Source organism: Hyperoodon ampullatus, assembly GCF_949752795.1.
Source record: "Hyperoodon ampullatus genome assembly, chromosome: 2".
NCBI classification, from domain to species: Eukaryota; Metazoa; Chordata; class Mammalia; order Artiodactyla; family Ziphiidae; genus Hyperoodon; species Hyperoodon ampullatus.
The window spans coordinates 179,046,015-179,118,103 of record NC_136915.1 but is presented as its reverse complement, the minus strand read 5'-3'; the positions used below and the strand labels follow the sequence as shown (position 1 = coordinate 179,118,103).

Here is a 72,089-nt window from a genome sequence, read left to right as displayed (position 1 = left end):
TCTTACAAGGAGTACATTTTCATATTCCACCAGGTACAAAGTTTGCTATCCAATCTCTTGTCCTTACTTGGGTGGTTGAACCCTATATCTTTCATCTGATTGTATAACCCTCTGGGACACATGGCTTCAAATCCTACTTATTTCTTATTTCTAGAATCTCCCTTGCTGATACCTAGAGAATTTACTTCTGGATTTCAAAACTGGCAATGTATTTTTAAAGATTTACTTTAAATCTATTACCTTAAATTTCTATGTGTTTGGAATTTGAGGTGGGTTCAGGAGAGCACTTATAGAATTTGTTCAGTCTACCCTCTTGAGAGGGAGTCAGATTATTTTTTAAACCTTTAAATGCAATCACATCTGTCAAGAAGGAAAATTCTGGTGCATCTGCCAGCAACATATTATAAAAATTCTAACTCCTATGTTTTCTTTTAAGAAAATAAATAAATAATTTAGATCAATAATCTGAACCCAGGTTCAGACTATATTTCTTTTCTTTTCTTTTTAAATTGAAGTATAGTTGATTTGCAATGTTGTGTTCCAGCTGGAGGGAGAAACTTGGGTAATGGCAAGGAACTCCATGCCAGTATTGGGTGAGCTCTGATTACTATGGATGCAGCACAAAAGGTGCTGGCAGGGGGATGGTGGGGGCTGAGGGCAAGAGATGAAGTTGGAAAGAAGGAGGGAAAAATCAGGGACTAGATCATTAACATTGGTATCAGCGTTTCCATGAATTACCACCCTTTTGTAATCTTATCAAACTCTGACTTAGAGTCTGGTACGTGCAACTGTATACCCAGTTAATTTTGCAGGTGTGACCCCCAGCCTTTCCCAGGAATGCTCTCTATCTTAGAAGCAATTGGTACAGTACAAGCGTGATGAACTAACTCTACTTTTCTAAGTATTCTGTCTCCTTGCTCTGGGAAGTGGAATGGAGACATAAAACTTCTCAGCTCAGAATTAGAATTAACCCGCAGGGCTGGTATGAGGATATTTCCTAAGCTGAGATGGAGAATGCCCAGTTGAAGGCTATAAACTGGGGTATGCCAAGTAAACAAAGAAAAGCACATGACAGTGCATCACTCTCTCCAACCCCTGAGCATCACTTTTAGTCTTCAGAAGAAATACAGATTTCTTCCTTACGAGACTTCTTTATTTAATTTTTTAACTTTTATGACTTTATTATGATATAGTTTCAAATTTAAAGAAAAGTAGCAAGCACTTCAATATATCCTTTACCCACATTTACCATTTATTAAAAGTTTGCCAATCTACATATTACATCATTGCCCAAAACTTTATACATTTATATATATGTTCTTACCCCTCCCCAAAAATATGTATATGTAAACTTAAAAATTACATGTATATAACTTTGCACAATGATATAAAGAATATATACATATATAAATTAAATATATGCATATATTACTTTCTGAATCATTTGAGAGTAAGTTACATATATCATGCCCCCATTCCTAAACAATTCCATGTATATTTCTTCAGAACATTCACATATAATCACAGTACAATTATCAAAAATTTTAAAAATAAACACAGAAAATTATCTTATACACATTTTATGTTCAAATTTTGCCAACTGTCCCTGAAAATGTCCTTTATTGTAATTTTTCCTGGTAAAGGATCTGATCCAGGATTACACAATACATTTAATTGTCATATTTCTTTCTTTTTTTTAATTCAAATATAGTTGATGTACAATATTATGTTAGTTTTAAGTATACTACACAGTGACTTGACATTTGCATATATTAGGAAATGACCTCCACTATAAGTCTAGTAACCATCTGTCCCCATATACAATTATTACAATATTATTAACCATACTCCTTATGCTTTATTACATCCCCATGCATTATTCATTTTAGAACTAAAGGTTTGTACCTCTTAATCCCCTTCACTTATTTCACCCCCAACCATAGCCCTCTCCTCTGGTAACCACCTGTTCGTTCTCTGAATCTATGAGTCTGATTTCATTTTGTTTTATTTCCCCTTGAGCCTTGGAGACAACCTCTATGATTGTGATATTCCCCCTGTTTGTTGATTGCCAACCTGGGGTTGTGAGTCCTGACTATACTGCATCTTCATCCCTCCTACCTGTCTTGTTGGGGTTCCTTCTTTATATCTTTAGTTGTAGAAAATCTTTTTCTGCTAGTTTTCAGGCTGTTCTCACAAATAGTTAATCTGTAATTTTGGCATGCCCATGGAGAATTTGAGTTCAGGGTCTTCCTACTTTGCCATCTTGGACAAAAATCTCCATATTTCTTTAGTTTGGTTTAAGCAGAAGGCTTTTCTCAGCCTTTTTTCATCTTTTATGACAATATATTTGAAGCACATAGTATGACTATTTTGTGGGATGTCCCTTAATTTGGGTTTATTTGATATTTTCAGGATTGATGGTTTGATTATAGGATATACCTTTTTAGTAGGTAAAACAAAGACGATGTTGTGTCCTTCTAAATGCATTATATCTGGAGGCACATGGGTAAAATCAGTTCGTCTCATTATTGGTGTGCTTAAGACCTCTTAAAATGAAATTTGAAAGGTATACCTCAGCATTACTAGATTAGATTTCTTAAGCCCAAAATCTATACCTGCAGTATAAAGGTCTTCATGGGACACAATATTCAAAATCACATGGAAAACCAACATTGGCTGTACATCTACCATACATTTTGCACTCTACAAACTATATTATATACATCATCTTAGTCTTTATAGTAACTCCCTGAGGGAGGTAAGATCACTCCTACTTTAGCACTTAAGGAAGTCAGAAAGGCCAAGTCACTGGATGGAAGTCACACAAATTAATAGGATTTAAATTCTGGTGTATCTTAGAATTACATAATCACCTTATTAAACAGACCAATTTAAATTCTGAGATAATCCAGTTGATGTAGGTAGTCACCCCAGTACTTTCCTATGCACGCTTTTAAACCCCCATGCTGAATGTCTCATCCTCTACTCAGTGCCCTTAGGTTGCCTCTGGCTGACTACTTCCCACCCATACCTCCTCTCTTCAGAGATACCTAGGGCTTGAAATCTGTCCAAAGATTCCTTAGGCTTCAAAAGTATTTACTATTTTTAATTATTTCTGGAGCTTTAAAAACCCGGTCTGTGGTTTCCAAAGCACTGGACTGTTAATCCTCTTAATTAATCCTGGGACTGTGCTCCTGGAGAAGATCTGGGTGGTTGGGTCTTCCCAGGGGAAGGTTATAGCTTCCTTAGAGTGAGCTGAATGGTGTCCCCTCCACCCAAAGCTATCAGACCCTAATTTCAGAAACCTGTGAATGTTGCCTTATATGATAAAGTGTCCACAATGTGACTATATTAAGACTCTTAAGGAGATTATTTTGGATGATCCAGGTGGATCTAAATAATGTCACAAGTGTTTTCATAAGAGAAAGGTGGAGGGAGATTAGACACACAGAGAGGGGTAGGTGATGAGAAGACTAAGGAGTGATACAGTCGCAAGCCAAAGAAAGCTGGCAGCCACCAGAAGCTGGAAAAGCAAGAGATGGCTATTTCCTGAGAGGCTTCCAAAATTTTGTGGCCCTGCTGACACCTTCATTTTGGACTTCTAGCCTCAGAGCTGTGAGAAAATAAATTTCTGTTGCTTTATGCCCCCTAGGTTGTACTAATTTGTTAGAGCAGCCACAGGAAATGAAAACTTTCCCTTAATATTTGTGGAGGTGAAATGCTGAGGTTAATGGCCAAAAATGAATAAATGTACAGCTCCTCCCATGGGAATTTGCACTTTACTAGCCCCTTGTCAAAAGGAATGCCCTGACGATAAACTCTTAGGCATTTACGGAAGGCCACTGGCGGTCTGGTCACTGAGGGTTACGTTTTGAGAAAATCAGCTTTCAGGCAGTGCAGAAAGTTATGTCACCAGTGTTCCAGAGTGCCTGCATTATCTGAGATGGTTATTCAAAGCTTCAGAAGATCAATACCAACCACAGATGATGGAATTTGGGATGTTAAGCCGAGAGAATAAAAGAGTTAGAGGGAACTGATTAAGTTCCTTCATTTCTACACTTATTCACCTATCTTCTAGCCCTTTATTTCCTTCTTTTATTCATTCATTGGAGGAAGTTGCACATTGAGATTGGAGAGCAACAGCTTTGTGTGACACAGGCTGGGCTTCCAATCCTGTTTCCCCACTATTCTGGCATAGCCCTGACCGAGTTAGGTAGTAGACTTTGCAAAGCCTCCATTTACCAAAAACAAAACAAAACAAAATAGTGAGGGATAATAATGCCTACCTTTTGGGGGGGGTTATGAGGACTGGATGAGAAGCTATACATAAAGGATTGGAGACAGTGTTTGGGGTGTACTAAATATCCAGTAATGTATAGTAAATATTACTCTAGAGTGCCTCCTCTTATCTAGAAGTGGGCTCTTTCCATTTATTTCTTAGTTGGTTTATCAGGCATTGCAGGTGTCATCCCTCGGAAAGAGTTCACAAGAGGTAGATAAGAGACATGAGAACTTTTAAATTACAGTAAAGTCATGCAGTGCAGACTATGCTGTGTATGCAACACACTATAGGAGTACAGCGGTAGAAAAGACCAATACATGTGAGCAAGGGATGGGGAGAGGAAAAGGAGGACTTTGAAGATGGGTCTAGAAGGCTGTGAAGGACTCGATATTGTGGAAGAGAAAATAACTGCACCTGTCCCTAAAGATCTGTGATTATAGATTGTATGTCTACACTCATTTGCATGGATTTATGTGTTTTGGGGCAAGGCTCTCATTTTTGCTTTTCATCTGTACTTTTATTCCTTCTTGATATTGGATGATAAGTTGAGACAATAAAGTATCTTCTCTAAATAAAGTTAGTAATCTTTGCTGAACTTTTCTTTTTCTCTATAATGTGAAGAATACCTGATAGGTTTTTTGTGAATATTAAACAAAATTTTACACACACAGACACACACACATACATAAAAATATATATGTATATATACATATAAATACATATAAATATCTAACAGTTCCTTGAGCCAATAGCTGCTCAACAAATTTTACTTATAATTCTCATCTTTTCTATTTAGCTCTTTGCCTCTACAGTGTAGAGGCAGTTGGATATAAAAAAAAATTGATTGGATTTAATGGTCTGGAACTTGAGGGCAACTTGATTTCTAAATTGCTGCATCTCCCACAGATCCTAACATATACAGGGACTCCATGAATGGTTGGAGAGGGAAGAGAGGGGGAAGGAGAAGAAGGAGGGAGAGAGAGAGAAGGAAGCAAGACTGGTCCCCATATTCCTTTATGAACCCTGTGCTCTGAAAGGGTTATCTCCTTCTCCCCAAGGGAAAGAACAAAATAGCTTAGTGTTGTGGAATTAAATTATTTTTTTTTCTTCTTACGTGCACTTTTCTGACTAGGGTTTTTTGTTTGTTTGTTTGTTTTTGCGGTACGCAGGCGTCTCACTGTTGTGGCCTCCCCTGTTGCGGAGCACAGGCTCCGGACATGCAGGCTCAGCGACCATGGCTCACGGGACCAGCCGCTCCGCGGCATGTGGGATCTTCCCGGACTGGGGCATGAACCCGTGTCCCCTGCATCGGCAGGCGGACTCTCAACCACTGCGCCACCAGGGAAGCCCCTAGGTTTGTTTGTTATTTTTATGTACGTTATCTTATTTAATCCTCACAACATGCACAAAGTCCCAGAGGTTGAAATACCAATCTGATTCCAGAGTCTTCTCTTTCCATGGCATCATCCTGACCATAAGATATTATATTTCTCTAACTAGAAAACAGAACTATCAGAGAAAGATCTGGTTTCTTGTCTAAGATCTGTCCATTGCTAGCTGTGTGGTCTTGGGGTGCTCACAAAGGGTTACTTGCCGGTCCTCAATGTCCTCTTTTGTATACTGAAAATAATGCCTGCTACTGCTAACTTCTGCAAGATTGCTGTGAGGGTCTCATGATATGAGTGTGTTAAGGAAAATATCTTTTGTTTTGTAAAGCTGTAAACATGTAAAAACCTATTAATGGCACATTCATACTAAGGTGTATAAAACTGATAGCAGATCCTACACTGAGCAGGGACAGAAAGGGCAGAACAGGAGAATTGAACAGAGTGAAATATCCAGACATAGAGGTAAAAGGGCCTAAGAACATGCTGGGGGCATTTGAAGGTCTTATTTCAGCTACTTCATAGCTTTTCTGAACCAATCCTGTCCAGACCCAGCGTGATATTCTTTACTTTTCTGCATCCTGTCCCTATGTTTACCCAAGATTCCAGAATTCATAGACTGCTTCTCACCCCTAAACACACACATCCATCCCTGGGGAGAAGATCCTTCCCTCTCCAAATATGTACAAAACCACCAGTCCCAAAGCCGGCTGTGGGCTGGCTGAGATCAGGGCTATTCTGGGGCAGCCAGTTTGCACGCTGATAGGGGAGGATTAATGAGACAGTCTGCTCATCCATTGCAATTAGAAACAACACTGGAACTATTCTGGGGTTATTTCTATGCAGGGAACTTGAACTGCTCATCAGCCCTTCTCACTCAGAGACCTGTGGGTAATTAGGGCCGTGTTAAATATAGGTGAATCAGCCCGGAGCAGCCCCATCTGTGCTGGCGCCTTTGGTGCTGAGGATACACTGTGCCCTCAGCTAGCACTCCAAGAGCAGTAAAAGAGGGATTTAGCTGCAACCTGGAGGATTTTGGTGTTGCTTAACTAAAACTAAAAGTGCCCTGGCCTTTTAGCCGTACATGGGCTGTCAGAAACAATTCAGGAGTGAAAAATCATGTCAGCCCCGGTAAAGCATACTGACATTTATGGGCCCTGAGTAGCCAAGCCACAGGTTTGCCACCAGCCCATTATAGGAACAGTTCAGCCTAGAACTGACGGCATGGAAGGAGTGTAGCATAAACCAATAAAATTTATATCTGAACATGAACAGCTTGACAAACAACCAGGGTGAGCAAAGATGCCATCCATATAATTGCAACAGTCTCTGATGCCAAAGAGTTGTGTGGACACTGGGTCGTTAAGAAGCACTTTTCTGTCCTTGTGCAAAGGTACTCTTAAGCAAGGAGCTAACAGCACTCTGGATTTGAAGACGCTTAGCAGGCATTAAATTATTTTCCCATGATATTGCTAAGAGGCTGAGAAAGAACAGGTATTATTATCTCCATTTCAAAGATTTTATTATCTCTATTTTCTAAAAATTGAAGTGTGGAGAGTAAAATCAGACCCATAAGCAGAGCCCACAACAGGTCCCAGAAAGAGCCATCTTGAACTCCTGGGGCCACTCCTCACGTGGTATGGTAATTACCTCTTTGTGAAATGTGTCTCTTGAGACCTGTTACCCAGAGTGTGGTCCCTGAATCAGCATCTTTGCAACTCCCAAAAGTGTGGTAGAAATGCAGGATCTCAGGCTTCATCTCTCATCTAGTGAATCAGAACCTGCTTCTTAACATGGTACCCAGGACATCCGTACCGGCACTGAAGTTTGAGCAATGCTCTCCAGGAGGCTCATTGCCTTATACCTGGGAGGGGAGTGAATAAAGGAAGGCTTTCCAGGTAAGTTTAGCCAGTTTGAGGAGGCTGTGAGCAATGCCTAGCTGTTTGTTTGGATTTCCTAATGCCTGACAATCCGAAAATTTTACAACTTCTCAGGCTCCCAGGATGGTACCTGGGTAAACTCAGCTCATCTGATATCCAGTCTAGAAGCACTTGATTGTCGGCAACCTGATCTCTGGGCATTGCCCTGAGATGTGAGCATATGAGGGCCCGTTGGTGAGTTTCTGGGAAAAGTCCTGTCCATCCACCAAGCCAGATAAGGGATGAGAATTCAATAGTTCTAGATTGGGAAGGTCACTCTCCTAATTGATTTAGGATATTCAATTGTGTTTGTGGCTACTGGATATGATAGGGACTCCTTCCCCACTTATCTACAAGCTCAGTGACTGACTGACATACTCAACATGGAGAGGTTCTTGGTGTGTATCTGCACCTACACACCTGTCTCCACTGGATCCACTTCTTCTTCATGCCAGGTCTCCTGACTTTGCACAGCTTCTGTGTGATAGCAGGCAGATCTCTATCCTAGGTACATCCACTGGAGTCAATCTTTGGTGGAAGCTGACCTCAGCAGAGGTCAACTGCCTCAGATAGGAAAAGAAATTGCTGACTTTCCAGGTACTCTGGGGAGCTTTCTGGCCATGAAAGTCACTCTCTGAACTTGAAGGCACTAAGATCCAGGAAGAAGGCCCTCAGGCCACTGCAGCTCAGCTGGTGAGTCAGGTCCAGTCTCTCCACATCTGCTAAACCATATGGGCTATCGTTTTTGAGTTCTTTAGGTTTTTCTCCACTCATGGGCTTTAGGCAATCAAAACACACCCACATGACACCCTCCTTTAACTGCTAAGTACCAAGGGGCGGCAGACCCAGGACCACCCTGGAACACTATTCAATAGGCAATTTTGCAATCATTTAGTCCCATCTGAAGTTGCTGGTGTGGGTAGCAAAGAGGTTCTCACGTAGTGACAACTCTGAGAACTCTAGGGCTACCCAAATTACCAAGAAGAATGGTTATAATAAGGTAAGAGGCTACATTTCTCCAAACATTAATGATGGATATACCTGCCATCTTTTCACCTCACATGATTACTCAAGTCCTGTGGTAGTCAAGAGCTTCTAATAGCCCCACATAGAGTATTACATCGTGGATTACACCACCAGCTATCACATGACACACGGAAGGGAGTGGTAGCAGAAGTGTCAACATTGGTTCGACCTCCTTAATTCCTGAGTAACTGTCTTCTTGCCCAAGGAAGCAGTATAGGTGCCAATCGCCAGCCTGCTTTCTTTATAGATCTGTTTCTTTAACAGAGTTAAGAGCCCAGGCCAGACTTCGTTTTAGGTATAGCTAGTATAGCAGTAGATAGGCAGATGTATCAATCGTTCCTGTCTCATGGAGCCTACAGCTTGGTAAGGGAGGCAGGTCTTAAATAAACAATCAGAGAAATAACTGCATAATAAAAATGATGATAAAGAAAATGTATAAGATGCTACATACCACACAGTGGTGGACTTAAAAAGAAATAGTCCTGATATGTGGCATTTGCCAATTTCCAGGGAGTAAACACTTCCACTGTGATTTTAAGCTACTAGCCAAGCTTACAAAATTCCAGAATGTTTAACAAACAGATACCGTTAGCCAGTGTGAGCCAACACCAGCACATAGAACACAATAGAGGGACTGAACCAAATTATGGGGGTCAGAGCTTTCCTTATTAAATGAAATGTAAGATAAGACCTACAAGATCAGCAGTAGTCAGCCAGTGAAAGAAGGGGGCAAAATACTTTACAGGCAGAAGGAATAGCTTGTGCAAAGGCCCTGAGGTGAGAAGGAACATGGCATTTGAAATAACAAGAGAAGATACATGTGGTGGAGATAAGTGTGCCCCCATACCAGATGAGACAGGTGTGATTATTATTATCCCCATTTTAGGTGTAAGGAGACAAAGCTGCAGATGGGATAAGTAACCAGTCACTTGTTCAAGGTCATATAACTGCAAAGCAGTAGGGTACGAGCTGAATCTAGGCAATTTTTCTCTAGAGTCCACCATGGTATTACTACTTTCTGCTGCTTTTCAGCTGAGGCTGGAGGTGTGGGCAAGGTACAAAGTATGCAGAAGCTAGTGAAATCTGGGGGTTATTTCTAAGAGCAATATAAAATACTTGTCCTCAAGTCATCTCTCTAGGCTGACAGTTCTTAACTCATTGTGTTAAAAGACCACTTACAGTTTTTGTAGTGGGCCAAACCTGAAAGACAAGAAACCTTGTAGGCTGTCATTTCCTCTCCTGCTTACCACTTGCCTGCTCTCTGTCTTAGATAATTTTTTGAATCTAATTTTTTCTATATGCCAAGAAATTTTCTAGTTTCTCTTGCTATTCCAGGAACAAAATATTTTATCTTTTACTGGTGTCCTGGAGCAATGTCCTTTAAAATACCTCAACCAAGAATATTGGGCTAAGAGTAGGGAGATGTTGGATTTTGCTTTTCCATTATATAAAAATGTGTTAGCACCTATATTTAATGCTCTCCTCAAAGACACATACCCTTGGACTTCCTTTGTCAAAAATAAACCTTAAAAATCTCCATGTGCATGTCAATAATTCTATTTCAGTAAGTCTAGTTTGTATGAATTGAATTATACTTCAGAGTAAAATTTCAATAGAATTATATTTTGTTCTACCTTCTTCAGTAAATGCTTTTGAATTCAAAAACGTTATTCATAAGTGTTGTGAGACCTTTGGAAAGAAAGTGCCATTTAAATTCAGAGCAGTACAATTATAATAATTATTATTTTGTTGCTATTCTATCATTGATCCTGACATTGCCCCTCCTACCACTTTCAACCAGCATTTTTCTCCCTACCGTCCCAAACAAGACAGCTTTAAAAGTTAGCTAAAGAGAGAAAAATAGATCTTTGGGGTACTCTCTGCCATGACAGCCTTATGAGGTAGAGAATAGCTTTTTGATACCATCTCATTTAAACACAATGGTTCACACCAGATCATAAAAGCTATTTTTTTTAATATTCTGGAATTTTGTGAGATGACAGCTGTTTTAGATGGGAAATACCAATGGAATAAAAATGTTCTGATCAGTCAACAATAAAATACCGAGTTCTTACTAAAAGGAAAACATAAAATTATATGCTTGCTATAGGGCAAACCAAATGCCTCTGTGCCCTGGAGAAACATAGTCTGAACAGACTAGATGGGAGGCTTTGGGTTCCCTTAAGGGTATATCTTGATAAGCACTTCCTATACATTGGGTCACTCAAGATATAAATGAAGCAAATGTTTATTTAATGAAAAAATAAAAAGGTACATGGTAAGGCAGAGTTCTTCCTAGCTTGGGAAGAGCACTTTCATGAGATTCCAGCCACTCATGTCCAGATTAGAAAAAAGGAAATGTCTCTGATGACCATTTTGGAACTGACAGATATAAGGGAGCAAGAGCTAAAAGGATAAACACTTGTGTTCTATTCTTTTGGCCTTTGCCTCTACCTCTCTAGATTTTTCTCTTGATTTGGTAGAACATAAGCCGTGCAAAATATTGCTCAGCAGATCCCCAGTGGTTTAGTGGATCTGAAAAAATTGAAATCATTCTCTCACAAAAACAGAAGATGCTGGAGAGGGTGTGGAGAAAAGGGAACCCTCTTGCACTGTTGGTAGGAATGTAAATTGATACAGCCACTATGGAGAACAGTATGGAGGTTCCTTAAAAAACTAAAAATAGAATTACCATATGACCCAGCAATCCCACTACTGGGCATATACCCTGAGAAGACCATAATTCAAAAAGAGTCATGTACTCCAATGTTCATTGCAGCTCTATTTACAATAGCCAGGACATGGAAGCAACCTAAGTGTCCATTGAAAGATGAATGGATAAAGAAGATGTGGCACATATATACAATGGAATATTACTCAGCCATAAAAAGGAATGAAACTGAGTTATTTGTAGTGAGGTGGAGGGACCTAGAGACTGTCATACAGAGTGCAGTAAGTCAGAAAGAGAAAAACAAATACCATATGCTAACACATATATATGGAATAAAAAAAAAAACCAGAAAGAAAGAAAATGGTCAGAAGAACCTAGGGGCAAGATGGGAATAAAGATGCAGAACTACTAGAGAATGGACTTGAGGATAAGGGGAGGGGGAAGGGTAAGCTGGGACAAAGTGAGAGAGTGACATGGACATATATACACTACCAAACATAAAATAGATAGCTAGTGGGAAGCAGCTGCATAGCACAGGGAGATCAGCTTGGTGATTTGTGACCACCTAGAGGGGTGGGATAGGGAGGGTGGGAGGGAGGGAGATGCAAGAGGGAAGAGATATGGGGACATATGTATATGTATAACTGATTCATGTTGTTATAAAGCAGAAACTGATACACCATTGTAAAGCAATTATACTCACAGGACTTATGACTCCTAGACCTAAGTATTTTTTAATACATTTTTTAATTGAAAGATAGCTGCTCTACAATATTATACAAGTTATAGGTGTACAATGTAGTTATTCACAAATTTAAAGGTTATACACCATTTATAGTTATTATAAAATATTGGCTATACTCCTTGTGTTGTACAGTATATCCTTGCAGCTTATTTTACACATATAGTTTGTGCCTCTTAATCCCCTATCCCTATTTTGCCCCTCCCCCTTCCCTCTCCCCACTGATAACCAGTAGTTTGTTCTCCATATCCATGAGATTACATCTTTATTCATTCATCTGTTGATGAAAACTTAGGTTGCCTCCACATCTTGTAAATTGTAAATAATGCTGCCATGAACATGGGGTGTGTGTATCTTTTTTGAATTAGTATTTTTGTTTTTTTCAGATATATACCCAGGAGTGGAAATGCTGGGTCATATGGTGGTTCTATTGTTTGTTTTTCAAGAAAACTCCATGCTGTTTTCCACAGTGGCTGCACCAATTTATATTCCCACCAACAGCATACAAGTGTTCCCTTTTCTCCACATCCTCACCAACATGTATTATTTGTGGTCGTTTTGATGAGAGCCATTCTAACAGGTGTGAAAATATATCTCATTGTAGTTTTGATGTGCATTTCTCTGATGATTAGTGATGGTGAGCATATTTTCATGTGCCTGTTAGACATCTGCATGTCCTTTTTGGAAAAATGTTTATTCAGGTCTTCTGTGCATTTTTTAATTGAGTTGCTGGGTTTTATTTTTATTTTTTGATGTTGAGCTGTATGAGCTGTTTATATATTTTAGGTGTTAACCCCTTATTTTCTCCCATTCAGTAGGTTGTCTTTTTGTTTTGTTGATGGTTTCCTTTGCTGTGCAAAGGCTTTTAAGTTTAATTAGGTTCCATTTGTTTATTTTTGCTTTTATTTCCTTTGCTTTAGGAGACAGATCTAAAAAATTATTGCTACAATTTATGTCAAAGAGTGTTTTGCCTATGTTTTTTTAAGGAGTTTTATGTTTTCCCGTCTTACATTTAGGTCTTAATCAATTTTGAGCTTATTTTTGTATATGGTGTTAGAGAATGCTATAATTTCATTCTTTTACATGTAGCTGTCCAGTTTTCCCAGCATGACTTATTGAAGACACTCTCTTTTCTCCATTGTATATTCTTGCCTCTTTTGTCATAGATTAATTGACCATATGTGCATGGATTTATTTCTGGGCTCTCTATTCTGTTCCATTAATCTATGTGTCTGTTTTTGTGCCAGTACTGTACTATTTTGATTACTGTAACTTTGTAGTATAGTCTAAAGTCAGGAAGCCTGATTCCTCCAGCTGTGTTCTTCTCTCTCAAGATTGTTTTGGCTATTTGGGGTATTTTGTGTTTCCATACAAATTTTTAAATTATTTGTTTTAGTTCTTTGAAAACTGCCATTGGTATTTTGATAAAGATTGTATTGAATCTGTAGATTGCCTTGGGTAGTGTGGTAATTTTAACAATGTTAAATCTTCCAATGCAAGAACATGGTATATTTTTCCATCTACTTGTGTCATCTTCAATTTCTTTCATTCATGTCTTATAGTTTTCTGAGTATGGGTCTTTTACCTCCTTAGGTAGGTTTGTTCTTTGGTATCTGATTCTTTTTGATGTGATGGTAAATGGGATTGTATCCTTAATTTCTCTTTTTGATAGTCTGTTGTTAGTGTATAAAAATGCAATAGATTTCTGAATATTGATTTTGTATCCTGAAACTTTACCGAATTCATTAATGAGCTCTAGTAGTTTTCTGGCGGTGTCTTTAGAATCTCCTATGTATAGTATCATGTTATCTGCAAACAGTGACAGTTTCACTTCTTTCTTTCCAATTTGGATTCCTTTCATTTCTTTTTCTTGTCTCATTGCTGTGCCTAGTGCTTTCAATACTATGTTGAATAAAAATTACAAGAGTGGGCATCCTTGTCTCATTCCTAATATAAGAGGGAAAGTTTTCAGCTTTTCACCATTGAGTGAAATGTTAGCTGTGGGTTTGTTATATATGGCTTTTATTATGTTGAGGTATGTTCCCTCTATGCCCACCTTCTGGAGAGTTTTTTTTTTTATTATTATAAATGGATGTTGAATTTGTCAAAATATTTTTCTGCAGCTATTGAGAAGATCATATGATTTTTATTTGTTAATGTGGTGTGTCACACTGATAGATTTGTGGACATTGAACCATCATCCTTGTATCCCTCAGAGAAATCTCACTTGATCATGGTGTATGATACTTGCAATGTACTGTTGGATTTGGTTGGCTAATATTTTGTTGAGGGTTTTTGTATCTATGTTCATCAGTGATGTTGGCCTGTAATTTTCTTTATTTGTGATATCTTTGTCTGCTTTGGTATCAGGGTGATGCTGGCCGCATAGAATGAGTTCAGGAGTGTCCTTCATCTGCAAGTTTTTGGAATAGTTTGAGAAAGATAAGTGTTAACTCTTCTCTAAATGTTTGGTCGAATCTACCTGTGCAGCCATCTGATCCTGGACTTTTGTTTTGCTAAGAGTTTTTAAATAACTGATTAAATTTAATTACTGGTAATTGATCTGTTCATATTTTCTATTTCTTCCTGGTTCAGTCTTGGGAGATTGTGCATTTCTAAGAATTTGTCCATCTCTTCTAGGTCATCCATTTTATTGGCATATAGTTGTTCATAGTAGTCTCTAATGATCCTTTGTATTTCTGTGGTATCAGTTGTAACGTCTCCTTTCTTATTTCTGATTTTATGGATTTGCGCCCTCTCCCTTTTTTCTTGATGAGTATATCTAAGTGTTTATCAATTTTGTTTATCTTTTGTTTTCTTTTTTTTTTTTTTTTTTTTTTTTTGCGGTACGCGGGCCTCTCACTGTCGCGACCTCTCCTGTTGCGGAGCACAGGCTCCGGATGAGCAGGCTCAGAGGCCATGGCTCACAGGCCCAGCCGCTCCATGGCATGTGGGATCTTCCCGGACTGGGACACGAACCCGTGTCCCCTGCATCGGCAGGCGGACTCTCAACCACTGCACCACCAGGGAAGCCCTAACTTTTGTTTTTTTTTTCGTTGCGTGGCTTGTGGGATTTTAGTTTCCTGACCAGGGATCGAACCCCAGCCCTCAGCAGTGAGAGCACAGAGCCCTAACCACTGGACCAGAGAATTCCCTTTTTTATCTTTTCAAAGAATTACCTTTTAGTTTCATTAATATTTTCTATTGCTTTTTTTTAGTCTCTATTTTATTCATGTCTGTTCTTATCTTTATCATTTCTTTCTTTTTACTAACTTACTGTTTTGTTTGTTCTTCTTTCTCTAGTTCCTTTAGATGTAAGGTTAGGTTGTTTATTTGATATTTTCCTTGTTTCTTGAGGTATGTTTGTATCACTATAAACGTCCCTCTTAGAACTGATTTTGCTGTGTCCCATAGGTTTTGGATCATCATCCTCTTTGATTTCCTCAGTGATCCGCTGCTTTTTTATTAGCATATTGTTTAGCCTCCACTTGTTTGTGGTTTTTCTAGGGTTTTTTTTTTTTTTTTTGGAGTTGATTTCTAGTCTCATGGCATTGTGGTCTGAAAATACGCTTGATATGATTTCACTTTTCTCAAATTTACTGATGCTTATTTTGTGACCTAGCATGTGATCTATTCTGGAGAACAGTCCATGTGCTCTTGAAAAGAGTGTGTATTCTGCTGCTTTCGGATGGAATGCTCTCTATATATATCAGTTAGGTTTATCTGGTCTAATGTGTTATTTAAGGCCATTCCCTTATTGATTTTCTGTCTGGTTGATCTGCCCATTGATGTAAGTGTGAAAAATAAAGAAATTATCTTATTTTTCTCCAGGTAGATAGTGTCAGAATTGTGTTGAATTGTAGGACACCCATCTGGTGTCCAATAATAGCTTAGTATGGTGGGGAAAAAAAAAAACTCACACATTGGAATTGGGTGCAGAAACTTAGCTCCAGGACAAGAGAAGTCTCTACAATATTTCAAGGCTATCATGCAAGCTGCTCTTGCATCTAAATCCAGTGCATCCCATGGTACTAGAAGGGTCTGTATTAGGTAGGGATCCTGTATGAACCCATTCACCTGATAGGTGAATCATGGAGCAGACATTTAGGATTTTGGAACAAAACTATGACAGCTTCTTTAGAAGAGAAGAAGTAGAGCTCTTTTTCTGATTAACAGTTTGAAACTGGAAGCTTATTCATAGACCATCTTGTTATAATGCAACATGAATTGTTCATAAAGAATTAAGAGTTATTGACCCAATAAGCCTCTAAGTTAGGCATGAATAATATTATTCCATTATCAAGTGGAGTTGGAATATGTGAAATCAGATACAAGTAAGTTAAGTAAATAAGTGACCCAAATACCCATGGTCTCTATTCTTGAACTCACACTTATGGCTTCATGAGACGTTCTCTGTGACCAGTGGACTGAAAGAAAAATATTTGACCTTGATTACAGAGTTTTGTGTGATATCTCAGTATCATCCTACAATGAATGGCTACATCACTACATCCTCACTTGGGGGTGGCCAAGGATGATAGTGGTGAAGGAAAAATTGCCCTGTGGGCAGAATTTGCAGCAGTGCACATGGTTGTTCATTTTGTCTGAGAGATAGTCGAGATATAGATCTACGTTGCTTCATGAGTAGTAGCTAATGGTTTACATGGATAATCAGGGACTTAGAAAAAACATGATTGGAAAATTGGTGACAGAAAAGTCTGGGAAAGAAGTCAATGGATAGAACTCCCTGAACGGGCACAGAATGTACTATGTTAATGTTCAAAAAAGCTCAACCTCAGCATAGAAGGATCTTAATAATGGTCAAGATGACACATTCTGTGAACTTCTTTCAAGTCCCTTTGTCTAGTCACACCTATCATTGACAATGGGCTCATTCACAAAATAGCCATGATGGCAGAGATGGAGTTTATGCTTGAGCTCAGCAACATGAATTTCCACTCACCATGGCTACCCTGGCTACAGAAACTGCTGAGGATCCAACTTCAACCCACCCAAAGCAGAGACTAATACCAAGCCCCTGAAATCGAACCATTCCTAGAGTAATCAGCCGGCTATCTGATAGCAGGTTAATTATATTGGACCTCTTCTATTGTGGAAGGGACAGTGTTTTGTTCTCACTCCACAGAAACCTACTCTTCATATGGATTTTCCTTCTCTGCTTGCAATACTTTTGCCAAAATTAGTGTCTGTGGGCTTATAGAATTCTAATGTCTAATTCACTGTGATGATATTCCACAATGCTTTGCTTCTGACCAAGGAACTTATTTTGCAGCACATGAAGTGTGGCAACAGGATCACACTCATGGAATTTACTAGTCTTACTATGTTGTCCATCACTCTGAAGCAGTAAAATAGTTCTTTTAACAATTCAGTTACTGAACTAGATGAATGGAAAACTTTTCAGGGCTAGGGTAATGTCCTGCAAGATTCAGTAAATTCTCTAACTTGTCAACCAATATATGTTGCTGTTTCTCCCTTATCCAAGATTCACAGGTCCAGAAAGAGCTGTAAATGAAAACACACCTCTTGCTGTTACTCCAGGTGATCTACTTGCAAAATTTGTTTTACCTACTCTGCAACTTTTGGCTCTACTGGTCTAGAAGTCTTAGTTCCTAAGGGATAGATGCTTCTGCTAGGAGATCCAGCAATTGCTCCATTAAACTGGAAGTTGATACTGTCTGCTGACTACTTTGGTCCCCTCATACTAAAGAAACAACAGGCAAAGAAAGAGGTTACTGTATTGCTGGGATGACTTGCGACTACCAAGGGGAAATTGGATTACTACAGGACTATGGGAGTAGGAAGAACTACGTCTAGACTAAGGGCACCTCCTACACTCTCATGTCCTATAACAAAGGGATCCAGTGCAGACAGGACTGCCAAAGGCTCAGATCCTTCAAAAATGAAGATTTAGGTTACCCTAGCAGGCAAGGAACCATGACCAGTTGAGAGGCTTGCTGAGGACAAAGGGTAAATGGAATGGGTAGTAAAAGAAGGAAGTTATAAACATCAGCTGTGACTACATGATCATTCGTAGAAATTAGGACAGTAAGAGTTATAAACATTTCTTACTTTGATATAACTATATTTGTTTATATATTAACCAATTCTTTCTTTCTCCTCTATCTACCATCTAATATTAAATGTGGTAAATGTAGTTATCCATTGTATTAGTCTCCTTGGGCTGTCATAACAAAGTCCCCAAAACTGGGTGACTTAAAACAATAGAAATTTATTCACCTAAAGTCTGGAGGCTAGGAGTCCAAAATCAAGGTGTCATCAGGGTTAGTTCTTTTGGAGGCTCTGAGAATCTGTCTCATGTCTCTCTCCTACTTTCTGGTGATATCCAGCAATCTTTGGTGTTCCTTGCCTCTTAGATGAATCACTCCAATTTCCACCTCCCTAGTTATATGCCATTGGTTCCTTTGTGTGTGTCCAAATTTCCCTCTTTATAAGAGGGATTGGTCCAATTACACCAGCAATTGTATTAGCTCCCATCTTAATCCAATATGACCTTTTAAAAACTTGATTACATCTGTAACTATGCTATTTCCAAATAAGAACACATTTACAAGGTCTGGGATTTAAACTTCAAAAACATCTTTTTGGCAAACACAATTCAATCTGTAATATCCTTATATCTCAGTATTTAAATTTCAGAATTTCAAAGGGAGAGTGGATCTCAAGTATAAGAGGAATGAATATCACCCCCAAAATTGATAAAGTAACACATGAGACTATGCACTTTCATTTTGAGAGAGGATTAGTATCTTTCAACTGTGGAAGAGATAGTTTCATCTTCTTAGGTAGAAACATCATTTTCTAATGTCTTTGTTTGGAAGTTATATGTATGGTTAAAAGAAGTGTAAATGGATGGCAAGTTGGCAGGGGATAGACTGGGGTGGCTTTGTACAATATCAACTTAGCTGAATCAGAAACTGCATTTCCCAGAACTCCTTTTCCTATTTAATGCTGGGTTAAAGTTCGCCTTAAAAGAACTCTGCATGAGACTTGGAAGGCAGAAGTGAAGCAGTGGCCATTATACTATGAAGAGGGCAACAGGCACTATTGCCACCAGCGCACATTTTCACCGACCTGGAATCTCACCTTGACTTAAGGCCACAGCTGTGATCGCAGCTCCTGAAGCTCTCTCCAGATCTCCTCCTTTGCTTCACAAGTCCTGCACCAGGTACATGGTCAGCAACATGGGAAAGGGCACTGGATCCTTCTCCAAAATCACCTATATCATAGAAGTTGGTAAAAGACAAATGTGCCTTCTAGTTTTTCCACCTAATTCCAGTTCTTCCTTGTTCTTCTTTACTTCATCTTACCTTTTCTCGCTGGTAGCTCTGCTGATGCAGAGACTCCAGCCCATCATCGGACACGGAGGGAACAGACTCCCACTGACTTCTTCACTAGATCCCACAGTTGTCTAACCCCATGTATCTTCCACCAAACACTGGCAAAAGTTGTCACACAGGGAAATCAGGAATGATGGAAAGCACTGTCATTCCTAGTCTACCACCTTCATAAAGTCAGAAAATCTTCTACAGATAGGTTTAATTTTGGACAATTATTTCTAACTACCTTCTTGTTGCCCATCCTTCTGGAGGCCAGAACTTGCTAGTCATTTTTGACCTCTCTTCCACCCACATCCATATATTATGATTCTCTCCAATTAGAGCATAAATCCAAACATCAACCCATATTTCCTGAGACTGGATGTTACAGGCTTGGGGAATAAAACATAAATATGTGTTGTGGCTTATTTACAAGAGCTTACTCACAAACAAGGTCACAACCACATCATCTCTATTCAGTTTGGCTTGCCAGACTTCTTATCTTCCAGAAGAACTGGTTAGAGCAATTTCCTAGCATTCTATCTTAATCAACTTCTGAAGTGTGATTCAGTTTTCTTAGTTCTATACGCTGATATAGTTTTTGTTTGTTTGTTTTACTATAAACTCCCATTTTCTCCTGTTCCCCATGTTTTATCACCCTTTTGGAAGGTCGTCTTTCCTCATTTACTATCAACAGGCGATTTGGGGGTTATGTACACTTCTTCTTTCATATCTCCCCTTGTACATGTCCTCCATTTGTTAGCTTCCCTGCCTTACATCCTGCCTTACCTGTCCTTTTCCAAAAGTTGCAGACACAAGCTCTTCCATGAAATGTGGATTCTACACCTTGGTTAATATCCATTGATTGGAAATGTATTAACTGTGGAAAAAAATGTTTATAGAGGAGCTGAAGCTGCTATTCTGTTTAATGTAAAGTAACAGTGCCTGTTGTATCTGTGATTTTTTTAAATTAGATATGTTACAGATTCATTCTATTAAATTGTTAAGTTCATCCTGCATGCAACAACACTTGTTGGACTCTGAGAATGATACGTGCATCAGTCAGTCAGAGACTGCTTCTCAAGAAGATAACAATGAATTTCCCAGCTCAGCCCCAAAGCTCCCAGGTACCAACTGAGGCCCAGATGCTGTAACGGAACAGGAGCAGGACCCTGTGGGGCCTTCCCAGGGCAGACCACTCCCTCATATCCTCAGCTCTAGCCCTTCTTTGAAGTACCTAGATAATAGTATCTAAAGCACATTTCCTGAGTTGTTTTACAGATGCTAAAACCCCCAGGGTTTCCCTGGTGGTGCAGTGGTCGAGAATCCGCCTGCCAATGCAGGGGACATGGGTTAGAGCCCTGGTCCGGGAAGATCCCACATGCCGCAGAGCAACTAAGCCCGTGCGCCACAACTACTGAGCCTGTGCTCTAGAGCCCGCAAGCCACAACTACTGAGCCCGTGTGCCACAACTACTGAAGCCCTCGTGCCTAGAACCTGTGCTCTGCAGCAAGAGAAGCCACCGCAATGAGCAGCCCACGCACCATGACAAAGTGTAGCTCCCACTCTCCACAACTAGAGAAATCCTGTGCACAGCAATGAAGACCCAACACAGCCAAAAATAAATAAATAAAATAAATAAATTTATTTAAAAAATAAATAAATAAAATAAAATAAAACCCCCATCAAGTGGAAGAAATTAACTACTTGATGACCATGAGCACATAGCCCCCAGACCTACTGGCACCCAAGCACTGATAATGTTAAGCCCTGTGACACTGCCCTGTTACCTCACCATCAATCAATCAGAGAATCGTGTACTAGCTGATCACATACCGTGGGACAAACTTCCCTCACCTTACCTTTAAAAATGCTTTGCTGAAACCCATCAGGGAGTTGGGGTGTTTTGAGCAACAGCTGCCCTGGACTCCTTGCTTGGTGCCCTGCAATAAATGCTGCACTTTCTTTCACCGCAATCGGTGTCAATAGATTGATTTTACTGCTTGAGGGTGAGCAGACGCAAGTTTGGTTCAGTAACAAAACCTGGGGAGTCTGGTTTCTAGAGCAATGGCTTGGTTAATCCATGTAGTTTTCATGAAGTGGTTAACATTCCTCATGAAGAAATAGAGGCTAAATGACTCAAAACAGATTAGCAAAAAAGACCTGAGTCTCTCAGAATTCTTGGTATGCTGGTTGGCAGGATTTCTATCTGCCCCAGGACAGTCTTGTTCTCAAAATCATAAAGTTCAAAAAACATAAATTATTTCCATGTAGCTAAAGAAGGGAAACTTTATTCACTGTTCATCTTGTTTGTTTGTCCAAAAAAAGTGAAAAAAAGAAAGAAAAGAAAGGGAATAAAACTTACACTATTAGAACTTTAACATTTGTATTTAGAATAAAGAAAAAGAAATATCTAGTAAATCATTATGTATTTTAAATCACTAATTATATATCAACCCCTCTCCTTAAATATGTTCTAGCACCAAGAAAATTGTTAGTTTGCAGAGTAGAAAGCACCATAAGAGAAATTTACTTTTCATCCTAACACTTTGTAGTAAACCAAAATCATTCAAGACAACTCTCAGTTAATTCCTATTAACGTCAGTCTCTACTTTCCTAATAAAAGTTAAATCACTTCTAATAGAAAAGCTATTTTTAAAATGTCAAAAATATTTCATTATAACACTTGTCAGCAAATATTCACAAGAATAGTATGTCCAAATGTAGTCACATAGAATTGAAAGTGCCAGAATTCTACTTTCTCACCTCAGGCAAATCTTAATTTGCTGTGAATCTTCCCGATGGCCAAATCCTTGGAGGCATCTATTTTAATAAAACATAGAAAACACTTGAATCATGTTCTTCCCCTACCCAACTCTTACTCTGCTGTGGACTGGGAACCCATGGAACACTAGCTGTGTATTAGCCAAGTGTGATGGGGAAGCTGAACTTAGGAATCTGAGCTCAATTTGCTAGCAAAAAAGTAGGAAGTAGCAACGTGTTGCAGTGTACACTATGTGGTCAATGTTACCAAAGATGTCGAGTGAGCAAATGACAGTGGGGGAGGGAGGCGTCAAGACCCCTTCCTGTCAGATTGTCATAAATATTTATCAAAGAGCCACTGGGGAGATCACAGAATTCTAACCAATTTATCTGGCAGTGACCTAATCACCAAGGCTCAAAGCCTGATATAGAACCTTCTCACGCCTTTAAGGAGGTTACCTGAGGCTTCCGCTTTGTAAGAGGAATTACATTGGCAGAAGTGGATGGCAGGACTGTGGCAATATAGGAAATCATGACTAGGCAGACTGGAGCTTTTTTCACTCCCTTGCTAATTCTCTCTGCTTCGCACTAAGGCCAGAGACTATTGTCTCTCCCTCATCTCTCTTTCCCTTTATAAAAATGTGTGTTTATTTCCAATTATGTTACACGTACAAGTTACTGGAGCTATGAGATGCTTGAACCTGAACTGAGGAAAAGAGTAGGAAAAAAGACACATCTCCAAATGAGTTTCATTTATATAATGAAAATAAATTTTTACACAATCAACAGAAACACACCAAGTTTTTTTTGAGAAAAATATTTTTAAATAAATTTTTGTCTTTTTTTTTTTTTTACATTCTGATATACATATGTAACAAGGTTTATGGCACTGTAACCAGAATCAAATCAAAAAAAAAGTTAAACAAAGGAAAAAGGTGGGAAAGAAAGTAATTGGTTTTGTTTAATTCCTTTCTAGCTCCAAGCTGGCAACTTTGCACTATTTGTCTATCATTCAGCTGCCAGCTCTAACTCACTTTCACACTCAAAACACCATATTATTGCACAAGAAGCCAGTGAAGGCATATGGTATAATGGTCAGTTCCTTGCTATTTCAAAAATTCTCTTAAACCCAGAGAGGGGGAAAAAGTAATCCAGAGTATGAAACACACAAAATCAACAGTATCCTTTGTCTCTTTAAAGAATGTGAAGGGTTCTTAGACCACTTAAGCTGCCCTGATCTTCTCTTTGCACCAGTGAGCACAGCAGGACTTGGTTTGGTTGGGTTTTTTGTTTTCGTAAGGACAGCCCAGGCAGATCCTAGGTCTTCACAATTCAACGTCTTTTCTACGTACTTTGGGTTCTTTTTAATTGGTTTAAAGTGTAGTATCTTCGGTCTATGAACCTGCACAGACTAGTTAATCATAAACTCTACAAATAGCTTAAAAGGAAGAGGGGAAGAAACAAATTTTGTTATATTTTTATTGTTGACTTAAAAAAATTACGTCTTTAGCCTCCCTGCTTTGTCAGTTGGTGGGAAGTAAATCTCAACGGCATCAAAAGTTAAATTCTTCTCACACTTGTTAAAAATAAAAAGTTTTAAACAAGTTTGTTTCCATTCACAAACTTGACCCCATCTAAAAAAAAAAAAAAAAAGAAAGAATAAAAGAAAAGAAAGAATCCATCCTCCTTCCTCTTCATCTCCTAATGGAGAACAGTCATCCTTTCCAGCCAGATTATTGTCACACAACTGTCTCCACACCCATCAGCTTTGGTGTAAGGATTCGTGGTGTCACACCGTTGTTTAGGTCTTCCTCAAACTCCAGCAACTGCCCCATGAAGTTAAGGTTTGGGGAAATAATTGGTCGTTTGCCTTTGACAAATTTATAAGCATCAGTCATGGTCATCCGCGTGTGCTTCATCAAGTAAGCGATGACAATGGTGGCAGAGCGGGACACCCCAGCCTGGCAGTGGATGAGCAGCCCCTTCCCACACTGGTGAGCTTCCTCTGGAACAAGGGAGAAAGGCAAGAGGTAGAGGGAAGGAGAAAGAGAGATGGAGGGAGAGAGGTTAACGTTTATCTAGACTTGACAATGCCATATTCTGTAGAGAGAGAAGACATTAACATGGCTTTGTAACTAAGTATAGTTTACTAGTTAATCATGTATGTTTATGTCACAATCTCCAGAACTGGCTAAAAGCAATATTCGTATGAAAAAGAAGCTACATTTCTACGTTTAAAGAGAAGACTAGGTAAAGGAGTCATTCACAGTAATAGCTGACTTCACAGGTGACGGTGGCCAACTGAGGATGGAGCCACAACACAATTAGCCTAAATGTCAAACAAGCTACTGGTTAAGTAGACCTCTCTGATTCAGGATGTTAATTTCCATCACCATGTTGTGTCACTTGTCAAAACTAGCGTTATTAACAATGTCTCTCCCACCTGTGATAGAGAAAAAGCATTTCTTTTTTTATACTATAGAACTGCTCTGTGCAGAAACTGGTACTAAATGGATAAGAGTTTCAGTCTTAGGAAACTCTGAAGGGGGTTAAAGGAACAAAACTCAACTAGAAAGTTACTATGTTCAGCTTGTCACTAGCAAACCCTATTGTTGCAAAGTTAAAGACTTGCAGTTCTCAGGCATAGGGTGTCACCTACATCTGAACTGTCCAACCCCCTCTGCATCTACACATGCCTTTCCAACATGGCAATGATGCAGAAGATGAAGGAATTAACAGCAATGGCTCAGAATCCAGAGCAATTGAAAAAGGCAATACTTTAAAGGTTTTCAGGTATATTAAAAGCCCTGGAGAATAGCTCTTGGGCACTGCCTGAATGGATTCTTAATGACACTTCTAAACTAAAAGGCATCCCAAAGAAAGCATCCCTGGAAAATATACCAATTAGATGAAAAGTAGGAAAGGAGACGGTAAGGAGAGTCCCGTTCTAACAAAAACTACTTCTACTGGCTACCCACTAGTAGATTAAGAAAAGAAACATTGTGCAAATTTTCATCTTAAAAACCCAGCAATTTAGCTTGCTTCCTATAGATAACAGTATGTTAGGAAAGTATCTCCTGTTTTCAATTTCTTCTCTTCAGCACACACTATTTAAGGACCTCCACCTCAAGATGGGGAAGCATGGGGGTAAGAAGCTGAGCCACAAAGGGCTAGGTCTGACCATGATTCCACCTTGTGGTGGACCTTGTGTGAATCACGTAACTCCCCAGAGCCTCAATATTCCTATCTGAATAATGGGAATAATTGTAACTAACCAGGCTCAGGAGATATGGGAATAATATCACCCGACTCAGGAACAACTAAACTGGCACAGTTAAACCCTAAACCTAGACTCTGCTTAGTTTATATTAGACTCTCTGTGAATGCTATTATGTTTCTAAAACCAGCTGTGTTTTCCTTAAAGCAAGACTATCAGATTTCAGTTTATCCAATGATATATAACAATGAGAATAAAACATTGTGCCTGTGCAGGGTGTGATGCGGAATTGTTTTCGAGGTTAAATGCTATTTATTACTTGTTTTGTTTTCTTTCTAAAACACCAGGTGAGCCTGAATAATCTATAAGGAATGTGGGTGCTTTGACTACAATCCTCTTAGAACCTAAGCATATCTTATGCTACCCATTAAATGAAAAGCAATTTCTTAACTTCCTCCAACTGGAATTAACTCAGATAAAATTGCACTCATAACATCATACATCAACCAGGAAGTTCCTCATCTACTTGGTGACAAACTTTTCTTCCTTGGGACTCAAGGTTTGATTCACATATCACTAATAAAAAATCTAAGGTATCTTTGCATCCACAATCATTGCCCGTTGAGAACCAATAGAGCCTTGTAAACATTGCCCCAGTGTGTTCCCAAAAGGCTCCTGCCCTCGCAGTCAAGAGCATTGGGCTCTGGTCCCTTTAGTGACCACTCAGAATTTCCTTGCAGACTGAACATTCTATGGTCCTGCAATAAATAAAGGCACAATTGGCAAGGATATGCCTGGGTTAAGTGACCAGAGCTGCCAATTCTACAGCAAATCCACCCACCCTAATGGTTGTTAAATCCAAGGGTTTTTTTGTTGTTGTTGCTTTTTGTTTTTCTTTTTTCTCTGACAAAGGAGCACTGAACATGAGTGCATTCTTCTTGGGACAGAGGCCAGTAACAATCTGCTACAATCTTTAGGAAAAGTGCTGGGTCACCCTTTTGTGGTAAGAAATGTTGGTATCACTTGAAAAAAAAAATTGTTGAGTACCTGCTGGGTGTCAGGTACTCCCCAAGTGATAATTTGAGCCTTGCAACGGTTTGAGGCTTAGAAGCAGCGAAAGTTAAAGTTTAAGATTAGGGTTAGGCTGGCCGTTGCTTCTTTCTAGAGATTAAAGCCTGCTGTTGCTAGAATTTTCTCTCCTCGGTAACTACATGGGCTATACAATTTGATCTTTCCTACTTCAATGAATCTGGGGTAAACTAAGGGAATCTAGCACCATCTCATGAGCACTCAACTTCAAGCCTTCTTGCTACCCAATGTTTAAAACTGAGGCAAAGCAAACAGAAGGGAAAAACTACCCCCCACCCCACCCCCGCTCTTTCTCTCCTCTGTGCTGAGTAATGCATAAAGATGTTCACTACGGCATTATGTTTCTGAAAAAGATCCTTCAGAAACGATCCTTCAGCAAACACTACCTTTGCCTCAAGCAGTGGCAAATTAATTTAACTCAAGGTAAGGGTGATGTGGGTGAGTTTGGAGCGGTGTCATATTCACAATACAGCTGGCCCCGGGTACCCGCGGGGGATTAGTTCCTGGATAAAATTCACAGATGTCCAAGTCCCTTATATAAAATGGCATAGGAAAGTCAGCCCTCTGTATCCGCGAGTTCGATCCGCAGTTGATTCATGTGGAACCTGCAGATACGGAGGGCTGGCTGTATTTTACTCCCTGCAAAGTGCCTAGGGACGCCAGTAGACTACGTACCCACGGTGCCTGCTCCGGCCGCCAATTTCTTACTTTCTACCAGTTCTTTTGAGATGGTGTTATAGAACATCTCAGTGCTAACCCCTGCCACTTTTTCATTGAGAACTTGAGGGATGTGGAGGTCTAGTTGAACGGATCCCAACCCAGTTGAATTAATGTTCTTTTATAACCGTGGTTCCAATACACTTGATGGGTTATGACTTAAGAGAATACTTTGGCTGCACCAGGTGGCAGAGCCCGAAAACACCTCGGTGGAGCTTTTTTGCAACACAGGCGTAAATTCTGGACTTGATATCAAAGCCCAAGCCAGAGAGGAAAGGAAGGCGGAAGATGAGACTTCCCCGTAGGAGATAGTTACCAATGAACTCAAAAGCCTCTTCAAAGTACTGCCTCAGGTTCTGCTTGTTGCTGTCGGTCGCCGGCAGCCGCTTGTAGTTGAACAGGCCTTTCTCGTAGTGGTAGAGGGGTAGGTGAGTGGTGACGTTGATGACATAGCCAATGTTCAGCCGCTGCATCGCATCCAGGTCCTGAGCATCCTGCTCGTTGCCGAGGAACAGGAAGGGCAAGATGGGCGTCAGCTCTGCATTCTCGATGTCGGGGGTGCTAGGGATTGACTGAGGTAGCATGCTCGAGGCCGCAGACGCGCCGCTCCCCACTTCCCGGCACTCTTGGAGCTGGAGGGAGTTGTCACAGAGGTTTTCATGGTTCTGCTTAAAACTGCTAAGTCCACCTGGAACAAAAACACAGAAAGTGAGAATGACTACCCCTAGAACTTCAGAGCTGTCAGAAGATATCACTTTCCCCTTAGGAATGAGTGTGTTTAGTTGCTTAGTACATTTTTTAAAATAAAATCAAAATACAAATGAAAGTCCATTTGGAGACAGAGGACAAACTTTGGAGGATATCACTGCATGCAGTACTTTGGAAATATGCTTTTTATACAAACTGGGGCATGTTCCCCTGGAAAGAGTTCCATGAAGCATCAGGCCATTTCATTAGCAGCAAATTTGTTCTGCCCCAAAGAGCCATATGCTCAGTGGCCTATATAGAACCTTGCACTTTGGGAGCCCAGGAAGGCACAGACGACTTCCTTGGGTGTAGAATTTCTGCCTGTACCAGTGTAGGTGTGTGTCTTGCGCTCTTTGTAAGCTCACCTTACCCAGAAGGCCAAGTTTGCCCCTAATACAGCAGAGTGGTTACAAGCAGGGACATTGGAAGAACCAGGTTATCTTGGCTGTAATCCCATTTCCACCACTTCCTGCGTCTGTGAACTGGATACATTAATTTCTCTCTCTGGGCCTCAATTTCCCCATCTGTAAAATGAGCGTAATGGCATATACCTCTTAGGGTGATTGGGAGTCTGGAATGAATGGATACATCTATAAAGTATGCAAACCTCCCCCTCATCAAATGCAGTGTCACTTATGAGAATGTATCTTAAGGAAATCATCGGACCAAAGATAGCCAGCTAGATGCATAAAGATGTTCGCTACAGTTTTCTAGAAAGGTCAAAAACATTTTTTTAAAAGGGAGAAGTTGACATGTGCGCCCAGTGGAATATTATGTAGCCATGAAAAGTTGTGAAAGGAATATGAAAACAGTGTTTCTGTTTAATATTAAATGAAAAAAGCCAGTTTAAAAACATTCACCTTACATGTGATCAAAAGTTGAAAAAACATGCAAAAAAGAACACTGAAGTCAGGAAATTTATAGATCATAGTTTATTGTCTAAACTTTTCCTTTAGTATTTGTCAGATACGTTTGTGGATAAGCCCAAAGGATTATTACAGAGGTCAAATTATACAATATACATGTAAGGGCTATGAAATCAGAGTTGACATTATTAACTACCAAATGAGCTCTAATTCTTACCAACTAGATACACTCTGGCCTTCCCTTTGAACAGAGGGGGAAGTTGGAGATCTCCTAGAAGCTGAAAGCCACCAGAACCCAACACTGACCCACCTCCCCCTCCCCCAGATAGCTGCCTTACTTCTGTCTTGATAGTTTCAAGAGATAAGGGAGGAAACATAACGGGTGAACAGGATATGGTTGTGTTGAAATAAATACAGGAAGTCTATCTGTCTACCAGTTTCTGAACCTATGTCCTTCTCCGTTTCAAGTTTCATCTTTGGCAACCACAGCAGGAAGCTCCAGGCTGTAACCCAGACCAAGTCTCAGGGCTGTTCACAGCCAATGCACACTAGTCGTATAAACTGGGGAGGTCATATTTTCATTAAGATCCGTCATGACTCAAAGATCATTCAAAGGGGGTAATATTATGACCACCTGTGAGTATCAAAACCTGTCTTTGCTTTTGGAAAAGAAAAACAATAGCTATAAATTCATTTTAATTGATTTCTAGAATTAACGTCTGCCCTTACATCTTATTATTCTGCTATGAAACAAGGATTCAAATTAAGTTTGTCTGGATCCAAAGAGATCATTTTTCAAGTAGATAGAAGAAATGGAAACCACCAGAAAAACTTCATTAGTGAATACCTAAACAAAAATTTGAAATTGCCCACTGTCACCATCACAAGCTCCACGAAAGAGACTAAAGAGTTATTTTAAAATCTGCTCAGCTTTGGCTCCATAAAATCCAAGTAAACAGTTCCACACTGGTTCTGTAATGGGAACCTAATTCACTTTTTGTTTTTTTTAAGAAAAAGACAGTTGTTACACTTTTCTGTATAAGATGAGAGAACAGAACAACAAAACAGATTCAAAAGAAGTCTTTAACGTGGTGGATTGGAGGGGGGGGAGCTTCTCTCTGTTCTTATTTAGTGTACTCAAGCTGTAATTTGTCTTAAAAGCAGCTAGTTTAAAAAAATGCATGCCAGAAAACCACACACACAGAAAAAAGCAGCATACAGCTTTTTAAAATTCTGTCTCTACACCTCCTTTCCCAATGACATCAGCTGGAGGCTCCCCACCTGCCCAGTTGCCATAGCAGTTACACAAAGACATACAATGACATCAGTTGGCATGATATCAGCTCTTTGAGTGCAAACAATACAAGAAGAACTACTTTGTTTAAGGCCTTTGGTGCAACTGTGTTCTGGGGAGCCAATGATGTAATGCTAACAGGTGGCATGGGCCTTCCATTTGCCTAATGGGGGGAAAAAACCCATGGGGGAGGGGAGGGGAGGGGAAGGAATTGGAGACAGACAGACACAAAATACTCCGAATCCCAGGGGGTGCCCACGTGCAAAATTATGTGGATATTGTATGTTTAAGCTATGTGGGAACTCTGTTCATCGAATCTTTGGAGGCAGAGTGGATAGAAAAGGAAATATTCTAATTCACACATATTAACTAGACGAGGAAACCCTCATTGAGGGATATGAACAAACAGTCTGTTCAGTTGCCAGTCTGCTGACCAGTGTCGGCATCAATTCTCATTAAGGGCTGTGCACAGCTAGACACTGCAGTTAAAGAACTCTCTCTGGGGATGGCGCTTACAGCAAAATGAACCAGTAGAATCTCACAGTGGTGGTTTTGAGAGAGATGTCTGTAGGGAGGATTGTTTTCTTCCCTAAGAGGTTTGGAATTGGAAGTCAGGGAGGGATGAAGGGAAGATGAGGGCTAATATGGTTCTCCCTTCCAACTACTTTCCCTCCACCCTACCCCATCACATATCATAGAAGCTGAACGGACTGCTCACTTAATGAGGAGTTTTGATTATTTCATATTGTTATTACTACATAGGAACATTACAAGATGACAGCTAACAATTGAAGTGGAAGCAGTGTAGCATGGTGGTTAAGAGAGGGGTTAGAGGCAGGCAGACCCAGGTTGCAACGGTGATTCTGCCTCATGAGAGTTTGTAAGACCTGGTATAAATCCCTTTTCCTCATTAAGCCTCAGTTTACTGATCTGTAAAGTGGACTTAATATCACCTACCCATAGAGTTGTGGCACAGGGAGCCTATGTAACCATATAATCAGGCATTTGATAAATAACGTCTTATTACCCCAATGTCATCACTGTTATTGTCCTCACCTCCAGCTGATCTGCCGACTCTGAAGTTCGTGAGAACCCTAAATGCGGTGCAAGTGATTCTGAGGCCAGGCTGCTCAGGCCTGAATCCCAGCACTGCCAAATACTGGCTCTGAGACCCTGCACAAGGTCCTTACCTCTTGGCTTCTCCGTTTCCCCACATATAAAACAGAAACACCTACCTCACACTACAGTCCTGAGGATTAAACTGATTTATAAAAATAAAGTACTTTGAAATGATATCTAGCACATATGAAGCACTTTTGTTCATTACTGTGGAAAACTGCCATTTTAAAGATCTAAAAAGAATTCTAAGACAAATACCATATGATATCACCTATATGGGGAATCTAAAATATGACACAAAATGAACCTATCTATGAAACAGAAACGGACATAGAGAACAGACGTGTGGTTGCCAAGGGGCAGGGGGTTGAGGGAGGGATGGAGTGGGAGGTTGGGATTAGCAGATGGAAGCGATTATATACAGAATGGATAAACAACGAGGTCCTACTGTATCACACTGGGAACTATATTCAGTATCCTGTGATAAACCATAATGGAAAAGAATATAAACAAGAATGTATGTATATATATATATGTATAACTGAATCACTTTGCTGTACATCAGTAATTAACACAACATATCTCAAAAAAAAAAAAAACAATTCAAAAGAAGGCAGAAAAGGAGGGAAAAATAAGGTACAAATTGAATGAATAAAAGAGCTTCGAGATACGAGGTTATCATCCAGAAAAAATACATTCTGCTCAATATAAAGACTCTCAATGATAACAGGCTGATGTTTCCAGAGTTTTTATTTGTAAAAGCTTATTGAAAAAGAACTAGGAACCAAGGTATCTGAGCAGTTTTAAAGTTTAAATAATATACTTTTATCATAAAGAAAGCAACAGCTCCCTATCCTTCTTAAACAAACACATCTGATTTCATTTTTTCTTCGTCCTAGCTTTCCCAAGAAAGCCTGCATGTCTTTGGATTCCTGGGTTTGCCAGAGGAGAATTGAGTGTTTTCAATAAAATCACTCTTCTCTCCTCCCTCCCCTCCTCTCCCCTGTGTCCCCAAGTCCCCACCAGGCTGCGTGATCTCTGTAGACACACAACTGCTCCCAGGCATCAGTGCAAATATTTCCCAGGCATGAGCAACAGTGCTGGGGGCAAACATTTCAGACCTTATCTCAAAACCAGGTTCTCTGCCAAAATGAGTATGATCAGCCTGTGGATTCTGAATGGGAGCAACAAAGAATACCCAGCACCCCTACAAAATATGTAGAAACGCAACCGGTGAGTTTCCTCCAACGGGAGGTCAGTGAGGTGACAGTCCCACTGAAGCAACGGATTCCAGTTGTAGTGGGAAACCTCTCTTTGTAGATGTATTTCACCTCCTGTAGCTGTGTTGGCTATTGCAGCCCTAGAAACACAACAGCCCTCTGTAATGTGATTCAGAAGCAGTGCCCTGGATGGCAAATTAAAGAAACCACATCCAAACGCAGAATCTATAAGCAAGAGATTTCCATCGTCCAAAGATGGCCAGCACTTTGGCACACCAGCTTTTTGGCTTCATGCTAAGTTGAAAAGTGAGCATTTTTCAGAAATCTAAGGAAAACTCTCACTGAAGGTCAGCAAATGACATTAACACCCAAAGAAAAGTGGAAGGGAACTCAAGTCGGACTTTTCTACAAGCTTGCTGCGAGCATATCCATTGCCCCTTTTTGTTGTTTAGAGTTTCTTATTGGGTGATTCATTTTTTAAAGTAAAATGGTACTTGATGATAGTGGTTAAGAATGTAGACTCTGGAGCCAGACGGCTTGAGTTGAGAATCCTGACTTCCATCACTAACTAGCTGTGTTACCTTGGTAAGTTAGTTAACATCTCTGCACCTCAAATCTCCACACCTATAACGTGGAGTTAACAGTAGTATTTATCTCACAGGGCCCTTAATATGGATAAAATGCTGCATGAGTTAGATATTACCAGTATAAATGGGAGAAATACTGGTATAAAAGGGGTCCTGATGGATACAAATTCGTGGGCCCTCCATGGAAACTGGAGTCCATCTAAACAGACTCCCAAGATTCTATTTTCACAAGGATCCTTGTAGAAGAAACAAAGCCTGAATAAACTGGAGCTGACGTCAGGTTTCCAGAGTCGAAACTCCCAAAGATGGGGGCGGTCAGAGCTGTTTCATACTTTTCAGGGAAGAAAATCATCCACCTTAACAGGAGAAATATTAGAGATACAAACTAGAGCCATGAAGATTACTTCTAACTCTTGTTTTCTATGAAATTGTCTTCATAGGTCACTGACACGACTAGGGATTTTATAGTAGGAATGATTTCAAGTTTAATACCAGACGGTATCACCTAAACTGTCCTATGATCGTGTCCCCAGGGAACATGTATTCCTTCCTAAGGGGAATAAAGGGAGGCTGTATCAAAGAGGGAGAATGAGTCCAAAGTGCTGTGTCACCAGGTGTAAGGTAAGAAAAAAAGGGATAAAGTAACAACTTTGTTACCAGGGGAAGAGAGAGACTTAGGAGGCTGAGTCCAACAGTGTTGCTGGTGGGGACCGTGAGTCAGAGAGGAGTAACCCTACGATCCCTAAATCACATCATTTCTTTGCTTACATGTGAAAAGTCCAATGTGTGAAAAAACATAGACAACGAGTTACCATAAAGCTTAAAACTCTTTAAAAAAAAATTAGGATCTTGAATTCAGTTGAGCACATTTTGATTATCTGGGCAAATACTGTTAAGTGTTCCAGGAAGATATATCTGCTCATATGTTAGTCCCTTGCTTCATGGATTTTTTTTTTACTGTCTGTTCTCTCTTAGGAGATACAAATCCTCTACAGATATACTTTAAAAGCCAACTACAGAAGGCAGTTTATTATATATAAGGCAGCAGGGAAAGAGTGCAGGAATAACCTTATTTAAATCCCTTTGTACACAGGACTTTGCTATATGTCACAGGAAGATAGGTGATTTGTTGATATGTTTGATATCAATAGCTGTAGGTAAGATATCAATTGCTTGGTCATGGATGGGTGATCCATCTATTTTTGGAAATAATTTATAAAAATTAAAAGATAAGTTAAAGGACCTCTCTGGTATCTGTTTGACCTAGTGACAAACCATAGGTAGAAACTACTTTAAGAATGCCGCTCCCAAAACTGTCCTTCCAAAATAGACTAAAGATTACTCCTGTCCTTATACTTAATAGTAATCTAACAAAGTTGTCTTTAGTGATGTTTTGAGAGAGAAAAAAGGAAAATTCCTCAAAAGTTTATACCAGAATATTCTCAAATTTTGAGTTAATAATAGAGCCCATTCACTGGATTTTCGGCTGGACAAAAATCATAATTTAGACTATTGATGCTGGGCAAAAATCGTAATTTAGACTATTGATGCTTACCTGAAATAGACATCATTTGTATCATCATTGTAACTCAGGTATCTTATTTTTGTTTCCCTCAGATTACATGCCATCCCTCCCACCCCAACAGTTCGGTAGACTGTAAAATCTGCCATTCTGGAAATATGCTAACACTTGACTATCATATGTACCAAGAATTAAAAACAATAATTTTTGCTCCTTCCTAATCTTTGTATAATTTACAATATGCTTTCAGCTAAATTTTTGGTTCTGCATACTTCTACAACCATTTTCAATTATTAACTTGTTTGGGAGCTCTGATTTCTTCTGTCTTAAAATATATTGCTTCCTTCTTTGACTGTTAGAATCTTTGTAATACCCTCAGTGGAAAGAATTTCTTTTTTTTTCTTTTTTTAACTCCTGCCTAAATATTCACCTCAAGAAAGCAAACCGAATCAGAAAGATCCAATGACTTAGGAACTGTGATTTACAAAAATTGAAAATGAAGCTTTAATTGTATGCCTTCCAAGAAACGCTGACCCTGGCACGTTTTTGTCAAAGTTTAAAAGATTCTGCTTGTGTCCCTGCCACCCCACCCTCTGCTCAGAAGTTGCCTCTGCTCCCTCCACTTGGGCAACCCCCACCTTGTACTCTGTATCTAATGAATCTGTTTCAGTTTTGTTTTGTTTGCTCATCTGTTCTGTCGGGGGACAGGCAAAAGAGGTGAAGGAGATGAAGAGGTACAAACTTCCAACTATTAAATATATAAGTCATGGGGATGAAATGCACAGCATAGGGAATATAGTCAATATTATTGTAATAACTCTGTATGATGACAGATGGTAAGTAGACTTAGCACGGGGATCATTTTGTAGTGTATAAAAATATTGAATCACTATGTTGTACACCTGAAACGAATGTAATATTGTATGTCAATTATAATTCAATAAAACATAAATGAGCTAATTTTATGGTATGTAAATGATAGCTCAATAAAGCTACTTTAAAAGCAAAACAAAAGCAAAGAAACAAACAGAAAAAAAAGTTGAGGAAGGAATGAATTGGGAGTTTGGGATTAGCCTATGCAAACTATTAAACAAAGAATAAATAAACAACAAGGTCCTACTGTATAGCACAGGGAACTCTAGTCAATATCCTGTGATAAACTATAATGGAAAAGAATATGAAAAAGAATGTATCTATATGTATAACTGAATCACTTTGCTGTCCAGCAGAAATTAACAAACATTGTACATCAACTACCCTTCAATAAAATCAATTTAAAAAAACAAAGTTGTCTGCGGTACACATAAGTCCTCTCACTACCGAATTGGTGGAGGAAAGGGCTGGGGATTAAATTTCAGCCCGCTGAAGTAGCTCTCAATTGCACACAAAAAAGGCAAATTCTTGTTACTACCCTTGAAGGGGGGTGCTCTTGTGTTGCCCCCTTGTTACCATTGCTACTTTAAGGCTTTAATGGGTAACCAGTGTTTAGGATACCACCAGTTTAATTTGTGTGTATTTGAATAACACAGGCAGATTGTTTGAGAGGATACTTCGCAAGTATGTAAATACAGCCTGTTTCTTTAAATCTGTTACCTCATTTATTTACATTAGAACAGAAAGCACTGCCAGAAGCAACAGCTGATGACAGTCATGTCATTTTCCACAAAGACAACAATTAAATAGCTTTGTGTTCTTTTAATGAGCAGATGACTTCTCTGAGGGCAGGCTTCAAACTTAAGATGGCAGAGTTCCCACAGCCAAGAAGGAACCCCTCAGGTTCTGCAGAAGTCACTGTGACTTTAAGGAAAAGCACCCTCTGGGCCCCCGTCCTCTACAGCCAGCCGGCCTGTGTTTGCTCCTCTTTCCGCCCTCCCTCCCGGCCTCCCCCTCCCTCTCTCAAAAACACTTGGGGAGGGCTTCCCTGGTGGCGCAGTGGTTGAGAGTCCGCCTGCCGATGCAGGGGACACGGGTTCGTGCCCCGGTCCGGGAAGATCCCACATGCCGCGGAGCGGCTGGGCCCGTGAGCCATGGCCGCTGAGCCTGCGCGTCCGGAGCCTGTGCTCTGCAACGGGAGAGGCCACAACAGTGAGAGGCCCGCGTACCGCAAAACAAAAACAAACAAACAAAAAGCACTTGGGGAAGAAAACAAGACGGAGATTTTACCTGGAATATATTTGATTTGATGCTTAAATGTCCAATGAATCCACAGAATATTTTTAAACCTATTTTTAAAGAGTTGATGGTGTGGGTGGGAAAAGGGGTCAAGCCTCCCCCCTGCCCTCCCACACACACTGTGAGCCCCCCTTGGTGCAGAAAACCCCATCTTCACACCCACCCTCCCCATTCTGTCCCTAAAAGGTTTCAGGAGGCACCACCTGGAAAGCAGGGGGTGGGCCTAAATGACTTCTCCAAGTCGCTCCCTCAGCCTGAGGGGCTGAAGAAGCCTTCCACACTCCCTTACGCTGAGCCTGGACTGGTCAGAGTGGACATTTCTGGGGATCCGGCTGCCCCCTTCATCCTCCCAGTCCGCCTTGTGGAGCTTCATATTCACTGGGACTTCATCGGCCCCGAGACTGAGCTTCACTCCCACTCACAAAAATACCACTTAAAGAGAGCAAATTTAATAGCTTTTTCTTTTCAAGACAAAGCTTTGGGATTCAGTCAAGGGAATGGCTTTGCACTAAGAAGTGTGCCTATCAAATCACGGGCAATATGATATGATATATATGGAGGGAAAAGAGGGGCTGATAGAAAGACAGCCAAGTTCGAGCCTCAGGTTCCTGAAAATTTGCAGGTTCATATTTCCTTCTGGTCACTCCACGTCTAACCTTTACCTATGTCAGCCCACGCCAACCAGCTCCCAGGGAGAAAGGCACATCCTATACACATAGCTCAAGTCTCTGGGTTTTCTTAACAGACACACCAGTTATAGGAACACAAGCTTCACTTTTAAAATCTCTTTTATCAGAGAGAAAGCCCTCCCAGACATTTTGAGACTCGGGTGACAGGCTGAAGATGTCCCTTCCCTCTCCCCTCTCCCTCTCTCCCCACCGGTCAGGGTCCAATGGGACGAGATGGATGATCAACATACAAACACACAAATAAAAAGGTAATAATTAACGATGGTAAGGGCCATGAGGTGCCCTCCAGTTCCTGCCTGGGCGCTGTGAGAGGGGAGTGATTAGATCAGGGTTTAGGGCCGGCCTCTCTGGGGATAAGAAGGGATTGACTAGTTTGGAAAAGGGGTGGAGGGAAGGGGGTCCAGGAAAACAGTGGAAGCAGAGAGAATCACACTAGGGGCAAAAGCAGGACACTTGTGAGGCCTGTGATGACTCAAAGGGACAGAATGTGGTGAAGCAGAGTGAGGGGGAGGGAGTGACCAGCGGAGGGCAAAGGAGTCTGCAGAGGGCTTCTTAGGGCCATTAAGCAGTTGGGATTTTATTCTAGGTTCAGTGGGAAGCTCCTGAATGTTCACAAGTCCATAATACATGATCAATATGAGTTTGAAAGGAAAAGAGAAAGTGAGAGCCAGAAAAAAGTTAATCTAGCAGATGGTGCAATTTACCTATAGTCCAAAAGCTGGGCAAAATCCATATCCTTTTTCTCTCAGAATACATGTTTTGTACCTGCTATGGATTGAATTGTGTCTCCCCCACCCAAATTCACATGCTGAAGCCCTAACCCCTAACGTGATGGCATTTGGAGATGGGGCCTTTGATAGATAATTAGGTGTCAATGAGGGTGGGGTCCTCTTAAAGGGGGTTAGTGCCCTTATAAGAATAGACACCAGAGAGCTTGCTCTCTCTCTCTCTGTCTCTCTCTCTGTGTCTGTCTCTCTGTGTCTGTCTCTCTGTCTCTCTCTTTCTCTCCCACTGAGGACACAGCAAGAAGGTACCCATCTGCAAGCCAGGAAGACCTCACCAGACCTGACCATCCTAGCATCCTGATCTTGGACTTCCAGCCTCCAGAACTGTGAGAAAATAAATGTCTGTTGTTGAAGCTGCCCAGTCTATGGCATTTGGTCATGGCAGCCCAAGCAGACTAACACAGTACTACTTTTAACTCCCAGTATAGCTCACTTTTTAAAAAGATAAATTATAATTCTTACTTTTGAAGAACCACACCCAAAGCTGTGGATTGCCTGAGAACCTGGCCCCTGGGAGCCAACCCAAGTGGGTACCATATCTCAAAATCAAGCCAGGAGTCGTCCAAGGTCAAGATGGGGATGTTGCCTAAGGGACAGCATGCTCATAAGAAGCAAGCCCATGGAATCTTCTAGAACCTTCGTTCCACAAGCCAGCTGCAAGCAGAGGAGCCCACTTCTTCCCAAAGACACATGCCTCCTCATTACTTATACTCTCCTTATGGATCAGCATTGACCTATGCCCTTCCTACAGCATCTCTCTGGGTTGAAAAACAGTTTAGCTGGAGACCTTCTGTGTATTTGGGAGGCCACTCAGTACCATGTTAGGGCTTCACCTCCTCTGTTCACTAAATAGCTCAATACTGGCTAATCCATCAAGACGGATTAAGGGAAGGGAAAAAAATCCATGAGATCATACTGGAAGGTTAGAGAGGGAAGAATGTTAACAGGAGGAGAGAGCTATAAAACACAAAACCATATTTTCCACAAGAGCTCAAGAAGATAGTCCCCATTATTGTTTAATTCTCTGAAGAGAGGGAAAACATTCTTTGCTTTGCAGTGCGGGAGTTTAAGTAATGAAGCACTGCTAAACAAACAAACAGAAGAAAGCCCAGTAAAGCTATTCATTAAGCAAGCCCACTGTACAAAAGGAAAACTGTTGCTTAACAATCCACCTCCCCTGAGGACCAACATTTATCTTAGACCCCAAATTAAACACATTACAACTTCACAGCAAAAGTATGTTTCCCAATGGGATTTAAGTAGAGTCCAATTAAATAAATCTCTAGAAATATCAAGAACAAGCCTCAAGAGAGAGCATATTTCTACTGTGAAACATTCCCATTGGAAGTTACATTCGTAAAAGGTCATCTACAAACGTCTATGACAAGAGGAGGGGAAACAAGGCAGGAAGCAAGGCAAGGTCACACAAGTGAAGCCCGGGTGGGTCCCATCCCTACAATCGCTTATGGAAGTGCCTAGCCAAAAATGGTGTGTGCATCTCCACTCGCTGTGAATGAAACCCCCATGTCCAAACAAACAGCTTTTATGACCATGTGTTTTCATATGATCTGGAGGTCAAAGGGCTGTGGCGTAGGGAATTCAGGAAGTGGTAGGGGAAAGGATCAAGTGTCAACATCAAACTGTGAGTTGTTTTACTGAACCAGTGTTTTCAGTTCACAAAAGGCAGAGCAACAACTTCCTCAAGTCACTGAGCTGAATTCTATATTTGGCAAGAATACTAAGCAAGTCTGAGCATTAAGGATAAACTGCCAGAAAGAGCAGGCGTGAGCTCTCCCAGCTCAGGGGTTCACCCAGACAGCCATGCCCAATGGTCCAACCCCTGCATGAGGGCTGAGCTGGAAAAGGTCAGCCTGAAGCCAGGTTAGGCCTCTGTGTGCTGAGAGATACACCAGTTTGCATCAGGTCAAAAGCTAGCGTGTCCCCATGTAGTGGACCACCTTCTGGGATGAAAGGGAAGATAAAACAACCAGGAGGCCAGTACATCTCTGAGAAGGTGAGCTGGGATTATATACTGTCAATGTAGACTTAAGGCTAAGTGGAAGGCCAGCCAAGTAATGGTCGGTTCAACCTGGGACATGTGAAATGGAGAGGTGACCTGGTATGCACCCCATATCTGGCACCGTCAGACTTCCCAGCCACATCCCATTGAAGCCATGACTAACACTGCTCAGGGGGACAGAAGTCCTGACAGCAAGGACTTGGAACACAGCCCTTCTTTCTACGCTGAAGTTATACTGGGTGCTAGCGACCCCTCTTGTCCCTTCTAGAAAATCAGAGGTTTGGTTCCTCTAAGTTTCTCCCAATTCCAGCATTCTATAACTTCAGCACAGTGTGGATAAACCGGACATTGGTGAACAAGGGCAAGAATGAGAGCAGCTGTCGTAGGGTATGTGAGGCCGGGAGGGCCTGCCTCCCACCTCAGGGCCTTTGCACGTGCTGCTCCCTCTTCCTGGAACTCCCTTCCCCTAGGTCCTCAAGTAGGTGATCCAGACCTCAGATCAAACGGGATCGCCTTATAAAGGTCTTCCCTTTATCTACTCTCCCACAGATCTCTATCATTATACCATGAAGTTTTAAAGTTTTGTGGTCTTCACGGATCACTTATCTGAAATCACTTGTTAATTTCTTCGCTCGTTTATTGCTATTATTAAAATGAGGATCCCAAGAAAGCCGAGCTGTTGTCTGTCTTGGGCGAAATACAGCACCACTGCCCTGTGGCTCGGGCGGCCTCCACACTTTTCCAGCAGTATGATCTTGGCAAAGTTCCTTGCCTTCTTGCACCCAAGGTTCCTCATTTGCAAAATACAGCTAATAATAGTACCAACAGGCAACAATAAGAGTCATTGCAAGGATTTAATGAGCTAATACTGGTAGCTATTAATAGAAATTGTAAAGATTCACTACTGTTTAGACCTACAGCTATACCTGATTTGTATAGTAGGCCTCATTAAATGATTCTAGATTAAATGAGCTTTAGAATGAGAAGAGAAAGGGCCAGTTGGTTGTAAAGTATGTATTATGTGTTTCTCAGCATAATGTCAGGAATTTGGAAGATTAAAATTTATTTTAAATAATATATAGTTTCTGAAGATAAATCAAATGGGAGAAAGAAGGAGAGATGAAGCAACAATAGAGGAAAGTTAGCAAAAGGCCCGGCAGAAGACACATTTTAGGAATCCCTGAATATCCTGTGATAAACCATAATGGAAAAGAATATGAAAAGGAATGTATGTATATGTATAACTGAATCATTTTCCTGTACAGCAGAAATTAACACATTGTGAATCAACTATACTTGAATAAAACAAATTAAAAAAATAGAATACCTGAAATGATGTCACCCCGCTGTGACTTGTGTAGGACAGGTGCACGGCCAGCCAGGTGAGTTTAGCGTGAGGACACAGAAACCCTGTCACTCCCAAGGCTGGGGAGGAGGGCTGGAAAGGCTCATGGAGAAGAGTCAGCCTGCAGGACTGACAAACAGCCGAGCCCGAGGATGGCTGGGGTCTAAGACAATTCATGCCTGGTGGGCTTTTAACCTTTTCTCCCCTCTCCATGCCTCCTCCTTGGACATTCTATATAAGCGATGAATGAGTGGAAAGAGCCATGAACAAGAAAAGGAGGCTTAGTAGGGAGAAATCGGTCTGCGAGATGTCAGGGAACAGTGGGAGGGACCCCCGGTCCATTTCCACACACATTTATTAAGCATTAAATGTGGTCTGGGATGACAGTACTGAGAGTACAAAACGCAAGATCTGGTTGGGCCCCCTCCCAGCTAGCTGGCCGGCTCACTGAGACAAGGTGAGTGGTGACACATAGATGATTCACACAGTGTGAATTCACCACCCCCAGGTCCATTTCTTCTGCCTCCTGTTGAAGGGACACGAGGCTGGTTCTAAAATCATGAATTCTGGGGTCCTCCTATCCCTCCCTCTAACCCTTCACCTTTGGGCAAGTTACTTAACTCGGAGTCCATTTTAAAACACAATTGCATCTTAAGGGCTTTTTCTTCAGACACAGGAGTTTCCCTCTTCTCTAAAAAAGACGGTTACAGCCCTTGCTCTCCCACAGGGGTAACATTATGGGTGTTCTTGAAAGACAGACAAGGGGCATCAGAGCCTCCAGTCCTCCGGAAGGTGAGATGCTCAGAGACACAGTGTGAGAAGAGAATGCCCAGTTTTCTGTCCCTCTTTGGCTGGTTCTGATAAACCCATTCTATCCTTCTTAGAAACTGGGACTTACCTCCCACAGTTACTCAGAGTGGCAGTTACCTAAGAGGTAACTGTCCCCAACCTTAAAGCCAAACAGTTCTGGAGAGTGAGAAATGGAATATTGCCTGCCATATCAGTAAACAAAGGATGTCACAGTCATCAGTGATTGCAGCCCTCCAACAGGAGCCGGTGAGACCTGAGGGAACTCAGGATGTGAAAACACAGGATCCTGGTCCCAGAGAGCTGAGGTGCATATGAAAGGAGTGATTTCAATGAGCCCAGACTCTTACACCTTCCCATGCATAGAAAGGCGCTAAATTCCTTAACTTGGGATAGCTGGTTTTCCTTAACGAACAATAATCTTTTGACGTTTGGACTGCTGGCCCTTTGTTGCAAAACTTCTACATAACCTGGCTCTGGCTTCCCCACCACCACCCCGCTGCCCACACACACTGCCTAGGAGCAGTTCTCTCAGGGTTACTTAAGATGCTGCCTCCCGGGCTCGAAGTCCTAAAAATTTCCACCGAATAAAACATAACTCTCAACTTTAGGTTGTGAATAATTTTTTAGTGGACAAGAGCAAGCCTGGCACAATGGCAGTATGCAAAGTGCCCAGAGCTGGCCCAAGTAGGTAGAAATCAAGTCATCTTGGGCATTTCAAAAGACCTCTTTTCCAACTCTAGAACCCTTTTTGTTTCATTCCTGGTTTTCATTGGTAAAGGAATCTCCCTTTGCCATAACTACACCGCTTAAGTTTGTCTCTTCTTAGAAATGTGCCGTCCCGGGCAGCCCCAGGATGCCCTTGTAGGAGTCCACTTTCTAGGAGCTGGTGACCTAAGAGGGCCTGGCAGGAAAAGAGACAGGCCTGAGCAGGAACAGAAGGGTAATGGTTACTGGACCACAGGGAAGACAGAGTGTCTATTTTAAGTGGGAAGGAGAAAACAAACCAAAAAAGAAAAACACATGGGGTGATGGTTTAAAAATCCAAACAAAAGCCGCCGAAGAAAAGACAACAGTTGATCTGAACACAGTGTTTAGCAGATGTAATAGGACACGTATGACAAAAGTGTGATTCTAGACATTGCAAACTACTTAAGAAAACAACCACTCCTTACCCGTATTATCACCCTATAACAGTTTCCTATAAGGAATTTAATCCCAACACCAATATTTAAGAATCTCTGGGGGGCTTCCCTGGTGGCGCAGTGGTTGAGAGTCCACCTGCCGATGCAGGGGACGCGGGTTCGTGCCCCGGTCCGGGAGGATCCCACATGCCGCGGAGCGGCTGGGCCCGTGAGCCATGGCCGCTGGGCCTGCGCATCCGGAGCCTGTGCTCCACAATGGGAGAGGCCACAACAGTGAGAGGCCCGCGTACGCAAAAATAAAAAAAAATTTTAAAAAAAAGAATTTCTGATACCAAAGCTGTATGTAACATATGTATGTCACCACCTCTCATGTGGTGTCTTCTGGGAGATGAAGCAGCAGAGAGGACCCCAAGAATTGCAGGCTGGAAGGTTCTGGGCGTGATGGTGTCAGAGGCTACCCTGTCTCTGGGCTAAGCCTAGTGGGCAAAAGCAGTTGCTGGAAGACTGAGTCACTTTACAAGTCTAGAGCATAACTGGCCATTGTCACCCAGGATGGGGGGGTAGAGAAACAAGCAAGTTAAGCTACATACAGAACTCTGCTTTCCCAAACACTGTGCCCCTAAAACAAACATCTCCATGGAAGGCAGTCTATTCTTGCAAAACTGCAGTGCAACTCTGACCCTAACAACACAGAGTCAGCACAGACTCCACAAGTTAAGGGCACGGTCCCCAGCAAGACTGTCCTCACTTCTGATGCCAGCCACAAGTCCAGGGGTTCCCAGGCGACCCACACTTCTGACCAATTGGCTAAAAATTCTGGGATTCCCACACCCCCCTCAGGTTGGATAGTTCACTAGAATGACTCGCAGAGCTCTCCTTGCTATTACGGTTTTATTATAAAGGATACAAATCAGGACCAGGCAAATGAAGAGACACACAGAGCAAGATCTGGGAGGGTCCTGAACCAGGAGCTACTGTGTCCTACGGACTCATCACCCTTTCAGCTCACCGTTGTGTTCATTAATCAGAAAGCTGAACCCAGCCCCAGTGTTAAGTTTTTTGTTTGTTTGTTTGTTTGCTTTTAATTAATTTATTTATTTATTTATTTTTGGCTGTGCTGGGTCTGTTGCTAAGCGTGGGCTTTCTCTAGTTGTGGCGAGCAGGGCTACTCTTCGTAGCGGTGTGCCGGCTTCTCATTGCAGTGGCTTCTCTTGTTGTTGAGCACGGGCTCTAGGCGCATGGGCTTCAGTAGTTGGCGGCACGTGGACTTCAGTAGTTGTGGCTCGTGGCCCAGGATCAGTAGCTGTGGTGCATGGGCTTGGTTGGTCCGCGGCATGTGGGATCTTCCTGGACCAGGGCTCGAACCCGTGTACCCTGCATTGGCAGGCAGATTCTTAACCACTGCGCCACTAAGGAAGTCTTGGTGTTGAGTTTTTATTGCAGCTTCATTAGGTAGATATGATTGATTGAACCACTGGTCACGTGACTGAACTCAATCTCCAGCCCCCCTTTCTTCCCAGGAGGAGCTCAGATTAATACAAACCCCCCACCCTCTAATCGCATTGTCGGTCTTTCTGATGAGCTACCCCTGTTCTAAATCATCTCACAGTAGTATAAGCTCAGGTGTAACTAGAGGTTACCTCCCAGGAACAACCAAAGGCAAAAGCCAGACAAATTCTGCATCACACAACAGTTCTGTCCTGGGGGAGAACATTGGCCCTTCAGTGAGACTGGTCTGAGTTTGACTTTCTGCTGTGTGACTCTGGGAATTTACTTAACCTCTCTGAGCCTCAGTTTCCTCATCTAAAAAGTAGAGATAATAATACTGTTATTAGTATACAGAGATCAGCACCGTTCAAGAGAAGTATGATGCCAGTTACGATATAACGAATCTTTTTCTCATAGCTGCACTTTAAAAAGGAAAAAGAAACTGGTAGAATTAACATTACTTTTATATTTTACTTAGCTCAACCTGTCTAAAATAGCATCATTCCAATATGTAATCAATAGTAAAACAATTATCAATGCAATACCTTACATTCTTTTTTGTACAGAGTCTTTGAAATACAGTACGTATCTTACACATATAGCACACCTCAGTTTGGACTCATCTCATTTCAAGCCCCATGTTGACTCATGGCTACTATATTGGGCAGCGGCTGCAGATAGAGGTGACTACTGTTATCTTCATTAAATGAGTTAATGCTCAGTGCCCATTTTACAAATGTTCCCTAAAATGTGTGTGCGTGCACATGCGCACACACGTGTAGAGGCAGTGACCAAGGCCTAAACTCTAAGGTGCTCTAAACCGTGTGTCAGGCAGCTCCCACAGAACAGCAAATAGACATTCTCTTCTCTGGAAAAGAAACACTTCAACTTGGAGGAGAGAGGCTCTTGGATGAATTATCCACAGTGTGCTCTTTTATTCCCAAATTCCATCTCCCCAACGCACATTTTGATACTGGCAAAATCGAGTAACCATGGACAATAGCTTTCAATGGGAAAAGAAGCCCTGAAAGCAGCCAGATGGGGAGTCTCAAGGAACTCTGAATGGCTGGGGGGTGGGGAGGAAGAAGAACTGCAGGGAGGAGCTTTGACTCATGAAGTCACTGAGCAGCCCCTCCGCTCCCCTTCAGGCCACCTCCCAGCATCACCGCCCAGACACCAGCAAGTGCACCTGCCAATCGCCCCACTCTTCACTTCCTGGAAAATGCTCCACATTGTAAATCCAGAAGAATGTCATGAGCAGGAGATTGATTTCTAGGTAATTATTCAGGTAGCTTTGTAGCATCTGATTCTCAGGACCCAAAACATAATCAAAGTGTCTTTTTAAAAAAAAAAAAGATGCAGATATTAATAGGCAAACTCTGTCTCTTCGAATACTGGTGCCCCCACCTTCAGCTTCTCCCAACTTTTATAACCAAGAGCTGCCCATTGCCCTGTCATTCATCTAATTCAGTCCATTCTCAATGGAGCGAGGGTGAAGGTTCCAAGCCACCCTTAAGGTAGGAATGAAGAGATTCACCTAATAAAGCCAGACAAATGCATTTTTACATAATATGCAAGATTAATGATAACAAACTCAACCCAATTCACATACTTCATCAAGAAAGACAAGCTAATTATCTGTCAGAGAATTAGCTCCTATTTAAAGGGCATTTTACCTTAATTTGGCAAAAAGAACTAATGGGAACAGTCTCTCCATCCTGATGTATTCTCTTGACTGCTTAAGCACTCAGAAGACTTCAGCACTGCACTAAAACCCCAGGGTTTAAAAAAAGGGGGGAAGGGGTAGGGGCACAAACACCTCTTAACACCTCACAAAATCTAACTCTCTCTGTTGTTATTCACAAGGCTGTCCCTTTCAAAGCATCTTATCAACAGCATCAAACTGGGAGTGACTCAGATTTATGAAACAAGGTGGCACTGGCCCTGCCAGATCCTTCACTTCCACAGTAGCTTCTGGTTTTTAATAGTGCTGAATGGGGCCTCAACACTTCCTCACTCTGCGCACCAATGCAGAAGCCGGAGATTTACAGCACATGCCTTAGGGCATGTGTGTTGCACACACAATCGGAATTTGTGCAAAGATCTGTGATGAAAGATAAAGACTTTCGTACAAACCAATAACTTAAGTAGGGCGTTGGAGCTTGTTTTCTGAAGAGAAAAGCAGGAATGAAAAAATGAACGGGGATTAGGGGAGGGGGGAAATAAACCCAAGGGGCCTGGCCCCGAGCTTCCATTCCTCAGTAGAAAAGTAGAGAAGCTCCCAAACAAGGGATTCCCTCCAGAGGTTACAATATCAAAAACTTGGAAACAATCTTAACTTCATGAACAGGCAAATGTGTTAAGTAAAATGTGATACATCCCATAAAATAAGACACGTTATAACATTCAGAGAGAACCTATGATGACTATACAGGAAGCAAAAGTACTTGCAATATAAAGTGAAAATGAATTTCAGTTTCTGTATGAAAAACTCTGCAAAATATGCACAAATATGGGTAAAGAATGCAGAGAATATGTAGAAGTGAAACTAAGCCAGTCAGGGAGATTAGTATGTCATGTAATTTTTCTTTCTAAAATTTTCTTAATAGTCCAACAATGGGTATATAATTGAGTCTTTGCTAACACTTGATTTTATAAGATTTCCTTACATAGAAACAGTATTATTTTCCAGCATGGTGCTGATTCAGAAAAAAGTCCTTATGTAGTTATCTATGCACCCCACTAGAAACACTAGGTTTTTCCAAACCTTTAAACAAAAAATAATCTACCAAGCATCAAAGAGTTGTTTCTACTTAACATTGCACCAGTGGTGATGTCAATTCATTTGACTGTATCTATTACTCATTTATCCCTTGGAGATAAATATATGGTGATGAATTTTTATTGCAGATATATGATATAATTATGGTACATTTGTAATATATGTTAGCTATTATGTGCCTGGCATTGTATACGAACTATCTAATTTAATCCTCAATCCCATGAGAAAATTGTCATTACCCTCCCTATTTTATGGATAGGAAAACTGAGGTACACCAAACATTTCACTCAACTTCATGCTATTAATAAGTGATGAAGTTAGGATTCAAACTCAGCAGTCTGGTTCTAGAATCTGTGCTGTTAATTTACTATATTCCCTCTGCTAGAAAAGATACAAATTTCTAATAGGAAAGCTGAATACAAATGCAAATCAGAAGTCACTTAATCACCTTGTTACAAAGGGGAAGGGAAAGAAAACATGAAGCAACCTGGCCAAACACTTGGACCCACAAGATTTGCTTATTTAATAACAACTCAAATTCAAACCAAAGGATTATACTCCCACTGGGATTTAAAAGATAATTACTGTACAGAGAGTTAGGAAACATGGCTTCTATGCCAGTTCTGCTACCAGGTACTTATGTGCTCTCTGGTAAGTAATCAGCTTCCATATCTGTAAAATGGGACAGTTGAAACAAATACTCAATAATCTGTCTGAATGAATACTACTTCAAGCACAGGGTTCCCAGGGGTCCATCCTGCTATCCTTCAAGGGTGTTAATCATGCTTTCTCTACAGTCTGTCCCTGCCACACTCCCAGATTACCTGAGCTGTATTTGGAGGCTTAGACTATAAAGAGGAAGAAGAAAGATAAGGAGAAGAAAGCAGAAGATGAAAGCAACAGTTAATAAATAGTTGGATAACATTCTTTTTCACTTATCCCAGAGAATTCACTTTCCCAAAAGTAATGATAACCAACTAGAAATTCTTTCTTCACACACTTGAGGGGGAAAAGAAACCCCATATTTAATATATTATCCACACTAATGGAACGGATAATGATTATAAAACATAAGCAATCAAATACCATTGGATCTTAGAGTCTTTGGGATGTAGTCATACATACCCATCAGACATTCCTTCTTATTCACTAAATATAAGTTCATACCTCTCTTCCTTCTCACTTATCTACTTCCCACTCTAGAAAGGAAGTATATTAATATGGGCAAAAGAAGGAAGCATCATTCTCCTATCCACAGGCTACTAGGAGAAAGCATTCTAAAGTTCTCCACATTGAAAATACATGGAGCAGAAGCCTCAGAGCACTATGCCCAGTCGCTACCAGGTACCAGCTGAGTGACCTTGACAAGTTCCTGGATCTCTCTGAGTCTCAGTCACTCATATGTAGACTGGAATGTCATCATGAGACATAATGGTCTGAGCACAGAGTCCACTCAGACAGCAAACATTTCATAAATGCTAGAAATAATCGTCGCGGGTTTCAAACATTTGTTTCATTGATTGGTTGCTCTAGTTAAAAGTCTCTGCCATGACCAAAAGTTGAAGTTTCCAAAAGCTGTGATATAATTCAGGGTGAGGTCATTGGAAAGCCAGCTCTTCGTTGAGGACACAGTCAGCCACTCTTAGCACTGGAATTTTCAGTTGAGGAGATACAAGAAAATGGGCAGTGGGCTAAGTATCGTAACCAAGGACACCTCATAGATAAAGCACAAAGTGACCCTAAGGAATGAGATATACAGTGCACTTGTAAATAAACATGTGGCCAGCCTGGAAAGAACTTGGCCTTTGAGATCCTTAGAACTGGGTTTTAATACTTGTTCTGCAACTCACTGGTTAATAATCTGGGGGGAGAAATATTGAATCTCCTCCTCCGATTCCTCTTCTGTAAAACTGGGAATCGAAAACCTCCCTCAGCAAGTTGTGCTGAGAGCTAAGTAAGACATGTATGTGACGGCCCAATGCCCAGCACATAGAAAGCAGTCAATCGCTTTTATTTTTTTCCCCAAACTATCTGGAAAATAATTTTCTAATTTTGAGGATGATAGGTTGGTCAGACCCAGAGTTGTTATATGTGATTAAATGGTGTTCCACGGTCGGAGTAGAATATCACTTCATGAGAACCATCAGAGCGTTCTTATAAATCTTATCATAAAAATATGCTATTTAGTAAGACTAGAAATACAAGACCCAAGAAACTGTCCTCTATCCCATCAAGGAAGCTCCCCTTAGAAGTCTGTCTCATCTTATTATTTTAAGAGGGACACAGACACGCTGTAATAACTAATGACAGTAATTCACAGTCTTGAAAACTGGAACCCAGGACTTCAGTGCAAGAGCAGGAAGGTGCTGCCTCTGCCTCTGAGAGGACCCTCTGCCCTCACACCACTCTGCTCCCTCTATACCCCTGCTCCTACTTCCTCTCCCCCCAATCTGTTTTTATTTCCCACTTGCCAGTAGAAACAGCTGGTGATATTTAGCCCAGTAGTAGTGGACCCCGGGGCCACGATGCAAAGAATGGGGGAGTATTTCTCCCATAGAATAAGCATCAAGTAGTAAAGCACTGGACAGTCATGTTCTGCCACAGAGTGGTGACAGCCTCCTTACCCAGGGACACAAAATAAAATCACTTGAGCTCACATCATAACGGGAGAAGCTTACGCTCCTCAAGGGGAGGACAGCCTGACACTGCCCCCTGGATCAGGCAGCTTCATCTATTTACTTGATTGAGAATTGGGCAACAGATGCCTGACGGGGGTCCAGCGGGTGGGAAGACAAAGAAAACCAAACCCTCTGTCGACGAAAACCAAACCCTCTCTGTTAGGAAGAGTTTAGCTTTGTTTTGCTTTCCATGAAATTCCAGTCTTAGGGGGGCAAAACACACGATGAGTAGGCCCTCACCACAAATAAAGCATTAAGGCGAGATGGATAATGTGATGAATCTGCAAACCTTTTCTTCCTGATAGTGATTTTGCCCTTTGCCAGAGGCAGAGCACGGGGTAATAGCCTTTATCTTATATGAAAATACCAAGCTGCACAGCTCATTTCTTTATCCAAAAGCATAGGCTCAAGTTTCCTTTTCCTTTAAGTTCCATAAGATATGGGTCTTGTTGGGGCGGGGGGAGTGGTATATGTATATATATATTCCCCCCAACTTTTAAGTAATAATAGATGATACAGGCAATAGGCTGAGAAAAAAAGGATGCTAAGACCTTCCTCTTAGCTTATGGATGAAAACATCTAGAGTCAAAGACTTCATAATTAGAAAGGACACTACATCAACATGAATATAAAATGTATGTTTTGAAATGTTCTACAATAAAATTCAGGCTGTGGTTCATACTTATTCTCTTCTCTTCCCTCCCATTTTTCTGAATTAGTAAGGTTATATGATATTAATATAGAGTATACAGTACATGGATACATAGCCACAGAAAATTTGCCCAAGAGAAACCCACATGGTTTAGGGGAAATAGCACAGGCTTCGAAATGACAGACACTCGTGTTTTCATTCCAGCCCTGTCCCTGAGAGTGGTTTTTAATTGTACTCTCAAACTCTTTTTTTTTTTCCTAAGCTAGCCAAAACCTTGTCTTTGAAATACCATTTACAGTGTTTGTTTGCTTAGCATGTCCTCTTTTCATAGAGAGCATGCAGGAAAAAATAAACACAGGTCTTGTCTCTATCAGCAACATGTCCCAAATTAGTGAGGTTCAAATTACAAAGTTCCACTCCAATGCACAGAGGAGGCCTGTCAGCCCTGAGCTTCTTGAGGTAGAGACAGAATGTATGTTTCCTTTTCCATTAAAAAACCGACAAATAAAAAATAAAATTCTGTTCGGATCAAGACTTCGGAAAGAAATTCTGTTTGCCCACACGATGTGCTTAGAAAAGGCCAGACTTTATCTTGAAAGTGAAAAAGGAAGGAGAAAAAAGCCAAAGGCCACACAAACATGTACTTCCCAGGAGAATGATATTTCCTAAAGATAAACTGCTCCCTAAACAAGATTGTGTAGCAGTAGAGGCTGAAGAATTCGAACAGGTACATGATCTTCAAGGTGGAAAGAATTTGGAATACTACCCTGGTCCATATATATGCTCTCATTCTAACATTTAGAGTATCAGAGTTATGATGGCAGATGCCTCAGCCTGAAGACCAGTGCCTAGCACATAGAAGGCATTCAGTAATATTTGTTGAAAAAAAATGAATGAATCTCCTGTACCCACAAGGCTATACATCTGTGGAACCCAACAGACCCAAAAGTCCCTAGAAACCTGAAACACTTGGGTACAGGGGCGCATTTTGATAAATGTTTTCCAGCTCTTCCTGAAACCATTAAATTCCCTAGAAGATGGGATTAACATCATTAACATTTGTCTCATATGTCTATGATCCAGTTAAATATCAGGACCATGAGTCTGCTGGTTTCAAAAGACTTAGGTCCTGGGCTTCCCTGGTGGTGCAGTGGTTGAGAGTCCGCCTGCCGATGCAGGGGACACGGGTTCGTGCCCCAGTCCGGGAAGATCCCATATGCTGCGGAGCGGCTAGGTCCGTGAGCCATGGCCGCTGAGCCTGCGCATCCGGAGCCTGTGCTCCGCAACGGGAGAGGCCACAACAGTGAAAAAAAGACTTAGGTCCTTATACTTCTGGACTGAAATCTCAAAATTCAAGAAAAAAGGTAGCAGTACTCAAAATGATTGATTAAATATATTATCTTACTTTGTATGCTATACAATAGATACTGTTATCATTAGATAATAATACACGCACACACACATAATCAACATATCAACCTGGCAAGACCTATTTTTTGCACTAAGGCTCTGAAATTAATCATGCATGTGACCTTGGATGAGCCATAAACCTCTCTAGGCCCCAATTCTGTAACTGCATAATGAGAAGACTGGACGAGATGGATGGTTCCCAAAGTTCGCTGCACGTTAGAACCACCTGGGAGCTTTTTTTTGTTTGTGTTTTGTTTTGTTTTTGTTTTTGTGGTATGCGGGCCTCTCACTGTTGTGGCCTCTCCCGCTGCGGAGCACAGGCTCCGGACGCGCAGGCTCAGCAGCCATGGCTCACGGGCCCAGCCGCTCCGCGGCATGTGGGATCTTCCCGGACCGGGGCCCGAACCCGTGTTCCCTGCATCGGCAGGCAGACTCTCAACCACTGCGCCACCAGGGAAGCCCCACCTGGGAGCTTTTAAAAGTCTTGATGTTCCTGCTGGACCCTAGACCAGTTTAATGAGAATCTCTGGAAGTGGGAACTGAGCATCCCAGGTTTTAAATTGCCCCAGGTGATTCCAAGGAACAGCCTTCAGTGAAGACTCTTGGACTAGGTGACCTCTAAGGCCCCTTCCTATTCTAAAACCTGAGGTACCTGAGTTCAGAAGAGGTGACATGACCTCTCCTGGGATTAGAATTTCTGCCCCTTGTGTGTCGTGTACCTTTATCTACCTACTAGAATTAAATTGCCTAGGGACGGGACTTCCCTGGTGGTCCAGTGGTTAAGACTTCACCTTCCGATGCAGGGGGTGCAGGTTCAATCCCTGGTTGGGGAGCTAAGATCCCACATGCCTTGTGGCCAAAAAACCAAAACATAAAACAGAAGCAACACTGTGACACATTCAATAAAGACTTTAAAAGTGGTCCACATCAAAAAAAAAAAATCTTTAAAAAAATCTTTAAAAAAACAATCGCCTAGGGACTACAAAGCAACACATTTCTATGCCCATACTCCTCCTCAGCAATGCTGAGCCAGGGAGAGCCTGGCTGCCGCTAACACTGGAATGAAGGAAGAAGGGGCAGCTCCTGGTCAGAGGCGCACGCCAGCTCCTGAGAGCACAGGCACCACAAGGCTGCGTGGTAGAGAGTGTTTCTGCTCCTGTGATTTTGCAAAATCTCCCTTCCTCTACCCTGCTTTTTCTCATCTAAAAGCATCATCTACCGCTGCTAGGAGAGGAGTTTCTTGAACTTGTCCTTGAGAAGCCAGATGGTTAACTTAACTGATCTGAATGGTTGAGGACAAGTGGTTCCTACTTAACATGCGCCCTAGTGCTGTGCTCCGAACAAGGGCCCATTCCCCTCCCGCCCCCCCACCCCCAGTCTTATGGAAGAAGTTCTGAAAGGCCATGGGGGGTAGGAGAGCAGAGCCCAGGGACCTGATTTACTGAGATCGATCTACATGCCAGACACTCTGTTTACATTGTCTGAGTTCATCCTTGATGTTGGAATTATCCCTGTTGTACAATGAAGAGAAACGGGCTCAGAGGGGTAACCTGAGTTGCCTAAGGACACCTCTAGCTGGTCAGCCGAAAAAGCCTCGATTGGAGCTCAGGTGTATGTGAGCTAAACGCTGAACACACAGTGAACAGGGAACAGCTTTTCAGTTTCAGTTAGGAAGCAGAATAGTACATCCAAAAGCTTAGAGAGGGTATAGGCAAATGTGAACCAATTCAGGGGAGGGTTCAAGACTTAAAGACATGAGAGGGTCTTTCAATGCATTTCCTCCTTTTCCCTCCACCTTCCATCTCATCACAACTCAAAGCTCCGAGAACTTTTCAAGATGAAGCACACTCCCGCTCCTCCCACCTCCCCTTTTATAGTCAGACTACAATCCTTACTCCAAAAATAAATCAGCCTGATGAGAGGCCAGAAAAAGCAACGCTTAATAGCTTTATACTTTCATTATTTAGTTATGGGACATTCGTTGGACAGATTTATCATCACGTTTTTACAAACTCCCCTACAAATAAATAATTCGAGGATATGCCCAAATTACTCTGGCCTCCTGACCCAACACGTCTTTGTAATTACTTGGCACTCCAACTGTATGCTACTTAAATTAGGTAACAGTCACCAAGTTATTTTTAAGCCCTAGCAACACCACACACACACACACACACACACACACACACACACACACACACAGCTATACCTAGCTTGTTATCTGCACTCCTTTGGAAGAGGAGCTAAAATTGCACTTTTACTGATACCATCATTTCTGTTCGACCAACAGTAATCATATTAAGCTACAGGTACTGAGTGTTCACTCTGTATGAGGAACTGTTCTAGACACTTTGTACCCATTAATTCATTTAATATCTAAACTACCACCATGAGACAGCTACTGTTATATCCTTTTTGGTAAATGAAGAAAGCAAGGAAGTAAGTGAAGTAGCCATCGGTCAAGGGCACAGAGCTAGTAAGGGGTGAGCCAAGACTAGAGCCCAGACAGGCTGGATCCCCAGTCCTGCCTGAATCTCTCCACCATTTGCTATAAGGCTAATATTCAGCCTGTTTGGATATTCAACAGAAGCTCAGAATAACACATTTGTGAGTATATATTATGCCCTTATTCCACCTGTTTAAAAAAAAAAAATCCTCCTAACATCCCTGCCAGACAAGAGGAAGACTTTTGTTCCCCTCACAAAACAAAGCAGGAAAGAGAAAGAATATTTCCCCAGGGTCTCTGATTTCTGAGCATAGACCTTCACCTTGTCATCAGACTCAGCACTGCCTACAAGTGTCTACTTCAGAGCCCTTTTTGACTATGGGAACATGCGCCATCTATGTTGCTCATTTCAGGAGCTGCGAAGGAAAGTTTTCTAGCGTAAGAAGCTCACTCTCTCTGTCATGGAATCTTCCCCACACATCAGCCTCCTGAACTGATGCTCACTCTTCTCCCTCCCTCCCCCCAATAAATGTCTCTGATACAGAGGCAGGCCTGCTGGAGGATGAAGCAATCAGTCACTCTTTGTTTTGTGACAGCACAGAGCAAGTACAGGCACGGGCCCTGACAGACCCTCGTGGAAGAGGAGCACTAGAGACCCCCAAGGAGGTGCCTGGAAACCTCCCACTCTGGGGGGTGGGGGGAGGTGATGCTTCTCCATAAACCTGAGAGCCAGTTAGTCAGAGTGGAATTTCAAGCTGGAAAATCTCTCAACAATGGGCACATGACACCAGGGTTTAGGAGTGAAAATGTTGTCCATACTATACGATACAATATTCCCAGCCTTCTTAATTTGAAAATATTAAGTTTAAACCTGAAACATATTGAAATACAGTCAAATATTGTCTGTACTCTAAAATCTTTCAACAACCAAGAAAAGAAGAGACAGCAAATAGGGAAAGTGTTAATAATTGTTTAATCTGGGTACTAGGTATATGGGTGCCCATGATACGCTTTTCTATGTTTCTCTATATTTGAAATACTTCATAATAACAATGTTAAAGGCATAGACTGTCTTTAAAGAGGAGGTGATAGTAGACTATCCTTTCCTACATAGGTAAAGGACAAATTATTTCCCTGAACACAGCCTTCCTAAAAAGAAAGGGAGCCTTATAAACATCATAGCAAAGATGGTAGCTCTCATTCTGAAAAACCCAGAACTGTCTAGCCTCCTTATTGAGTTGGGTGAGTAATCACATTAAGCCTCAACTTTGTGTAAAACAGCTTGTAATTCTTTCAAAGACTTTGAAGGTCTCTAAATATTTATTCATTTGGATCAATTTTTGCCAGGTTGAATAGAAGCACAGGTCTGATGCCATTTATTCTTCGGAAGATGAGAATAAAACACAGATTCAGACATAGGTCACAACAGGGACGGGACTGTAAATTAGAATAGTAACTTAATCCCAGGGGCTTCTGCGCCTCTGATCAGTTTCTTCCCAACCTGACACAGCATTACTAAAATGGTATCTGAGCAGCCGCTCTACTTGACAGGCAGCACCAAAAATGGAGAACATGGCATTGAAAGAGGGGGACATAAAACTTGGACAGGGAGGGTAGCAACCGGTGTTTACAAACATAAACCAGAGAATCAGATGGGTCAGCCATAAATTACCCGAGATTATACTGAAATCTCTGAAAATAAATTAATGAAGCCTTAGAAGTTTTGACCTTCGATTCTAACTACCCCCACCCCATATCTACCCTTCAAAACTCACTCATTCCAAAATGGTACCACCACCACTCCTGCTAAAATAAAATCTTACATCACTAATGGAGGGGGTTACTAAAATAAACCTCAGCAGAGAAGCCAGACCAGAATGGTCTGCTTGACCCACTCAAGAACCTAGGAGAAATTGCTGGCTATGCCTTCTGAGAGACGCCCACCCCACTTTTCACCTCAGTGGTGCTATGGTATTAACCTTTGGTTTACCCAGATGAAAGGGTAGCTAGGGGCATTCGAATATCAATCTCTTTCCCTTCCTTCCCATCGTGGTCCCAATTTTAGGCCATTCCCCCCAAAGAGACCAAAATAATAATGACAAAAATAATAAAGTAGATTACTGACCCTTTTGCTCCTGAACTACATATATTCAACAAAATTCCCAGATATTTGAAGAAAGAGCTCCCCAAACTACAAATAATCCAACCTCTACCACCAGTGCGTCTTCCAGGTCGACCGCCGCTGTGTCTCACCAACCCGAAAATGATGAGTCCTCACAGCGGCCTCCCAGGCACCCAGTGGTGATGTCAGCAGCATGTCCGGCCCCGCCCCATTGAGGCAATCTTCCTCACTGACACTGAGGAACAAGTGCGGGCTGCCCAAGCTCTCAGCTGCATCCACCGGAGAGGGGGAAAGGAACCCCACTTTGATCAGTAACACCTAGGAGATTCATTGCCCAGTGATTGACAAGCCACACTCATACACAACAATGCCCACTGCAAAGTAGAGGGTAGAATCTCCACCTCTTCCTAATCACCCTATGTTCATGTCCAGGGTCATCTTCACGTGGATTATTTGATGCCTGTCCTCAGGTCATACAGACACAAAAGGTCTGCTTTCCCTCAATGACATCTACTCTACATGAGCAAGAGACCACCCTCAAGATCATTGCATTGGTTCTCCCCTTCTTGGCTCCCCAAGACAAACTATTACAAATGGGAAGTTTGTAGACTGTATTTTCTCATCCAAAAAAGATGAGACAAGCCAAGATCACGGGGACAGAACGCTAGCTGGGTAAACCTACTGGGAATCACTCAAAGTCAGCCAAACAAGAATACAAAACAATAAAATACAGGGGTACACAGAGGAAATCTGAGCATATCTGTAACCCCAAGAAAACCCATCAGCAGCAACAAAAAAAAATACCTGGGAGCTGCTGGGAACTCTCTGGATGCAACTTCCATAATGTTCTCCTTCTCCTGAGGGCCCACCAGCCCAAGGAAAGCCATACTTTTGTGCTAGCTGAGCCCAACAAGAGCAGGTTCGAGGGCAGTAAAGGTGAGCAGAGGGGATGAGGTCAAAGACATTCAGAACTGTATTTCTAAGAACACTGCTTAACAAAAGGCAGAATGCACCATTGGGAAGACAAGAAGAAGAATGGCAGAGCTGGCCCACAAAGGCAAAACTACTAACTTGCTCAGCCCAATGGCCTGTTGCAATTTAAATATGCAAGGTGTTCAAGGGAACCCAGCGACGTCTTTGGTCCACACACAGCACGAGACTGGCTGGTGATGTGGCCCAGACTGTATGCCTTGACTCAACACACTTGGGAAGAAAAGAAATAAGATGCCTGTCTCTCACTACCACCACTACCCCCTGACAGAAGACACCGAAGATGAAGCGTGGTGTGCAGTGCCCCAAAGGATGGCATCCAAGGGCAAAGAAGCACACCTGGGTTGGATACAGGACGCGGGCTCCACTACTAGGTTATGCAATGCTGTGTGGAAAGAGCCCAGAGACCAGGGAGCAATTAATTCCTGCTGCCAGGGCTCAGCGACACTGACCTGCCAGTTATTCTGCACTCAGTGGGGCAAGTGACCCGCCACCCCATCTTGGGAGGAGCCATGATGCCAACGGTCGTCAGGTGACGCCAGAAGGAACGATGGGGGGATGGGGAGTATTTCATAAAAATGACTCTGTCCCTTGAAGCTTTGGCAGAGGAACGGATGTTTGGGGTGAACTTATACTTTCTGAGGGACCTTCGAATAAGGCTCTCTGCCCTTCCTGAAGGTCACTTTCAGAGTGGTGAGAAAGAGGAAGCACTTCCCACGAAAAAACTGGTACCTGGAGGTTTACTTGTAGTTCACCACAGTTGCGGTTTCCTCTGTTCCATCAACTTTGATTAAGTCTGAGAGACAAGAACTTTCCAGCTAGTTTGACTGGACTAGAACTACCAGACCAGGCATGACTGGAGATGCCATCTGGTGTCATAAAGCCCCTTTAGAGGAAGAGGAGAAAATGGTCTCCAAGAGGGGAAATGACTTGCACAATGCAAATGAGAAGGTGAATCAAGACCAGAGCCCAAACCTTCTGGCTTTCAGTTCAAGGCTGCTGGGTTTCTCTCCCAACCCCAAAATAATTGACAGGGCACGGAAGGGAAGACAAGAAGAAGAAAGGCAATTCTGTTTTGTTTTGTTTTTTTGCAGGAGGATGCTGTTACTTCTAAGAGAAAACCCAGAGTGACCGCAGGCTTACCAGGACTGCGCTCGGGAAGGGGGTGGGGGCATTACCTTTCAACACCAGAGGTTCTTTGCCTTCTCTCTTCAGGGACTCGAGAACTACGTGCAGTGGCTGGGAGGGCATCACTCGGCTCGGTTCATTGGTATTCTCATCATAAACTATAATTTCTTTGGAAAAGATCCTCTTGAAAGAGTCCTTGCCTTCCCTACAGGAAATCAAGTCTAAGACAGTGATTTTGCCCTGCTGCAGTCTCCGCCGGCTGATCTTATCGGCACAGTTGATGTGGACAGCTCCTTGGATGTGACTCTTGTTGTACTCCATGAAGGGCCGGCAATCAATGATGACAGGGCCCTGGCTCGGCAGGTGACTCTTGCTGCATTTGGTCATCTTCTTTGCCAAGTCATTGGGGTAGATTATTTTGATGCTGGCTAGCTGCTTGGGGGTTCCTGACACAGGGCTGCCCACCCCACCTGATGGACTTAGAGAGCCTGCGTTCTCACTGTTGTTGACCATCTGGTTGGCCGGGCAGGTGGTAGAGCTTCCAATGGTGGTGGTGGTGGTGGTGCCGGCGGCAACGGCTTGGGTTGGGGCCTGATTGTCCTTGTCGTAGGTTGCCACAGTGCAGCAGCTGGCACTGCTGCATCCACAATTCAGGGAGCGGGCAGAGCCGCTGGATGAGGGCATATACGTCAGATTCGCAGCCTTTAGGGACACAACGGTGGTGGCGATGACAGGAGGGTGGCTGGTACTGCCAGGGGTGGCAGAGCCAAGGTAGCTAGAGTCTAAACAAAGGTTGAGATCCTGAGGTCGTACAGGCCTAGACAGTGCCACCACTACCCTGTCGTCTAAAGGAGACGGAGGCATGAGGAGGCTGAAAACTGGCAATTCAAGAAGAACTCAAGACAGTCTGTAAAGAAGGGGAGGGGGGAAAGAAAGAATAAAGTCATGTGACACACAAGGCAGTCGAATCCAATCCCTAGGAAGGGGCTTTGCATCCCTCTGAGCAAAGTCGTCCTAAGTGCCCTTTATCCTGTCACTCTCAAAGCCTGAATCTCCTTGCTATGGATTCAGAGAGGATGCAAACCTGAGGACCCCCCAGTTCTTGCTATAAGTCTAAGGTTAGGTGTAAAGTCTATGCAAATGTTGATGAACAACCTGTCACGGACCCACATCCAAGTTCAGCCTGAGAAAAGGTAAAAGCACAAAGAATTAGAAAAGCTGAAGACAGAAGGGAAGGCTCTTAAGAGGCAACTCTTCTGGGCCTCATCTCCTGGGCAGAAGTATAATGCAACCGTCTGAGAAAGACCCATGCGTCCACCCGTGCATACTTTCCATGTAATTCCTTCACCCACTGCAAAGGCAAAGGAATGACCAAGAGTGCTGGCATGGCTCACGGGAATATACGGCAGCTAAATATACATCAGGGGCGGATGTCAACTTTCTGCACGTCAAAATGAAAGCATCCCCCTAAGTGAATCTCCTTAACTGCCAGCTATTCTTACTTTCCATTCTACTGAGTCCTTTGAAAAGCACAACAAAGTCATATTAAAACCTCCCATGTTTCCAATTAGCCTCTTATAAAGTAATCTGCATTTCCTCTTTCATTACAAACTAGTCTTCTAGAATGAAGCCTCAAGCCAAGGAGCCAGGTGTGGAAACCCCAACTCTGGCAGATCCATCCCTTGGATGGCTCCCTTGCTGCACCACCCCTCCACTTTTGCCTTTAAGGAAAGGACCACTTCAACTCTCCTCCCTCCTTCTTTCCCCACAGGCACATCCTAGAGATCTTCTCAATGGGAAGCAGACGCTATGCATCATCTTTCAATCCCACACAGATATCCCCCTTCTTCAAGAGGATGGATTCATTAAGAAGACTTCCCAATGAGCCCGTCCTTGTGGGAAGTAAAGAGTTGCTCAGGGGTCTACCTCCTGTCTCATGAGAGGGCGCGTGCAAAGGGACAGTTCCTTCCTCCCCGTAGGCACAGGGGCACTCCACACCCAGGCTCTGATGGCTCCTCTCCTATTAGACATACACACAGAAAAGAACCCAAACCCCATGCAAGAGTAGCTCATCTAAACGAACTTTAAGAGATGTCTGGGAAAATGTCATCGAACATCCCTCTACACAGGACTGTCACCCCTCTCTGACACAGAGCCAAAGTGTCACAGGCAGAATCCACACATTCACACACACAGGGGCACGCACCTATCACATCCACAGATCGCCACCGACTCAGCTTTCTCTCACCACCTTTGGATGGACAAGAAGGATCCAACCCCTTTTCTCCCCCCTTCCTCTTTTCTTCCCTCCCTTCTTTCCTCCCTTGCCCTCCCTCCCTCCCTCCCTCCTTCCCTCCCTCCCTCCCTTGCGTAGTATTTTTTGAAGAGCAAGTACTATTCCAGAAGCTATAACTGTTTCCCAGCTGGACCAAGCAGTGAAAGTCTTTGCTATTGTGTTACCTGGTAGGGTACTTCCCAGGATCAACAGTCCATTTCCCTTGAAAGGGACGCATGAGCGTGTTCACGGAGACACAAGCTGGGACCCCCACCTCCACACGGAGTGCGCGGCGCACACACACTCTCTCTCACACACACGCGCGGAGTGTATAAGGAGATCTGCATCCCTGCAGCAGAGGGTCGGGCGTAAATATATATTGCCCGTGAAACCATCCAGACTAGCCTAGGAAACCTCCCAGAGAAATACTGAGCTATCCCCTCTCCCTCGCTAGTCGTCCTCCACCTCTAGTCGGGGGCTGGAAAGAAAACGAAGTGGTTAGAGAATGCTCCTTCCCCACTCCTGGGGAACTTAACGTCCCCCTTCGCAACATAGCGCACTAACAAGTCCCTGGCATTTAAAACTGCCGCAAAGCGTCCCAACAAACCTCATTTTTTCCTCGCCCCCAATCTAAGTAGACTGCAGAGAGAGTAAACGAACAGGGCAGCGTGAGCCAACAGCCGGAACCCTTTAACCTCACCTGCTGTGGCTCTTCCGTGAGCATCGCAACACACACACCACACACACACACACACTCACGCACATACTCACTCACACTCACACCGCCTTACACTCCCGGGCTCTCAGGAGTAGCCACGGTGACTTCCACTTACTTCATAAATAAGTGTAACCCTCCACTATCTGGCGCTCCGCTTCGGCTGTGTATTCGCACATTCAGCCCTCATTCACTTGGCTTCATTGATCTCCAGCAGCAACATAGTTACTTTCTCTTTTGCTACACTGTAAATGTAAGGTTCTGAGGGGGCGGGCCGGCTGCCGACCGACGGCGCGTTGGACCAATAGAAATCCAGAGAAAGCTAACCGCTACTTCGCAGCAGCTCGCGGCCAATGGGTGGCTGGAGAGGGCGGAGCCAGGGCGTGGCCTTGCCTCCTTAAGGAGGGTTTATCCGACGCCGCTTTGGGTCCACAGTGTTATAACACGGGCGGTGATGTCATTGGCAACCAATCAAAAACTTAAAAGGGCCAACTGGGGCCCGCGCGGAGCAGCTGCTCTCTATTTACATGTAAACCGAACCGGCAGGATGCAGTTAACCCTTTCCGGAGCTGGATTGTCAATGGGCTGGACTCGCCGCTCCAGCTAAAACTGGCTCTGCCCACTTGGCGGGATCCCCCTAAGTCCCCTCATCCCGGGACAGACCACGCTATTACTTTTCCCTTCTTACTCTGGACGGATGATCAAACGTGTTGGAGTAACTTTCTACAGGCAAGTGGCAACGAGAATGATCACTCTCCCCAGCGGGAAAAACAGGTTCTCCGAGTCGCTCGACGTGACTTGATAAACCCAAGATTCACAGATGTCGCCGAGCCACCCGCGCGGGGGGATGCATGCGAGCACGCGGCCAGGGGCGTCGCTTCTTCTCCAGTCCGCGGCTTGGGGCCACGCGCTGGGGGCCTGGGCTCTGGGGCGTCTGGCGAGCCGGCCGTCCGCCCACGGGCAGTGAGGCCCTCCAGCCTCGTCGCGGCCCGAGTCCTCCGGGGCCACCCCCTCGGCCCCGCGCCGCCAGGAAGCGTCGGCCGCCCGCCCGCAGATGTCGCTGCCCCTCCGGCTGCCCTACTGCTACCCGGCGCGGAGGTGGCGCGGCGCCCTCTGGCTCTCCTACATCTGCGCCCCGGTCACGCCCCCGCTTTCCCCGCCTGCCTACCGGGGCTCCACCCGTAGCACGAAGGCAGGGCTGCGGAGGGCTGCTTGGAGGCGGCGGCCTGGACCCGGGCCAGAAGCTACGGGGGGCGCGCCTCGAGGGGCGGCACAGGAGCCACCCCCTAGGCCGGGCGTCCCGGGGCCTGCAGCGCGTCTGCCCCGCCACCCAGGCCTGGCCCTCTGCCCGCCCGCGCCCCCTCTCCCACCCCGCCTGCAGGGTCCCCGCGTCCCGCTCCTCAGAGCCGCGCGCCACCGGCCCGCAGCCCGCCTTCCCCGCGCGCCTCGGCAGTTACCGGCCACCGCGTAGGGCCCCAGCGAGCCGAGGACCGCCTGCCCGGAGCTTCTGGAACAGCAGCGGCTGGCGGAAAGGAGCCGGAGCTGAGTAAATAACCGACTGAGTGTGGCCGGCGGAGCGTCGTGAAGGCGGCGCTCCCCTCTTGGTTCTCGCGACTTTCGCCGGAGTGGTCGCCGGCTGAGGCGCGCGGCAGAAGAGGGGATTGGACTGGGGGGAGAGGGTGTGGGAGGATGGCGAGCCTGCCTGTGCATCATCAGGAAAATATCAGGGAAACTGCGGGAAAGTCTTGGGGTACGAAAAGAAGTGGAGATGAGATGAACTGCAGAGAGTTTGCATCAAGGAACCCTAAAGAAATAGAGCTTTTTTTTCCTTTTCCCCCCTCTCCTGTCTCAGAGAGCGCTAGAGAATATTTTGACTATGATTTCTTCTTACCAGATTGAAGGTGTTTAGAGACATACTTCAGGATCCAAGCCTAATAAGCAAGCTAAGTGGCAGTGACATATTCATGTCATTGGCTTTAAGTGCAGATCTGAAATCTGAAGATGCCAAACCTTGGCCGGCTGACCAGCTATGCTCAATGAGCTGAGAGATCCCTTTGGGTACCTCTGGGGATATATATATATTCTCATATTCCCATATATGCATAGACACACAGTCCGGGTTTCACGACAGTGTTTCAGACTGAAGTAAATGCATGCAATCATCTTAAACAGGAAAGCATTTTTGCTGCCCCACGCCCCCCGACTCACACACCAACACACATAGACATTACCCCTTAATGATAACTAATGAGTGGTTAAGGTACACCATTTGATCCTTACACCTTTGGGGATCAGCAGGTCCTGGCCAAGAAAGGTGGATTCTGGATAATTTCCACAGAAATCAGAAAAGAACTTCCCAGAGGCTCTAACCCTGGATCTATTTGGAACTTTAATAGCTTGCCTTTTCCTATCCATAGATAAGTATTGAAAAAAATATTCACTAACTCAAGGTTGGAGAGTTCTGGTTATAAGTCCTGATTCTGACTTCTCTTGTATCTGTTCATCCAGAGTCACTGTATTTATTTATATATAAAATAGTAAGACCCCAGCTCAGAAGAAAAAGGAAAAAGTTCTGGTGCAAGCACTCAGGGGAGAAAAAAAGGATCCTCTGCAGATAAAGGGCATTCAGTAAAAAAAAAAAAAAAAAAAAAAAAAAAAAGCATTGTCTTTTTGCTTTAGCAAATAGGGTCCCTCTATTTAAAAGTACGTATGATCTATAAGTTATGAATTTAATGCTAATACCTCAGTGTCTATCAGTATCTAAGTCCAAACAAAGTAGGAATTTATACAATTGCAGAATAGCTCTTAACAGCCTTTCTACAAGGCCCAGAAGGGGAAAGTAACTTTAAAAAGAAATGTAATTCATTGAATGAGATGATTATTTTATTAGAGTTTCAAACTGGTGGATTATTATAATTTAGTTGGCTAAGAATCTAAGCCATCCAGGATGAAAAATTGGGAAAGATGGCAAAATTCCTCATCATTTATCAAGGCTGAAACATGGAATAAATATGTTATTAACATATACAAAGATGTAATTATTTTTTAAATTAAGCATCTCTAAGTGTATAGTTCATACTCAAATTACAGTGGTAGAAAAAAAAACAGATTACAAATGGATTTTTTTTAGTCACTACTCTTCTAAGCTTCTTTTGTACAAAACGAGGTGATTTTGTTCCGTTTTTTGAGTCATAAATGTGGAAATAGTATCTGAAGTACTACCTTTAGATTTAAATTTGTAATACCAACCAGCCAATGGCTATGAACCTGATCTGTGTACAAATAACCAGCAAAGCCTTAATGTTCAGTTTTAGTCCCAAAGAAACAGTGAAGCATCTTCTCTGCATTTGAGTGTTCTAACATGATTGTACTGAGCCATTTCTTTGTTCCTACAAACAAACATCATGAGAAAAATATTTATTGTTTTTTTCAGGGCAAAACACCATGTGTTAAAGCAAAAAGATGAAGCTAACTTAAGCCAGCATATAAGACATAATACGGATAATGTCAAACAAATGTATTAATTAAATGACTGCCTTTATGTTCACTCAAATGGTTAAGTATGTGGGAAGTGATGGCAGCAGGTTGGGACTGGGTGAGAGCCAAGTTTTCAAAATAATACTCAAGGTCAAAGTGGATTCCTGGAGGTACTAGAATTAAGGCAGAGAAAGGCTTAGAGAAAATTTAGCAAGAAGAAATTGCAGGATAAAGGTGATATTAAATCAGCAAGAAGTGGGGAATGAGCTGAGGGATAGAAAAGTGAGGGGGCAAGCAGTTGAGGTCACTGAGACCAGCCTGTTGAACTATCCTGTGACATTTCTAGGCCTAGAGGAAGGCTGAGGAGAAGGATCCCCTGCAAGAGGAGACCACTGCAGTACCTGTGGGTGAAGGAAACAGAAGCGGACCCATCTGCCTGTCTCACTGTCCGTCAGTTTGAACACAGGAGGTCTATACACATCTTTCTCTTTATTCATGGGTAAAGTGCACTTGGGACTCAAGAAAAGGCTCTGAGGCATTTAAGGTTCTTTATCTGTGTGTCCCGGTGAGGTAGCCGCTTGCCACATGTGGCTGTTTAATGCTTGAAATGTGATACGTTTGATTTGAGATGTGCTGTAAATTTAAAATGCACACTGGATTTTGAAAACGTCATATAAAAAATGTAAAATATCTCCATTACTTTTAAATTCATTACATATTGAATTGTTTATAGTTTGAATACTTTGGGTTAAATAAAATATGTTAATAAAATGAATTTTACCTGTTTCATTTTTACTTCTTAGACTATGACTATTAGAAAATTTCCACTGACTTATGCAGTTTACATATTTCTGTTGGCCAGTGCTGTTCTAGAACCTGTAATTGCTCCTTCAATTTGAGGTCACTTTGGTGCCGAAGGCACCAGAACCACAGAATGCTAGACCTGGAGGGGACTTTAGAGCTATCTAGGCCAGTGGTTTTCAAACTGTGTTAGGATGAGCCAGAGGGAGAAAGGATGCAATGCAAGTGGGGATGAGTGAATCCAGGCAACAGTGAGCTGGTGGGGCTCTGAGGCCACGTCCCACCCCGCCACTCCTCCACACTTGAGATGTATATGAATATATTATTCCTGAAACTCCAAAGTAAGATTCTGGTACTTTCTTGTGTTCTTTTTTTTTTTTTTTAATCCCGATCCACTGTTTTGCCATGAAGCCAATCTGAGACCCAGAGAATGGAGAGGGCATGACCCAACACCATGCTTGACCTCAGTACTTGACCTCAGCCCTCATTTCAAAGTCCAGCCCGACAGTAGAGTTGGTGACTGACCAGTTGGCTTGGGGGAGTTAAGAAGCTCTCTGTCTCAACTGCATTGAGAAATCCCCTTTCCAGGCAGTTAGTTTTTCCTCCCCTTCCACTCACCCGCCATTTGTGACCTCACAAATACCTACTGCTCTTTGTCAAGAGAATTCTGGCTAAACCCAAGTGTGTGGATCACTGACACCAACTTATTTCCTTGGGAGAATAACAAACAAAAACTAACTCACTGGCTCTTGGTTTCTGGCAATGCATTGCTCTGCAGTGGATGGCCTATTATTATTATGTGTTGCTACATCAAAGACTTAACATTTTCCCCTTTGCCAAACTGAGCAATCATTTTCTCACTAGGAAATGCCATCAGATCCAGAGTCTCCCAGCCCCAGGAGGCTGTGTCGGATTGTGTTGTGTGTTGTGGGATGCAAAGATAGAAGATAAACACGCACCCTTAGCATTCCTAAAACCCCTTAGGACTTGTTGCAGGTTTAACACGAAGGAATTAATCTAACCTTCTCAGCATCTCCTAGCAAGTTAGGATGGTACCGCTTCTGGATATTACAAGTTCCCTTTAGATTACCGAGTGTGTCAGAATGAGCCTCATTTCCTTTACAATTAAACATTGACTGAACTGATTCTAAAGATCTGTCATTTGGAAAAAAAAAACAAAAAAAAACAGGTGACATTTCTTAGTGTTTTGCTTTGTGCCAAGCACTGTTGAAAGAGATCCACAGGCATTAACTCATTTCAATCTTCACTTCTACATGGATGCTGTAAGTAGGTACTTTTATTAGCTTTAATTTAAAGATGAGGAAACAGAAGTACAGACGGATTAAGTAATCTGCCCCAAGTCACACAGCTGGAAAGCAGCAGGGGCAACATTTGAACCCTGACAATCCGGCACCAGAGCATCTGCTTTTAACCATTCTGTGTTATTTAATTCATGGTCTCTGTGATTTTATAAACTTTTATCATGTCTCCTTCAGCCTCCAGACTGCCAGAATATTTTTAATTGCCTCCTTGTAAGGATTTGCTGTTTTTTCTCTACTTTCTCCCGAACTTCTGAGTCCATTATGTCTTCGTGTGGTCTCTCTCACCACCGCATATTCCATGTTTGGGACCAAGTCAATCTTCCACTTGGTTTCCAGAATTCTCCCAAATAGTGCTCTAAACTCTGTCAGTGTTTTGATTTTACTGCAGGCTCGATTGACAGATTCGATGAAGGGCCTATGACATCTCTTTTGCCACCCACGCCTTGTCGTGTTGCTATCCCCTCCCTAATGGGAGCTAGCACACAGTGTGAGCTCAGTAGGTTCTGTTGAATGAATGAATGAGTCAGTGAATGAATGAATGAATAGCATTTTTTTTATATGTGCCCTTGAATTGTTGGATTTTTTTAGATGCATACCCTGGTTCATCTGACGCTTTTCTAGCTACTGATTTGGTCTCCTCTGAAGTCCCTAAATTCAAGCCTCTTCTGAATTGTTTATGCAGATGTTAAGTGTCTGTCTCTGGGGACTCCCACTGTTTACACATCACTTGTTTGTTAGCATATTTAGAGTTTAACTCCAGTTTAGATTTGGAGTCCCCCCACTTTCCCCTTTGGTAACCATAAGTTTGTTTTCTGTGTCTGTGAGTCTATTTCTGTTTTGTAAATAAGTTCATTTGTATCATTTTTTGAGATTCCACATATAAGTGATACCATATGATTGTCTTTTTCTGTTTGACTTACTTCACTAAGTATGATAATCTCTAGGCCCATCCGTGTTGCTGCAAATGGCATTATTTCATTCTTTTTTATGGCTGAGTAGTAATCCATTGCATATATGTACAACATCTTCTTTATCCAGTCATCTGTCAATAGACTTTTAGGTTGCTTCCATGTCTTGGCTATTGTAAATTGTGCTGCAATGAACATTGGTGTACATGTATCTTTTCAAATTAGAGTTTTCTCTGGATATATCCCAGGAGTAATTTCATTTTGTTCATAAATTATTTCCTTGAAGTTTTGATTACAGGGCTGGGAAAGGTATGTTGGGCAGAGAGTGGGCAAGGACTGGTCAAGCAGAGGAAATGTTGCCAATTCCAGACATTTTGTTTTCATGAGCTAAAGAGACTAGAACAGAATCTGGCCACAGAAAGGAGTTGTTGAAATCTTTGCAGTCAAAAAATGAGGTAGTACTGAGGCTCAGTATGGCTGTCCCCAGCAGATGCTGGACCTACACTCCTGGGATGGGAGGGAAGCAGTCAGGCTGCTCACCTTGGTGCATCTCCGTGAGGGGCAGCTCTGACCCAGACACCATCTGACTGTTTTTATGCCAGGCCAGGGGGCTTTATGTATGAAAAAAGCTAGTACCAGCCCTTGGGGAAGCTAGGTGAGTTCAAATGCATGCCCAGAGACACTCTATTCAACCCTAGAACCCCAAAGACAAGTTCCTCTGATCCCATAGTTTGAGGAACAGATTGTGCCTCGTTCTCTCGTGAGAATGCAGAGCTCTCCCCCCTGTGTTTTTAAGCTGCTGTGATCTTCATCTGTGATGGGTAATTTCATGTGTCAACTTGGCTGGGCCACAGTGCCCAGAGAATTGATCAAACATTATTCTGGATGTTTCTGTGAGGGTGAAACCGATGTTTAAATCAGTGGATTTTGCATAAAGCAGATTGTCCTCCATGATCTGCTTGGATGTCCTCATCCAATCATTGAAGGCCTCAGTAGAACAAAGACTAATCTCCCCCAAACAAGAAAGAATTCTACCAGCAGATGGCCTTTGAACTTCAACGGCAACATTAGCTCTTCTTAGGTCTCTAGCCTGCCAGCCCATCCTGCAGATTTTGGACTTGTCAGCCTCTATAATCCCATGCGCCATTTTCTTTAGAAAACCTCTCTCTCTCTCACTCTCTTTCCTAGTGTATGTATACATCCTATTGGTTCTTTTTCTCTGGAGACCCCTGACTAATACACTAGTACATCCTTCTTCTCCTTTGTGGACAGAGCAAAGCAAAGCCTGGGAGATGTGCACTGTATCAAGTGTCAACACAGCTCCATTTCTGTCCTGCATTAAATAAAGACACACTGAATTGAGTGCATCGTCATCTTTGAGTGCCTTCATTTCCAAGAGTTTAAAACCACTCTGAAAGGGTGATGACTACACATTTAATAAATCTAGGATAGAAAAAAATTAATTAAAAAATATAAGCAATGATTATTGATAAAAAAAGGAAAACAAAGTCCCCCTCCCTGCCCCCACTATAATTTATTAGGGGAAAGTAGAAAAATGCAGTGAGGCTGCTGGCTTTAGAATTCTAAAGCAATCTAGAGATTGGAAAGATAAAATTAACCTGAGATAAGTTTCTGAGCCTCTCATTTGTGTCCATTTGGCCTGAAGGAAGAAAGATGAATATTATTGCTTTCCCCCCAAATGCATATTTAATATTTATCTAAACATCCTGAATTTTGAGCCCATCAGGAGCTTTCACAGTTGGTACAGATTGCTTTCCCAGTTTTCTATCATGTATTAAGAAAGCCATTTTAAATCCCAGAATTAAGGTTGACATCTTGTTGCAGTTATTTATTCCTTGTTTTACTTTCCCAAGTTAATTGACCTACAGTTGAATTATTATAAGATCTCAGCATAAGGGCCTAAGGAGTGGATTTGGCAAAATGAAGAGGTCACAGTTCACAAAACCACACTGGACACAAAAATGTACTGTATTTTTGCAGCTGCCTAATGTTTTCGGTTTCCCTGGCTCTTTATCAGGAATGTGTGAAGTGCTTGACCATGAATATACAACTCCCTGCTTCATCCTCCCTGGCTTCTAGCAGACTGGAAGTTCCCTGCCCATTCTCTAGACCACAGCTTCTCTAGCTCCAAGTATACACAAACCCCCAGGGTATCTTGTTAAAATGTTGATTCTGATTCAGTAGGTCAGGGGTGGGACTGGAGACTCTTCATTGCCTAACATGCTTTCTGGAGACTGTTGCAGCTGGTCCAGAAACCACACTTTGCCTATCTAGACCCACACTGTCTAATATGGCAGCCGCTAGCCACACATGGCTATCTGAGCACTTGAATTATGGCTAGTCTGAATAAACCTCTACTGTAAGTATAAAATACATGTCATATTTAGAAGATTCAATAGAAAAAAAAGACAAAATATCTCTTTAATAATTTCACACAGATTACACGGAATAACATTTTAGAAATATGTGACTAAATAAAACATATTACAAAGTCTTCCACCTGTTTGTTGTTACATTTTTACATGGAGTTACTAGAAAATTTAAAATTACATCTATTTGCATGTGTGACTTGTGTTATATTTCTATTGGATAATGCTGTTCCAGATCAACAGAGCTGGCCCTAGAGGCATTTGCAAGGGAGAGTGAATTTCCTGTTCCTTTAAGCACTTCTCGCCAGGCACGGAATCCATCTCCATGGCTCCTTAGAACTTTTTCTGTAGTGTGTGTCTCACCCCCTGCCCACCCATTCTAAAGTCACCCCCAGCACTGCTTGGGCATCTTGGACCCTGTCTGTCAGAATGTATACTCTCTAGCAAGCCCTAGCCAAAAATGACATGGAAACCCTCCAAAAATTCATTAATGGGACTCTCTTTTGTGTTCCCAAAAAAGTTTGTGACACTTACATAACATTCATAAAGGACCAAGTCTCTTAGCAAAAAGGGCATGGGCTTTAGAATCAAGAGACCCTGGAGTTTAATTTGATCAGTTTATTAGTTCATCCAATAGCCTACTCTGTGCCTCTCTTTTAGATGCTAGGGATTCAGGGGTGAATGAAATTAACATATTCTCTGCCCTAAAGAACTTACAGTTTAGAAGAGAAAATAGACGTTAAACCAGAAACGGCACAAAGAAACAGATTACAAATTACCATCCCAACTTCTCTTTTTTCACTTCTGCGAATATTCCTTTCCCTTTCTGAGCCTCAGTTTAATTTTTGGAATGGGAGTAATAACACTGCTTCCAAGGCTTTGTGAGGATTAGAAATAGTGATTGTATTTATATAGCTAGCATAATGTCTGGCACAGAGTAGGTGCTCAATGAACAGTTGCTGGCTGGTTAAATAAAAGTGAGCTGATCATATTTATTTGTTTGCTTATTTCTATG

The 72,089-nt window shown here is 42.3% G+C and overlaps 1 protein-coding gene across 1 annotated transcript; it reads right to left on the bottom strand.

The window, feature by feature from the left end:
- Nucleotides 1-23,681: 23,681 nt before the first annotated feature.
- Nucleotides 23,682-60,050, bottom strand: DUSP10 (dual specificity phosphatase 10; the record flags this gene model as incomplete). The annotated part of the gene is made up of 3 exons (XM_079697539.1): nucleotides 23,682-24,154; nucleotides 27,489-27,860; nucleotides 59,237-60,050. 3 exons carry the CDS (start codon nucleotides 60,048-60,050, stop codon nucleotides 23,889-23,891), a joined length of 1,452 nt encoding a protein of 483 aa, XP_079553665.1. The 3' UTR covers nucleotides 23,682-23,888.
- Nucleotides 60,051-72,089: the final 12,039 nt, after the last annotated feature.